The 70,454-nt window shown below is 52.1% G+C and overlaps 1 protein-coding gene and 1 long non-coding RNA gene across 4 annotated transcripts; one reads left to right on the top strand and one right to left on the bottom strand.

Moving 5' to 3' along the window:
- The first annotated feature begins 29,408 nt into the window (after positions 1–29,408).
- On the top strand, positions 29,409–64,376 carry GPR143 (G protein-coupled receptor 143). Of its 2 annotated transcripts, none has more exons than XM_043459521.1 (9): positions 29,409–29,497; positions 38,624–38,733; positions 39,994–40,088; positions 42,142–42,234; positions 45,669–45,778; positions 48,141–48,249; positions 49,950–50,067; positions 51,432–51,675; positions 63,905–64,376. In XM_043459521.1, exons 1-9 carry the CDS (start codon positions 29,446–29,448, stop codon positions 63,997–63,999), a joined length of 1,026 nt encoding a protein of 341 aa, XP_043315456.1. In that variant the 5' UTR covers positions 29,409–29,445; the 3' UTR covers positions 64,000–64,376. The 2 variants fall into 2 exon arrangements, with proteins under 2 accessions (XP_043315456.1, XP_043315455.1); XM_043459520.1 differs by lacking the exon at positions 29,409–29,497 and adding an exon at positions 31,355–31,646.
- On the bottom strand, positions 35,973–45,688 carry LOC122435383. 2 transcript variants are annotated; one of them, XR_006267660.1, is made up of 5 exons: positions 45,044–45,688; positions 43,671–43,816; positions 40,060–40,171; positions 38,609–38,717; positions 35,973–36,977 (listed from the first exon to the last, which is right to left on the bottom strand). It is a non-coding gene; the product is annotated as an uncharacterized LOC122435383 (long non-coding RNA). The 2 variants fall into 2 exon arrangements; XR_006267661.1 differs by having other exon boundaries at positions 35,973–36,632.
- Positions 64,377–70,454: the final 6,078 nt, after the last annotated feature.

The following is a 70,454-nucleotide window of genomic DNA, read 5'->3' as shown; positions in this document are numbered from 1 at the left end:
CTAATCTGGGAAGATGCCACACACTGCTGAGCAACAAAGCCTGTGAGCCAGGACTACTGAGCCTGTGCTCAGCAACAAAAGAAACCACTGCAACGAGAAGCCCATGCATCGCAACTAGACCCATGCATCGAAGACCCAGCACAGCCAAAAATAAATGAAGTTTTTTAAAAAGGAAAAATGTACACTAAAAAAACTCAATGGTTTGGAAGACCATTACATGCCATCTCCCCAGACGAAGCAAAGTCTGGAGAAGAGAAAAATAAGACCAAAAAAATCAGAGCCAGCCCAAAGGATGAAGAGACAGAAAGGCTTGCTGTCTTCCCAACAATATTGCACACCAGCAGAGATGAGAACACCAGCTGCAAAGAAAGTGCAGAGGAAAAACCAACTCAGTCCTCTACATCCAACTCAGGCCTCTGCATCTAATAATCCAGTCACTGTCACGGTACGTTACCGACGTTTTCAAACAAAGAAGGTCTCAAAAGACGCTCCCCCACCCCTGTGTGTCTGAATATAGAAAACGATTTTTCACAACTCAGGAAGATGCAGAGGATAAATTAATGATAAAGCGCACAGGAAATTAGGCAAAGAAACAAAGCCTATCATTAACCTCGGTGATAATGAAAACTTTCTGCGGGGCAAAAAAAAATTTTCAGAGTTTCTACCACCAGGTTCAGCCGCATTGGCATGGACATTCAAAAAACCATACCCACTGAAAACTGCTAACCCAGTGGTTCTCAAACTGGGAGATTTTTGTCCCCCCAGCAGGGGACACCTGGCAAGGTTTTTTTTGATCATCTCGACTACAGGAGATGGAGACGTCTGTGCAGGCATCTCGCGGGTGATGTCGGAGGTGTTGTTCACTGGCCCACACTGCACAGGGCCGTGCCCATCACAAAGAATTATCTGGCCCCAAAGATCAACAGCGCTAAGGCTGAAAAAAATCCCTCTTCTGACCAAAATTATGATAGTAGTTACACTGGAAAGTCAGGGACCCCAAGATACGTGTCTGGGTAGTTGGTGGGAAGGAGGTGCGTGGAAAAGAGACCACATCGCAAGTGGGAAGTCGACAGTCACCCAGAAACGGAACAAACAGAAGCAGCAGCCAAGATAGAATGTAAGCAAATGCCCAAAGAAATCAGCTGAAAAGTTTCAACAGCTTTTCTAGGGGGAGAGGAAACGGCAAGTGGGGAGCTGCTGGGTTTAATAACAAGCCCCGAAGAACTATTTGATTATTTAAACTGTGCAAGAGCCACTTTGATAAAAAATAAAAACAAAACTGAAAAAGATACACTAACAACTGCCTCCCTTTCTTCCCTTGAAGAAGTAAAAATGTTGCCTTTACAGCCCTCACTGTAATCTACTCTGCCTGGCTTCTCCCTGACCTTCACAGTTCGCCTTTGATCTGAAAGTCTTGGTCACCTTAGAAGCTACCCCAACTCTTTCCAATTCATCCAACCAAGGCGGTAGATACTGCCTCCTACTTTACAGCCAGATTTAAAAAAAAAGAAAAAAAAAGCCCAGATTTTTTAAAAAATGTGACTGCGCAATTCAGAACATCCTGGCTTTTCAGAACAGTCTGATTTGTTCAAACCTGAAATAAAGTTGTGTTCAGTAAGTCATGTCCAACTCTTTGTGACCCCTTGGACTGCAGCACGTCAGGCTTCCTTGTCCTTCACCAGCTCTCAGAGCTTGCTCAAACTCATGTCCATTGTGTCGATGATGTTATCTAACTATCTCATCCTCTGTTGCCCCCTTCTCCTCCTGCCTTCAACCTTTCCCAGCATCAGGGTCTTTTCCAGTGAGTCAGCTCTTCACATCAGGTGGCCAAAGGACTGGAGCTTCAGCTTCAACATCAGTCCTTCCAGTGAATATTCAGGGTTGATTTTCTTTAGGATGGACTGGTTGGATCTCCTTGCTGTCCCAGGGACTCTCAAGAGTCTTCTCCAACACCACAGTTCAAAAGCATCAATTCTTTAGCAATCAAGCCTTCCTTATGGTCCAACTCTTATATCCATACATGACTACTGGAAAAACCATAGCTTTGACTATATGGACCTTTGTTGGCAAAGTGACATGTCTGCTTTTTTTTTTTTTTAAATGAGATTTATTTATTTGAAAGTGCCAGGTCTTAGTCATGGCATGTAGGACCCAGTTCCCTGACCAGAGATCAAACCCAGGCCCCCTGAAATGGGAGTCTTAGCCACTGAACCACCCTTCTGCTTTTTAATACACTGTCTAGGTTTGTCATGGCTTTCCTTCCAAGGAGTAAGCGTCTTTTAACTTCATGGCTGCAGTCACTGCCCACAGTCATTTGGGAGCCCAAGAAAATAAAATCTGCCACTGTTTCCACTTTTCCCCCCATCTATTTGCCATGAACTGATGGAACCGGATGCCCTGATCTTAGTTTTTTTGAATGTTGAGTGTTAAGCCAGCTTTCTCCCTCTCCTCTTTCACCCTCATCAAGTGAGTCCAATTATTTTTTCAATGATAACCTACTGTGCTTGTACTTAGACAAGTTCCCCCAAAGAGGGGCCTTAACATCCCTACTGGTCAACGCAAGAGGCACCGTGTATTCCAGAGCCATGCAGATATCCGATCCAGCCAGGTAACAGGAAAACAATTGTTCCACAAGTTACACCCTCCCTCTCTGGGACACTGGCAAGTTTTTTTTTTTTTTTTTTAAAAAGACCAAAAGAGAACCATGCAACCCTGAGTGCTTTCAAAGTCCATGTGGGTGGAAGGTTCAGCCTGGGAGAGCTCGGCTTGCAGAAATTTCTCCTCAAAGGATGGCCTGATTGCGGTGTGTGGAAAGTAAAAGAGGTAATGAGACTGAATAAAAAGTCTGTTCAGCCTTTAAATCCTGAAATAATCTCGTTGGCTGTTTACACTGCGCCCAGTGTACAAGGAGCAAAGACTCCCCAGGGCCCCAAAGAAATCCACAGACCCGCGTTTATTTGCTGACACAAAACAACTTTGGCAAGAGGACCGCTCCAAAACGCTTTCACCAAATAGAAAAACCTGCTGTCTCCAAGATGGAAGCCTGGTTTCTTCCGCCACGAAATAGAAAGGTGAGTGCAGAAATCCCAGCTCGTTAGGACAAGGTGAAAACCACTAACTTTTTTTATGAGTCTTTCATTCTTTTTCTCTTTTCTACATTTAGCTCTCGGGCAAAGTCGTTTTCTTTTTTCAAAAGATGAATGTTAGGACATGTTCCAAACTACTCGTAACTGGACCAGGAAGGGCAAAAATCCTTCCTGGTGGGGAAGTGTGATGCAAACCTCCAGTTTACAGCTTTTCACACTTAGAAGCCTCTGGGTTTATGGGTGAGTCATGATGAGTTGGGAATTCCAAGGTGGCACTAGTGTGTTAAAGGACCCAACCACCAATGCAGGAGACTTAAGAGATGCAGGTTCAATCCTTGGCTTGGGAAGATCCCCTGGCAATGCAAATGGGCAACCCACCCCAGTATTCTTGCCTGGAGAATCCCACGAACAGAGGAGCCTGGTGGGCTACACTCCATTGGGTCATAAAGAGTTGGACTGACTGACTAACACATAACAAGCTGAGCTAATTTCTAGGAAAGGAAGAACACCCCCCACCACCCACCTCCACCTTCTGTACGTCAAAGCTCCAGCACCAGAGCTGGGGATGGGACTGAAGGTTTTCTGCCCAACTTCCCATCCCCGCATGGAAAACACGTCCCGAGGACCAGAGGTGAGAACTCGCAGGACCCAGGGAGGCAGAGGACAGCACAGGGGCAGAAAGATACACCTGAAGGCCAGTTGTCAGGCAGGTCTACCAATTGCAAAGCTATTTCAGCACGGGGGGAAAAAAAACTCACCCCCCTCCCTTTTTTTTTTAAACCGCACTGTGAATTTTTAAACACCAACGTGTCTTTGGAACTCTACTCTTCCCCTGAACAAACTGCAAACTGCAGCTGGCCTCAAAGTGGCCAGGACCTCACCGCGGCCAGCAGTTGCCTTGGCCACTACAGTAGCCAAGCTAGCTAAGGCAGGGGCGTCCAACCCTCATCCACCCACCTTTTCTGTCTATGGACCCCGGGGAAAGCGGCTGTGGGATTCTGCTTCAATACAGACATCAAGCAAAACGCAGAAAGGCTGAGATAAATCAGCTCCCAATCCATAGCTCGGGGCTTCCCAGGTGGGCTCAGCGGTAAAGAATTTCTCACCTGCCAATGCAGAAGCTGCACGTTCGATCCCCAGGCTTGGGAAGATCCCCTGGAGGAGGAAATGGAAACGCATTCCAGGATTCTTGCCTGAAGAATCCCACGGACAAAGGAGCCTGGCAGGCTACAGTGTGTGGGGTCGCAAACAGACAGGACTTGTGACTAAACAAAAATTCACAGCCCAATGACATGAATGAATCAGCCACGGGTGTACACGTGTCCCCCATCCCGAACCCCCCCTTCCGCCTCCCTCCCCATCCCATCCCTCTGGGTTGTCCCAGAGCACTGGCTTTGCTTGCCTTATTTCACGCATCAAACTGGGACTGGTCATCTATTTCACATATGCTAATATACATGTTTCAAAAAACACCACAATATGGTAATTAGCCTCCAATTAAAGTAAATTAATTTTTTAAAGTGAAAAAAAAATTCATAGCTCACGTCTACAGATTCCGTTTTCAAAACCTCTAATGGTCATTGACAAAGAGCTTGGCTCTTGGGGGGGCAAATATAGGGACATCAGTGACAACAGCTTGTCCTGATCAGGGGTTACCGGGTCACCGATCAGCATGACTCAGCACAACCCATAAAAAAAAGCAGCCCCTTTCAGACCACAAGGCGCCCCGCCAACGGCTCTGAACCTTCCCTATCAGGAGGAGCTCTGAACTGGGACATCACTCACCTGGGGGTGTGGGCCAATCGCACCCACCCTGCACCCCCAGTGTGTGTCCTGACTGCCCCCCCACTCTACCCAGCCTACCTTCGCCATGCAAACAGGGAAGGACATTTACGGACGGTAGCCTTAAGGGGTTTAAGGGCCTGGAGACCCAGGAGAGGGGTCGCACTAGCCAGCTCCCTGCCCCCGCACATACCCAGGAGGTCCTGGTTCCCAAGAGGCAACCTGAAACTCATCAAGGTCCCAAAGGAGCCGCCCCTGGGACTGAGGAAAGCCCGCGTGACTGTCTTTCTTCTGGGGGGCACTCACAGAAAGGCTCCAGCGTTCTCGGTAGGAGGGGAAAGGGGAAGGAGGGGAATCTAAGACGTGATGAAAAGGAGAAGCAAGGCTTCATTCCTTCCCGGGGTTAACAAACATTCCTGAGGCCGCAGGGGGCCCGCTGACACCCAGCTGGCGCGCTTCAGGCTTTCCAGTGAATCCCCCCAGGTGGCCCTTCTGGAATCTGAGGCCCTCCGCTGACATTTCAGAAGTCAGGCCCTCCGCAACCTGCGCACCCCCCACCCCAATCCCACCCAAGTCTTCCACTTGCTAAGCTGATGGAGAGGAACTCCCACTAACTGCCACGCTCAACCTACTGACAACGTTCCTGAGAGGGCCCTCATCAAAGCAGAGCCTCGGAGACGCGGACACGTCAAGGTCTCTGGAGTTCCTTAGGGCACAGATATTATTTCTGCTGCACGGGAAAAAAAAACACCAAAAACGGCCTTTTGTGTTTTTTATCCGGCCCTGGTAAACCTCAAGCTTACAAGTCAGTGTCGAGGCGCTGAACGGTTACAAATCTTGCTGGCCGCCTTTCTGGGGGACTGATTCCACGTGGCTCAGCTGGCGGAGAATCGCCTGCAATGCGGGAGACCTGGGTTTGATCCCTGGGTTGGCAAGATTCCCCTGGAGAAGGGAACGGCTAACCCACCCCAGTATTCTGTCCTGGAGAATTCCATGGACTGTTTAGTCCAGGGGGGTCACAAAGAGTCAGACATGACCGAGCTACTTGCACTTCACTCACCATGCGCGCACTTGAGATTCCAACCATGCCACTCCGGGGGAGTCAGGGTCCCTTTTAACATCGACTCCAACCCAGAGAAAAGGCAGTTCCTCGGCCAGCAGCCCCCGCCGAGCGCCCATAAAACCCAGCTCTCAAGAGTTCCTGCTCCCATTTCCTTTTTTCCAGCTACAAAAAATGCAGATGAAGCAAGTTATTTGTTTGAGTTTTACTATGTAAATAAAGCCTATTATCAGGGCCAGCCCTGAGGAAGAAAACAGCCTTCCCCACCCAGGTTGGCCAGGCCAGGGGCCTCCCGAGCACCTTCCAAAAGAAGAATCAAGCACAGCTTTCCAAGCTAAAATCCTTTCAAAGCAAAAGTGGCGTACAGTTCATCGAGCGAGGGTGATTTTGTGCCAGGGCCACGTGGCAATACAAGACACTTCCAGTTGTCACACGTGTGAGAGGGGGTTACACTGCCAGTGCGTACAGGTCAGAGTTGCTGCTAGACACCCTACAATACACAGGAAAGGACCCCCCCACCCCACTCAGCAAAAAAAGGACGCAGCCCAGAACATCAGAAGTGCCAAGGCTGAAAAGCCCTCGTGGCGGTGGTGGTGTTAATCTCATCTCTCATTTGTGTCCGACTCTTTGCGGCCCTGTGGACTCCTCTGTCCGTGGAATTCTCCAGGCAAGAATCCTGGAGTGGGTTGCCATGTCCTTCTCCAGGGAGATCTTCCCCACCCAGGGATCGAGCCCACGTCTCCTCCAACCGGAGAAGCAGCAGAGATACGCGAGGTCAAGATCCAACCCTCAGGGCCCTTCTTGAGAGGTGACCTCAGGGCTCACCTTTTAACCTCCTAGGACTTAGCTGTTCCATCTATAAAATGGGCTAATAAAACTCCATCAGGAAATCAGGGACTGAGCTGGCCTTCTTCTTGGTATCACCTCCAGCTTGAAGTTGTACATTCCCAGGAGGCTTTCAATCAAGACACTCTTCATTATCCAAAGATTGCACCCTCTTACACGGGATGAGGCTTCTTCCAAGTCAGATTCTGTTAGAAATGAGCTGTAAAATAACCCAGCGCTCTAATATGTAATGTAATTTCAGTGTTTCTTAAATGCAAAAAAAAAAAAAAAAAACCTATTCGAAGATTCATTATTTAATGAGCCCTAGAGATGTTTCAGCAGCTACTGGGAAAGAAAAGATTCAAAGCTTGGATTAATCCAAATTCTGGTGGTTGAACATGTTTCCCCAGTCTCCATCACAACAATCTACTTTCATTTTTTAAGAGATTAGAATGGGCACACTTTTCTCCATCCTTTCTTAATAAAGTGACAGTTAATTACTTTAGTTGTTAACAACCAGCTGTTGGATCATAAGCAAGCATCACAGATGATTTAATCCAGGGAAAAAACGCAAGCGGGTGAAACACCTCCAATGCCACGCAATACAACATGTGGTTAAGAAATACACATGCGCGTGTGGCAGCATGCACGTGTTCATGGGTATACACAAATGTGCGTGGAGATTTAGCACGGGCATCCCAAACTGTCCAGAATCCTCTCCATCCGAAGCAAAGAAACCACGTTATCTCCAGTCACAGTAGAACGCCTAGGAAACCCAAGCAGCACTTTAAGGGAGGACACGGGAGCATCTCAGATTACAATCACAAGCAGCTTTATTTCTGCAAAACCCCGAGGCAAATCTGGGAAGGCAGAGCCTGTACACAGCCGCCAGTCTAGCCACACACAGACACACACACAGACACACACAGTGTGTGTACAATGCTACCAGTCTAGCCACACACACACAGCCCCAAGACACACACCCCCCCCCACCCAAGACACACACACACAAACCCACACACAAACCATAGCAACCACCCGGAGAGCCCACTGGAGCTAAATCAAGAGTCAACAGCCCCCTGCGGTCTGCACAGGCCCTGGTGTGTGTCCACAGGCTCTTACCGCCCAGCTCCTTCGGTTTGTAGAAGGGGGGCCCTCTTGCACAGGAAGATGAAATACCACTAATAACTAGGGGGACGAGGAGGGGGTTACGACTCGGGGTACAGAGAAAGGAGGAGGTACTCCAAAGTCCTTTTCCCCAGCTTCTGGTAAAACAACTGAATTTTTAGGCCTCTTTTCCTACCCAGTGGAAGCCCCCAAAGCAAGACGTTACCTTAAACAATGTTGTACCACTTATTCGATCTGCTGTAAGGACAGGTCCGAGGAAGACAGCTTGAATTGGATCTGCGTGTGTTCTTTTTTAAAAGAAACACCTGAAGTTCTAAAGGTTTGGGGGATTCACCTGGTAACTTTTTAACCTTTACCATCCAAAATACCTGGTAAAACTCATTATTTAAAAGGCTCAAGCTACAATGCTATAAGGCATTTGCAGGGAGCACCAGACCTGCGCAAGGTTTGCCCACTAGGCTGCCTCCCACTTTTCAAAGAATTCAATGCATTAATAGGTTGCACCTGGGTGAAATTTACAACAAAGACAGCCTCATCCCCAGTTCAACATAAATTCAGTGCACCCTTTTCCCTCAGAGTCTCTAGTTTATAACCAGAAAAAATGAGAGAAAATAAAAGATTAGTTCGGTCTCTCATTTGTTATCTAGGTAACAAAGCCACACCACCTCCTAAATTCAATCTGGTGGGGCAGGTTAGAAGTCACTTCAGTGCTTCCAGCCGCGGTGAAGCAGGAAAGCAGAGAAAAAAAAAAAAAAAAAACAACAGTAAGTCACCTTCAAACCCTTCTGGAAGCCAAGAATTTTTTTGCATTTTAAAGAGAACTTTGTCCCCAGGAATGTCACGGCCCAGACCTTCCAAAAGAAACTGACCAACAGACAGTTTTAACCAGTGGAAAACAAAACGACTGATTTGTGTGTGTTTCTACAGGTTTATACAAGCTCAGCTGCTAAGTCTCAAGATGGGTTTTCTATTTCAAGGCAAGAAAATTCAAAGTTCTAAAGTAAACCCTACACACACACACACACACACACACACACACACACTCAGTTCAGTCGCTCAGTCGTGTCCGACTCTTTGCGACCCCATGGACACACACAGTAGCAACTTATTATGGTGGTTCAAATCCCACTTTTATAAAGGACTCTGAAAACTTCCAGGGTTTTTTGTTTTTTTTTTTTAAGTATCCAGGGCGCCGCGGATCTATGGCTGGAAGCCAAACGTCAGTAAATATTGATGGGCTTTTGGGAATGGAGAAGCTGGCCTGCCGGCAGCTGCTCACCCACACGTCCTAGAGATAAGGGGTGCGGGTCCAAGGCGGGGTGCAGAAACAGGCATCCAGACAGGCTAACATAGAAGGGGCCGGCTCTGTCCACCCGGCGCACGTGGGACCTCTGGGCTGGCCCACAGGTGCAGCCCGGCACTAGCGAGGACGGGAGTGACAGGGGACCCGGCTGGGCCCCTTCCAAGAGGGGGAGGGGAGAGATCCGAAACGGGAGCCATTGAAACTCTCGGAGGCGCCGGGAGCCGAAAAGGGCTGGGAAACAAGGAACGGAGGCCCAGGTGGCGCCCGGACCACACACCTGAGGCGGGTCCCAGCGCCCCACGTTCTCACAGGAGACCCAGGTAAACGAGCGTCCCGGACCCGGGGCGCCACCCGGAACCGACACCCCCCCCGCAGCGCTCCTGACCTCGACGAGTCTCCCGGCCCCCGAGGCCACCTCCCGGCTGTCACCGTGCAAGTCCCGCGCCCCCCCCTCACCTTGGTGATGACCAGCGGCTCGCCGTGCTCCCGGCCGCCCTTCAGGGTGAAGCCCCAAGGGGCGCCGCCGCTCAGCTGCACCTCCACCAGGCGCCCGCCATCGGCCGCCCGAGCCTCGGCCTCCGCCAGGCGCTCCGGCCGCGCGCGGGGCTCGGCGCCCTCCATGGCGCAGGGCGCAGAGGCGGCGCGGCCGCTCAGGCCCCCGGGCCCGCCTGACCCGCGCCCATACGCTCCGGAGAAGCCCAGCCGGCCGAGGGCGAGGGAGAGTCTCGACGCCCCCGTTGCCGGCCGCGGGTAAACTTGCGCTGCAACTTACAAGGAAAGTGCCGGCCCGGGGCGGGAGGGAGTCCGGAGGACGCGCTGCGCAGCGCACGGGGGAAGGCGGGCCCCGGAGGGGGCGGGGAGCCGCAGGGAGGGGGCGGGCCGGCAGGGCGGGGACGGAGCCGCGGGGAGAGGCGTGGAGGGGCGGAGCCGCGGGGAGGGGGCAGGGACACTCGGGGAAGAGGCGGAGCAGCGGGTAGCTGGAGGGGAAACGCGGGGAGGGGCCGGGGAAGGGGCTGGGAGCCGCGCCGACGGGTCGGGGAGCAGCGCGGCGGAGGCGGGGAGCCGCGCCGAGGGGGGTGGACCGGCGGGGAGGGGACGGGGAGTCGAGGGGAGGGGGAGGGGGAGCCGCGCGGAGGGGGCTGTACCGGCGGGGAGTGGCGGGGGCCCCGCGGTGAGGGGCGGGGAGCGAGGGGAGGGGGGCGGGGAGCCGCGCGGAGGAGCCGGGGAGCCGCCGCCCGAAGGGGGCGGACCGGCGGGGAGGGGGGCGGGCCCGCGGGGTGGGGCCGGGGAGCCGAGGGGAGGGGGCGGGGAGCCGCGCCGAAGGGAGCGGACCGGCGGGGAGGGGGGCGGGCCCGCGGGGAGGGGCCGGGGAACCGAGGGGAGCCGCGCGGAGCGGGGTGTACCGGCGGGGAGTGGCGGGGGCCCGCGGTGAGGGGGCGGGGAGCCGAGGGGAAGGGGCGGGGAGTCGAGGGGAGGGGGCGGGGAGCGGAGGGGAGGGGGCGGGCCCGAGGGGAGCGGGCGGGGAGCCGCGGGGTAGGGGGCGGGGAGCCGCGGGGTAGGGGGCGGGGCGCGTGAGATGGGGTTTGGCTCGCGCAGCGCGCGAAAGAACGGGGGGCTCGCGCCGCGTGCGCAGGAAATGGCAGTGTCTGGCTGCGCGCGCCGGGGGAAGAGCTAGCTCCGGGGGCGTAGGAACCGGGGTCTGGCGCCGCGCGTGACGGAGGGAGAGCTGGCCCCGCGGGCGCAGGAACTGGGGTCTCGCTCCAAGCGCGCGGGAAAGTGGGAGGGGCACGCGCCCCGGGGGTAGGGGGCTGACCCGGCGCGCTCAGAAACGGGGTGGGGGGAATTCATGCCGCGGCGCGCGCAGAGACAGTGAGGGCTCGCGCCGCGCCGCGCGCACAGGAAAGTGCGGGTTGACTCGCGGCGCGCGCAGGAAAGGAGGGATTTTCGAGCCGTGCGCGCCGGGGGAAGGGCTGGCCCCGCGCGCTCAGGAATGGGGGGACTTGCGCCCGGTGTGACGGGAGGCTCCGCGCGCGCAAGAAGTGGGGGCTCGCGTCGCGCCGCGTGCGCAGGAAGGGGCGGGGCTAGCGCCGCGCGCGCCCGGGAGGGCTGAACCCGCGCGCGCAGGAACCCGGAGGCTTGGGGGGGGGGGGGGGGGCTCCCACCGCGCGTGCCGGGCAAAGGACCAGCCCGCGAGCGCAAGAACCAGGGTCCTTGCGTGGCGCCGCGCACGCAGGAAAGGGGGATGCTCGCGCCGCGCGTGCAGCAAGGGGGCGGCCTCGCGCCGCGCGCGCACGGGGAAGGGCTGGCCCCACGCTCGCGCAGGAACCGGGGTCTCGCGCCGCGCTGCGCGCGGAGAAAAGGAGGGGCTCGCGCCGCGCGCGCCCGGGCGAGGGCCGGCCCTGCGCGCGCAAGACCCGGGGCGCTCACGCTGCGCCGCGAGCTCAGGAACTAGGGGCTTGCGCCGCGAGCTCAGGAACTAGGGGCTTGCGCCGCTCGTGACGGGAGGTTCCGCGCGCGCTAGAAGTGGGGGCTCGCGTCGCGCCTGGTGCGCAGGAAGGGGCGGGGCTAGCGCGTTGCGCTCCCGGGGAAGGGCTGACCCCGAGTGCGCAGGAACCTTAGGGAAGGCGCCGCGCCGCACGCCCGGGAAGCGGGGGCTCTCGCCGCGCGTGCCGGGGGTGGCTTCGCGTGCGCAATAAGGGGAACTAGCGCCGCCGGTGGCGGGGGGTCCCGCGCGCGGAAGGGGGGGTTCTTGCGCCGCGCCGCGTGGGCAGGAACGGGGGGCTCGCACCGCGTGCACCGGGGTAAGGGCTGGCAGCGCGGGGAGGAACAAGAGTGCCCGCGCAGCGCGCGCATGAAAAGGGTGTGTGTGTGTGTGTCTGTGTGTGTCTGTGTCTGTGTCTGTGTGTGTGTGTCCACTCTGGCAAAGTAGCACCGGGGTAAGGGCTGGCAGCGCGCGGAGGAATGAGAGTGCTCGCGCAGCGCGCGCATGAAAAGGGTGGGTGGGTGGGTGGGTGTGTCCACTCTGGCAAAGTAGTTTCCTCTTTTTTCAAAAATTTGTTGATTTCTCTGTCGGAGAGGGGCTGTAGAAAAGCGGGGTTTTAATGCTAATCACGGCACAGTCACTGTTTATGAACTGGCACCGGATTAAAATGAGGGATGTCAGAGACGCAGACTGGTCAAACCTGGCAAGAGCGCGTGCTTTCTAGGGCAGATGGGTTAAGATGAGACAACAGTGTTGGGGGCTCCGGGTTCTGGAGAATTAACCCCGTCCCCCCCACCCCGGGAAGGCCTGCTGACCGGCAAGAAAGCGAACTTCCCCGACCCTGAGCTCTCCGCCCCCCACCCCTCCTCCTCGCTACCAAGCATCACCCTCGTGAGGCCTCGTGGCGTTCCGCGCTGCCCTCACCGAGCCTGGCGCCTTTGCTGCCAGCGCGGGGCGGGGATCGGGCGGGGGCCGCGGGGAGGCCCAGGGCACATGACGCCCCCTCCCCGCGGCCCCCGCGCCCAGCACATGACCCAGGCCGGCCGGCAGACCCTAGCCGCGTGCGTCCCCAGCACGACCCATGGCCTTCCCGCGCCTCGGCAGCTTCTGCTGCCCCACGCGGGACGCCGCCACGCAGCTCGCGCTGGGCTTCCAGCCGCGGGCCTTCCACGCGCTGTGCCTGGGCAGCGGCGCGCTCCTCCTGGCGCTCGACTTTCTGCAGCTGCGGCCCGGGCGCCGGCCCGCCGGCCCCGGGGTCGCCTCGTTCTCCCCGCCGACCTCGGCCCGCGGCCCCGCCTCCGTGCGCATCGTGCGCGCCGCCACCGCTTGCGACCTGCTCGGCTGCCTGGGTGATCGCGCGACTCGCGCGGGGCGGGGGTGACCTTCGGTGTGCGAGTGAGGGCGCCCGGCCCGCGGGTGTGGACCCTCTTCTTGGGAAGTGAGGGCTCACGGCCGGGGACCCCTCCGTGCGTGGTTCAGGGCCCGCGACTACTGCGCGGGTGGAGACCTCTCCGCGGGCAGTTGAGCGCGCGCGGCCCGCGAGTAGGGCTCCCTTTGTGGGTGAAGATGTTGGGCCCCCAAGTAGGGACGCGTCTGTGCGTTTTTTCAGGGCGCGCCTAGGTGCGTGGTTGAGAGCCCGCGGCCCGCCAGTGGGGACCCCTTCGTGGGAGTTGGGGGTGCTCGGCCCATCGTAGGTGGGGACCCCAGCCGTGGGTGGTTGAGGGTGCCGGGCCCGCGGGTGGGGCTTCCTCCTTACGCGGTTGAGGTGGCGTGGCTCATGAGTAGCGACCCCCTTAGTGGGAGTTGAGGGCGCGCGGCCCACGTGTGGGGACACTTCCGTGTGCTGGTGAGGCCGCCCGGTCTGCGAGTAGGGACCTATCTGTGCATTTTCTAGGGCGTGCGGGCCACTCCATGCCCAGTTGAGGGCTTGCTGCCCGCGAATGGGGACCCATCTATGTGTTTTCAGGACGCGGGTACCGCCGTGGGGACCCCTCCCTGTGCGACCTGCTGGCCGGGACCCCTCTGTGCCCAGTTGAGGGCCGCTGCCTGCGAGTAGGGACCCCTCCGTACGTGTTTAAGGGTGCACGACCCGCTGGTGCACACCCCTCAGTGCGCGGTGCGGACCACTGCGTGCGCAGTCGCAGACGCACGGCCCGTGGGTGGAGACCCCTCAGTGCACGGTTGAGGGTACACGACCCACGGGTAGGGTGCCCTCCGTGTGTGGGTTAGGGCGTCAGACCCACCAGTAGGGACCCATCTGTGCATTTTTTAGGGTTCGGGTACCGCGGGTCGGGACCCCTTCCGTGCGCAGTTGACGGCCCGCTGCCCGCGAGTGCGGATTTCCTCCGTACGTGTTTAAGGGTGCACGACCCGCTGGTGCACACCCCTCAGCGCGCGGTGGGGACCACTGCGTGCGCAGTCGCGGACGCACGGCCCGTGGGTGGGGACCCCTCAGTGCACGGTTGAGGGTGCACGACCCACGGGTAGGGTGCCCTCCGTGTGTGGGTTAGGACGCCAGACCCACCAGTAGGGACCCATCCGTGCATTTTTTAGGGATCGGGTACCTCCGTGCCCAGTTGAGGGCGCGCTGCCCGTGAGTGGGGACCCCCTCCGTGCGCAGTTGAGGGCCCATGGCCGGCGAGTGGGGACGCCCTTCTTGGGCGTGGAGGGCGCACAACCTCCTGGTGAGGACAACTCCGTGCGCGGTTGAGGGCGCGGAGCCCACAGGCGGGGCGTCCTTGGTGTGCAGTTGAGAAAGCGCGTACAGCCTTGAGGACCTATTCGTGCGCGGTTGATGGTGCGTGGCCCGGGAGTTGGGAGCCCTCTGTGTGTGCTCGAGGGCGCGCGGCCTGCTAGTGGGGACCACTGCGTGAGCGGTGGAAGGCCCACGGCCTGCGGCTGAGAAGCCCTCCCTGTGCTTAAGGGCGCGCTGCCCGAGCGTGGGGACGCCTCTGCGCGCGGTTAAGGGTGCTCGGCACGCAGGTGCAGACCCCTCAGTGTGCGGTTGAGGGCGCACAGCCCAGTAGTGGGGAACACTGCGTGCGCAGTAAAGGGCGCACGGCACGCGGGTGCGGACGCCTGTGTCTCCCGGTGAGGATGCCAGGCCCGCGAGTTGGGACCCGTCTCTCTTTTCCTGGGCGTGCGCACCGTGGGTCGAGACCCCTGCATGCCCAGTTGAGGCCCGCGGCCGGCGAGTGGGGACCTCTTCTTACGCGGTTGAGGACACACGGCCCGCGGGTGGGGACCCCTTTCTTGGGAGTTGAGGAAACACGGCCCTCAACTGGGGAACCCTTCCTGTGCAGGGAAGGACACCAGTCCCTGGGGGCCCCGCCCGCGCAAGAAGGGAGCGGCTCGCGCCACGCCCCCAGGAAGCGGTGTCTTGCGCTGCGCCTTGCGGGCAGGTAGGGGGGCTGGCGCCGCGTGTGCCGGGGGTATGGCTGGCCCGCGCGCCCAGGAAAGGGGGTGCTGGAGCCGCGCGCGCAGGAACCGGGGGGCTCGTGCAGCACCACGCGCGCAGGAAGTGAGAGCTTGCGCGGCGCCGCGTGCGCAGGAGTTGCGGGGGGTGGGTCTCGCGCCGCGCTCGCCGATGGGAGGGCTGGCCCGGCGCGCGCAGGAACGGTGTAGGGGGCCCGCGCCGCGAGCACAGAAAGTGTTGGCTCACGCCGCGCGTGCCCGGAGTCCCCGCGCGCGCAGAAAGTGGGGCTCGTGCCCCAGGTGGCAGGGGACCCCAGCTCGCGCAAGAAGGGGGCGGCTCGCGCCGCGCCGCGTGGGTAAGAAGGGGAGGGGGCTCGCGTCGCGCGTGCCGGGGGGAGGGCTGACCCCGCGCGCGCAGGAACTGGAGGGCTCGCGCCACAGCGCGCGGGCAGGAAGTGGAGGCTCGCGCCAAGCGTGCCGCGGATCCCCGCGCGCGCAAGAAGGGATGCGCTGGAGGGGTGTCTCGCGCGGCGCGCGGACAGGGGAGGGTTGACCCCGGGGCGCGCAGGAAGTGGGGGCTCGTTCCGCGAGTCCCAAGGGGTCCCGCGCACGCAAGAAGTGGGGGCTCCACGTACCCAGGAAGCAGGGGCTCACGCCACGCGTGCCTGGGGTCACCGCGTGCAAAGGAAGGGGGGCTCGCGCCGCGGGTGGCGGGAACCCGCGAGCTTAAGAAGGGGGGGCTCGCGCCGTGCCGGGTGAGGGATGACCCCGCGGGCGCAGGAACGGGGCGGGGGGGGGGGGGCTCGCGCCGCGCCGCTTGCGCCGGAAGTGGGGGTCTTCTGCTGCGCACGCAGGAAGTGGGGCCTCCAGCGCAAAGGAAGGGGAGCTCGCGCTGCCCTGCGTGCACTGAGGGCGGGGTCTCAGCGCGCGCAAAATGTGGGGGCTCTTTCCACGTACCCAGGAAGCAGGGGCTCGCGCCACGCGTGCCAGGGGTCCCCGCGTGCGAAAGAAGGGAGGCTCCCGCCGCGGGTGGTGGGCACCCACGTGCTTAAGAAGGGGGTATTCTCCGTGCCGCGTGGGCAGAAAGTGGGGGGGCTCGCGGCGCGCGTGCTGGGGGGAGGGCCGACCCCGTGCGCTCAGGAACCGGGGGGCTCGCGCTGTGGCGCACGCACAGGAAGTGGGGGCTCGCGCGGCACATGCCAGGGGGCCCCACACGCGCAAGAAGGGTCGGCTCCCGCCACGCATCCAGGAAGGGGGGCTCGTGCCGCGGGTCGCAGGGTCCCCGAACGCGCAAGAAGGGAAGGCTCGCGCCGCGCCGCACGCGCAAGAAGTGGGGGCTCACGTCACGTGCGTAGGAAAGATCTGCCTTGCGCCGGGGGAAGGACTGGCACCACGCGCGCAGGAAGTGAGAGCTCGTGCCAGGGGTGCCCCGCACGCGCTGGAAACGGGGAACTCGCGCTGCGCGCCCAGAAAAGGGAGGGCGCGCCCTGCGCGCGATGGGGGAAGAGCTGATCCTGCACGTGGGGGTTTGGGGGCTCGCGCCTATCCGGGTCAAGGGACGGGAAGCAATCGGGCTACCGCGAAGTGCCCAGAGGGTGTGAGGGGCGGGTAGAGGTGGGCGCACTGGGGTGAGGGGGCTTGGGGTGGAAGTGCACTTGGGACTTCCCGCCGCCCGCGGGGAGTAGGGAGCTGCAGGCTACAACTGCAGCTCGGGGAGGGGGCGGGCTGCAGCTCGGGGCTCGCGGTGACCTGGGGGGTGCAGAGGTGACTGGCGCTCCCCGTGGGGCCAGAGTCCGGCTGGGGCGGCGGCTCGAGGCCCAGCCCTTCCCCGCCCCCGGAAAACAGGCAGGAGAGGCGGCGGACACTAGGTTTCATCCTTAGGTGGGGAAGATCCCCTGGAGGGAGGGCTTGGCAACCCGCTCCAGTATTCTTGCCTGGAGAATCCCTTGGACAGAGGATCCTGGTGGGCTACAGTGCATGGGGTCACAAAGAGTTGGACAAGACTGAGCACATGATCAACCAAAAGATGAAAGACCATATTAATGCACCTACAGTTTTTGGACGTGCCCTGTCTCAACACAGGGCCTCCCTTGTGGGTCAGCTGGTAAAGAACTGTGCAATGGGGGAGACCTGGGTTCGATCCCTGGGTTGGGAAGATGCCCTGGAGAAGGGAAAGGCTACCCACCACAGTATTCTGGCTTGGAGAATCCAGTGGATTCTATAGTCCATGGGATCACAAAGAGTCAGACACGACTGAGTGCCTTTCACTTCCACAACACAGTGCTGCTACCCTCACCCTCCCACTGGTCAACCCCAGCCCGAAAGCTAGTGTTGACTAAAACATCTCAATTTAAACCTTAGATCTTACCTAAGGCTGAAATTCAGGCCACTCGGTCCACTAACGCATGAAGTCCTTGTCTCCATAAATGACAGCAGCAGTCATCTATCACATTTTCCGTTCACTGTGTAATCACTGTCTGATCACCCATCTGCCACTCAGAGGGGTTATACTGTCATTCCTTGAACTCAGGTGTAATTTTACCTACGTCTTCACTAAATATCATGCTGCTGAGCTTTTTTTTTTTTTTTTTAATCTTCACATAAGGCATCCCTTCCAGCTTCAGTCAGTTCAGTTGTGTAGCCGTGTCCAACTCTTTGCAACCCCGTGGGGACTGCAGCACACCAGGCCTCCCTGTCCAACACCAACTCCTGGAGCTTGCTCAAACTCATGTCTGTGGACTCAGTGATGCCATCCAACCATCTCATCCTCTGTCATCCCCTTCTCCTGCCTTCAATCTTTCCCAGCATCAGGGTCTTTTCAAATGAGTAAGTTGTTTGCATCAGGTGGCCAAAGTATTGGAGCTTCAGCTTCAGCATCAATCCTTCCAGTAGACATTCGGGACTGATTTACCTTAGGATGGACTGGTTTGATCTCCTTGCAATCCAAGGGACTCTCAAGAGTCTTCACCAACACCACAGTTCAAAAGCATCAATTGTTTGCACTCAACTTTCTTTCTTTTCTTTTTTTTTTTTTTTTTTTGATCAACTTTCTTCATGGTCCAGCTCTCACATCCATTCATGACTACTGGGAAAACCATAGCTTTGACTAGATAGACCTTTGTCTGCAAAGTGATCTCTCTGCTTTTTATTATGCTGTCTAGGTTGGTCATAGCTTTTCTTCCAAGGAGCTTTAATTTCATGGCTGCAGTCACCATCTGCAGTTATTTTGGAGCCCAAAAAGATAAAGTCTGTCCCTGTTTCCATTGTTTCCCCATCTATTTGCCACGAAGTGATGGGACCGGTTGCCATGATCTTCATTTTTCAAATGTTCAGTTTTAAGTCAGCTTTTTCACTCTACTGTTTCACTTTCAAGAGGTTCTCTAGTTCCTCTTTGCTTTCTGCTTAGGATCAGTTCAATATTCATAACACCACGGTCTATACTGACATTAATAAACATGCTGCAAGAGACAGCACCAAGCCTGCTGTCAGATAGGTGCCCTTCTCTCAGCCCCTCATAAATCTTTCAACATTCCTGGGATTACACCGTTGAGCCCGTCTGTCTGTGGTCCCATCCCACTGAGGCTTCTGTATCACGTTTCACATATCATGACAAGGCTGTCAACCATCCATGGTGTGACATTACCTCTGTCTTGTGAGTGAAAGGCATAGCCACAATGTATCAACCTTGCACCCCTTTGGGAAGCATTCAGTATGACATTGAGCCCATGTGGACTTCTGCTGGTGACAGCTTTCTTTTCTAATTACTAACAACTCAGGCAGAATTTCCCATGTTCCCATGTTTGTCAGCATGTAGCTTTTCACAACAGGTGGCCAAAGTACTGGAGCTTCAGCTTAAGCATCAGTCCTTCCAATGAATATTCAGGACTGATTTCCTTTAGGATGGACTGGTTGGATCTCCTTGCAGTCCAAGGGACTCTCAAGAGTTTTGTCCAACATCACAGTTTGAAAGCATCACCTGATGCGAAGAACTGACTCATTGGAAACGACCCTGATGCCGGGAAAGATTGAAGGCAGGAGGAGAAAGGGATGACAGAGGATGAGATGGTTGGGTGGCATCACTGACTCGATGGACATGAGTTTGACCAAGCTCCAGGAGATAGTGAAGGACAGGGAGGCCTGGCATGCTGCAGTCCGTGGGGTCACAAAGAGTCGGACAGGACTTAGTGACTGAACAACAGGAATGTAGATTTTGTTCTTCTGGAAAAGCAGAGCACGTTTATTCTATGGGTTTTCTCACTTTTTTGGATATTCATTGCTTAGGACACGAGACTGAGCATGTATCCTTCTGGACCCTCTGTGCATCCAAACCTAGATGTTTGACAGTCTGAGGAATGTGTGTACCACCTTGTCAAGTCTAAGGTTTATTTCCTTTGATAGAGCAGAGCTAAGTTAAATGAAAGTGGTCCTGCTTTCACTTATCAGCAAGCAGTGTATCGATCAACAAGACGAATTGGACCAACTTTTAGAGATTTATATCTGTATGTGTTAGTCCCCCAGATGTGTCTGCTTCTTTGCGACCCCATGGACTATAGCCCACCAGGCTCCTCTGCCATGGGATTCTCCAGGCAAGAATACTGGAATGGATTGCCATTCCCTTCTCCAGGGGATCTTCCCAACCCAGGGATCGAACCTGGGTCTCCCGCACTGCAGGCATATTCTTTACTGTCTGAACCACCAGGGAAGAGATTGAATCAGTAGCTAATCCTCTTCATGAAGTAGGGCACAGATTGTTTCATTTTTTTTATTCTAACAGATGTATAACTATAAAATGTAATGGAGGATGGAATTCCAGAATTTTCCTTGTACTTTTCAAATTACAGGGTCAAGTACGTTTCAGTTTGTAAGCTCAAGCATACTGAAACACCTTTTCCACAGGGCCAGCAGGAGCCCGTGTCCCAGAGGGTGACTAAGCCTGTGTGTCACAACTGCTGAATCTGAGGGCCCTAGAGCTCCTGTACCAAAAACATCGCACCCCACACCTCTCCTGGCTGGTCCCCCCTTGCTGCAAATAGAGAAAGCCCAAGAGCAGTAACAGAGACACCAACGCAGCCAAAAAATATAACTCTATAAATTTTAAAAATACTGTATCTGCGAAGGGCCAAGTTTCATGCTGGCAACTAGAAGGGACTATATATACATGATTGGGCTTTCCTGGTGGCTCAGTAAAGAATCCGCCTGCCACGTGGGAGACCTGGGTTCCATCTCTGCATCAGGAGGATCTCCTGATGGAGGGCATGGCAATGCACTCCAGTATTCTGGCCTGGAGAATCCCCATGGACAGAGGAGGCTGGTGGGCTACAGTCCATGGGTCACATAGAGTGGGACATGACTGAGCAATTAACGCAAGCCCTGGAGAGGACATCTCGGGTGTTAACACCCATCTCTCCTGGCTCTTAGGAGCCTTTACCTTGCTCTAAAACTACTGGCGGAACAGCCAGAGGCTGAGTCCTCATCTACAGAAGAGAATTCTCCCCTGAGCTCTCTGGCTGTTGGAAGAAAACATTTCTTTGGGGCTGTCAAACTCACAATGGGTGGCTTCAGAGAGATGCTCCTGTGTTGAGAGTCTTGGCTGTAAACCTTCTTTGGAAAGGCTCACGGAGGTGGTCTGATCCATTGATAACAATTTCTTCTTCAGCGAAAGCTCAAAGTCTGCGCTTTGGTTCAGATCAGTTCAGTTCAGTTCACTCACTCAGTCATGTCTGACTATGTGTGACCCCATGGACCCCAGCATGCCAGGCCTCCCTGTCTATCACCAACTCCTGGAGTTTACCCAAACTCATGTCCATTGAGTCAGTGATGCCATCCAACCATCTTATCCTCTGTCGTCCCCTTCTCTTCCTGCCTTCAATCTTTCCCAGCATCAGGGTCTTTTCAAATGAGTCAGCTCTTCGAATCAGGTGGCCAAAGTATGGGCGTTTCAACTTCATTATCAGGCCTTCCAACAAACACCCAGGACTGATCTCCTTTAGGATGGACTGGTTTGATCTCCTTGCAGTCCAAGGGACTCTCAAGAGTCTTCTCCAACACCACAGTTCAAAAGCATCAGTTCTTTGGCACTCAGCTTTCTTTATAGTCCAACTCTCACATCCATACATGACCACTGAAAAAACCATAGCTTTGACTAGATGGACCTTTGTTTGTAATGTCTCTGCTTTTTTTTTTTTTTTTTGTCTCTGCTTTTTAATATGCTGTCCAGGTTGGTCATAACATTCCTTTCAAGGAGTAAGCATCTTTTAATTTCATGGCTGCAGTCACCATCTGCAGTGATTTTGGAGCCCAGAAAAATAAAGTCAGCCACTGTTTCCCCATCTATTTGCCATGAAGTGATGGGACCGGATGCCCTGATCTTAGTTTTCTGAATGTTGAGCTTTAAGCCAACTTTTTCACTCTTCTCTTTCACTTTCATTAGGGAACCCTAATCCTGCATTAACAAGTATCATCATTCCTAAAAACCCTTCACGTCTGCTATATATTGCTGTGTGCTCACTCAGTCATGTCTGACTCTTTGCAACCCCATGGACTGTAGCCCACCAGACTCTGTCCATGGGATTCTCCAGGCAAGAATACTGCAGTGGGTTGCCATTTTCTCCTCCAGGGGATCTCCCTGGACCAGGGATGGAACCCAGGTCTCCTGCATTGGCAGCTGGATTCTTAACCACTGAGCCACCAGGGAAGATCATCTCTGGATCCTCATCGCTGGACTGACATCCATCCTATGCAAGGACCAGGCTGACCTTGAAAAGCAGGAATTTTATGGGATGCACAGACCAGGGGGGTGGGGATCTTGGGGGCATCTGTATAATTCCACTCCTTGCAGTTATGTAAAATAAAAATTAGATCTTCTCCCACAGATATAACTGTAACAAGACTGAGAAAAGTGATTTGTCTATGACTTAGGCAATGCCAATTTGGTTTTAAAGGTCATCTTTCTTTTTACCTTCACCCCAAAGACTTAATTAAGCTGCGGAGATCTCTAATGAGAGATTTTGCTGATGACTGAGAAATGATGAGTGTGGAATAACCGTGTTCCTCAGTTCAGTTGTGTTTTTTTTTTTTTTAATTATGCTACGAGCCCCTTTGCTTTATTCTCTGTATAGTTAAGTCAGGCATTCAGGGCAACAAAGAGAATACCTGTGCTCACTCCTCAAATTCATATGTGGGGTCCTGCCCCACGTGAAATAGAATGAAGGGGTGGGGTCTCTAGGAGCCGATCAGGTCATGAGCCTCATGAATGGGATTAGGACTTTATAAAGGAGAACCCGGAGAGCTTAGTGGGTTTCCCAGGTGGTGCCAGTTGAAGAGAACCCGCCTGCCAGTGCAGGAGATGTAAGAGATGAGGGTTCGATCCCTGGGGCGGGAAGATCCCCTGGAGGAGGGGATCCCACTCCAGTATTCTGGCCTGGAGAATCCCCATGGACAAAGGAGCCTCGCGGGCTACAGTCCATGGGGGTCACAAAGAGTCAGACACCACTGAGCAACTCAGCACACACAGCAAATACACGATGGTTAAAATAATATACACACGCAGATATATAAAGCGATACCCAACTATTCTGATCAGGAGTCCTTCAAAAAGAGTACTTAGTTAAAATGACTATTGCAAAAGTTTTTATTGATTTCTTTTTTTGGCTATGCGGTGTGGCTCCTAGGATCTTAAGTTCCCTGACCTGGTGTTGAAAGCGCCAAGTCGTAACCAATGGACAGCCAGGGACGTCCCAAGCATTTTTTGTATTTTAAAGTACATTTTTAGAAAGCCACTGGTTATTTTTCAATGTTCTTTTTTTCTTTTAATTAGGTAGCCAATGAGCATGTGTTTCTTGAGGCCTTTTTACTTGTCCAGCACCAGGGAGGACTTGTGAAGGAATGTAAAGGATGCAAGAAATATGAAAACATTCACTCTGGCTATAAAGAAAACATCATTAGCTGCCATGAAACAATGAGGGCACAATTAACGTGCAAAATGGCTTTTCCCTGCAAAAGATTCAGCAGCAGCAGAGAAATCCAAGTAGAGAAGAGAAGAAAAAAGAAAGAAATAGACCTCTTGTGTTTCCTTCTCATCCACTTTTTTTTTTTTTTTCCTCTGAAGTGTCTGAAAACACATCCTGGAAGGAGTGACTGAGCTATTATGCTGCCGGCTGAGAGGACGTGGGGTGATGGAGCAGGTAGGGGCCCCAGGGGCAAAGAAAGGATTCTTCTCTCTGGGGAAGTTGCAAGTGTCAGGACTTGATGGCAGCCTAGCGCATGAGCCCAGAGTTCATTTTGAATCTGTCCCGAGTCTCCATACACCCCCTCTCCTAGGGCTGGTGTATATCCCGGGGGGTTGGAGGTCATCAGAAACAACTTCCTGGGTTTTCGGCTGAAGTTAGCTGAGTTGAAGGGTTCCTGAATGGAATTTTGGGCAGACGCACACTTGAAGGGAGGCAATTAGGAGTTTCTTTAGGGCAGGTGGAATCTGAGATGCTTTCCGGATACTGTCTTATCTTTCCTAGGGCTGTTGTAGCAAAGTACTATCAAGCAGTGAAGAGCTACTCTTTCCCTTCGGGAGGTCTGAAGTCTGGAATCAGGGTGTCAGCAGAAGGGACTTCCCTGGCAGTCCAGTGGCTAACACTCTGCACCCCCAGTGCAGGGGGCCCAGGTTCGATCCCTGGTCAGGGAACCAAGATCCCACATGCCGCAACTAAGAACTGGCACAGTCAAATGAAGCATAACCCGCTCCGGTATTCTTGCCTGGGAAATCCCATGGACAGAGGAGCCTGGTGGGCTGCAGTCCACGGGGTTGTGCAAAGAGTCGGACACGACTTAGTGAGCACGCACATGTACATTTTTTAAAAAAAGTTGTCAGTGGGGCCATAACATGCCTGGAGGCGCTAGCGGTGACTCTGTTCCTCCCCACTTCCACCTTCGGATGGCTATAGGTGCTTCTTGTGATTGCCCTAAAGCCCCACCTAAAGAATCAACTATCGCCTCTGCATCTCAAAATCCTTAGTTTAATCATATCTGCAAAGACCTTTTTCTTTTTTTCCCAAATAAGGTAACGTTGACAGGTTTCCTGGGATCCGGACCTGTCATCTTTGGGAAACATTTAGTCAGCTTACTGGAGAAATGGAAACCACTCAACAGTGTCCTGGAGAATGAAGGGGACTTTGCCGGTTAGTTTGGAAGAAGCCTGGCTAAAGCCCCACAGCTGACTTACACGGCTTCCCCTCACGAGGAGCAGGAGTCAGGCTAAGGATCTGCTGACCTCAGGTGGTGCTTGCAGAAGTCCCCAGCCTTCAGCCGAGGGAGGACTACCCCCCAGGGAAGCCCTCACATAAAGATTTGGCATGTCTCAGAAGCTCATTCGTGTGTGACCCTTTGCGACCCCATGGGCTGTGGCCCACAAGACTCCACTGTCCGGGGAATTCTCCAGGCAAGAACACTGGAGTAGTTTGCCATTTCCTTCTCCAAGATCTGGGATACCTACCAGCAGAAGACCTAGATAGACATTTCTCCAAAGAAGACATACAGATGGCCAACAGGCCACACGAAAAGATGCTCAACATCACCAATAAAAGGAAATGCAAATTGAAACCACCAAGGGGTATTGCGTCACACAAGTCAGAATGGCTATTATTAAAAAGTCTGCAGATAATAAATGCCGGAGAAGGGGTGGGGAAAAACGGAACCTCCTACACTGTTGATGGGAATGTAAATTGATGCAGTTACTATGGAGAACAGTGTGGAGGTTCCTTTAAAAACTGAAAACAGAGTTACCATATGAACCAGCAATCCCATTCCTGGGCGTAAATCCAGAGAATATGATTCAAAAAAATATATGCAGCCCAAAGTTTCATAGCAGCATTATTTAGAATAGCCAGGACATGGAAGCAACCTAGATGTCCATCAACAGATGAATGGATACAGAAGATGCGTGAAGTAACTCCCAGCCTAGGCCATGATCACCACCCCATGAGTGACCCTCAGCTGAGGTCAGGGTCTGGAGGTCACAGAGCTGGTTAGGGGGCAGGCTTGAGGGTCCTGAGAGAACAGGAGCCCTGATGCCCACCTGGCATCCTTACATTCATCCCTAGTATTATATTTGGGAACGTCTTTTTCAAGTCTTGCATGCCTTGTGGGTCCCAACCTGCTCATAGCTTGGGGATAGTTCTGCCAATGAAATTGCCGGCTGAAAACGCGACACCGGTGTCATGGAGGTGGTTCTAGTGGAAACCAACGCAAGCGATTTCGAAGCTGCAAAAAAAGATTCCACGTGTGAGATTTCAGCAAGATAACCTCAAATGTACTGCTTTGCCCAAAGGCAGAATGAAATTTCTGCTCCTTCACTGTGATATCATTTGGGTGATTATGCAATAAATGCTTTTCTAGCTTCATATGGCACATTTTAAGGGGAAAAACAAAAACAATGTGTGCATGTTCAGTCAATAAGTTGTGTCCCACTCTTTGCGACCCCATGGACTGTAGCCCGCCAGGCTCCTCTGTCCATGAGATTCTCCAGGCAAGAATACTGGAGTGGGTTGCCATTTTCTTCTCTAAGGAATCTTACCGACCCAGGGATTGAAACTGCTTCTCCTGCAGGCAGATTCTTTACCTCTGGGCCACCTGGGAAGCAAAAAAATCCAATAGAGATACTTGTAAGAGATTCTTAGATGGGACTTCCCTGGTGGTCCAGTGGTTAAGACTCCATGCTGCCAATGCAGGGGGCACAGCTTTGATCACTGCTCAGGGGAACTCAAGGGCATGGCAACCCACTCCAGTATTCTTGCCTGGAGAATCCCATGGACAGAGAAGTCTGGCGGGCTACAGTCCATGGGGGTCACAAAGAATTGCAACTTAGCACACACACAAAGTTTATCCAGTTTCCTCCTTCTCATTCCCAGTACAGTCACGACCACACACACACACACACACATGGCAAAAGGGACTGGTCATCTGTACATCCTTAAGGCTGAGATAATTCAAGGGCTTCACAGGAAGAAGGACGCTGAAACAGAAGCCTCTGATTCTTTGGTGTTCCACAGCTACTGCCTCAGATGCTGGGAATTCCTTCACTGGCCGCTGGCCAAAACTTTTGTTTCAACTGAGTCTATGTGACCCCCCTTCAAAGAACATAGCAGTATTTGACTAGCGGTAGAAATAACAGGAAACGACGGAGGACCGCTGTCTGAAAGGTGGTGGAATTTTTACTGCAACGGAGAGATTTCTTCCGGGCACACACAGCATGTTTCTAAAAGTTGGATAGGTTGTCATTCCTTAGCTCTGCACAATTAGACTTGTAGAAAGCCTGCAGGAACTATTGTGTGATTGGCTTTTAAAACAATTTAGTTTCTTACATTTCAGAATAATTTTAGATTGGGACTTACCTGGTGGTCCACTGCAGCGGGCATGGATTCCCCGGCAGAGGAAGTAAGATCTCCAGGAAAGTAAGATCCCGCATGCCCTGTGGCATGTGGCTGTCTCTTTTTGTAAATAAAGCTTTATTGGTACCATGCCTCATCCATTCACTTACCTTCTGCCAGTGGCTACTCTGGGGCCCCCAGGGCAGTGGTGGGTAACTGCAATAGAGATCATGCAGCTTGCAAAGGCAAAAATATGTACTATCTGGCCTCTTCAGAATAGGCCTTCCCTGGTGGCTCAGCTAGTAAAGAATCTGCCTGCAATGCAGGAGACATGGGTTCGATCCCTGGGTTGGGAAGATGCCCTGGAGAAAGAAAGGCTACCCACCCCAGTATTCTGGCCTGGAGAATTCCATGGATTGTATAGTCCACAGGGTCGCAAAGAGCCGGACATGATTGAGCAACTTTCACTTTTCTCTTCAGAATAAAGTTTTCTGACCCCTTGATAGACTAAAGTGTTGTCACAAGTTTGAGAGTCCGGGGCTATGGACATGTTTCACTGTGGATGAGACCCACACCAAGGACATCACGATGAGACCCAAAGACCCGAAGGGAAGAGCCACCACGTTCAAACCATGGGCTCCCTCAGGGAGCGGGCAGACCCACGCTTTCTCTGTGAGTGCCTTTCGGTCCCTCCGAGATGGAGCTGTTGCTCTGGTCTGGGTATCAGACACGTTTCCGCCGTGTATGTGACCAGCTGCACAATAAATTTGTGTCATCTGCAAACACGAGTTCTCGCCACGAGTCAAGCCCTTGAGGTTCGTGTGGATTTCCTATCACCTGCTCACAGCTGCTTCCCTAAGCAATGTAGCAGTCATTTCGATATCAGCGAGAGTCTGTGGTTAGTGAGCAGACTGCCTCTTTATTAGTTGAGATCTGACTTCAGAGCACATGCCTGCCCAGAAACAGTCATTTCACTTTACTATGTTAGTATACTGTGCCTCAGAAAGGAACATAACATTTAAATGAAGGTTGAAATATGTAATGTGTGTATATGTGTCAATGGACATGAGTCTAGGTGAACTCTGGGAGTTGGTGATGGACAGGGAGGCCTGGCGTGCTGCAGTCCATGGGGTTGCAAAGAGTCAGACATGACTGAGCAACTGAACTGGACTGATAAATGTGTCCATTCTATACATCTCCCTGTGGGACCCTATACCAAGGTCACAGGTGTGGAGTGCTTGGACCAAGGTCACAGGATAAAAACCTCTGGAACTGATCAAGTCCTATAGCAACTGGTGCCCTGAGCCTCCAGATCTAAACTGGCCAGTTTCCTGACCCCATATTAGCTAAAATACCCACTCTGTTATCCACCCGATAGCATCCTAGGGGCTTCCCAGACGGCACTTGAAATAAAGAAACAGCTTGCCAATGCATGAGACATAAGAGACCCAGGTTTGATCCCTGGGTCAGGAAGATCCCCTGAAGGAGGGCATGGCAACCCACTCCAGTGTTTTTGCCTGGAGAATCCCCATGGACAGAGGAGCCTGGCAGGCTACAGCCCATAGGATCTCAAAAAGAGCCGGACATGACTGAAGCGACTTAACACACATAGTATCCTAACCAATCACCTAATGCCACCCTTCGAGTAGGAATTTTCTGTCTTGAGGCTATAAAAATGGGCAGCTAGCCCATCAAAGGGGTCAGCCCTCCCTTGAGCCGGCCCCCTGTTCTAAAAGCCTCTCCCACTCTGATAAACTCTCCTCTCCTCTCATTCTGCCTCATCTCTGGAAACTTTTCCAACCGGTGCACAGACCACAACACTCCCCCCAACACACACTTCCTTGAAAGTGCAGTGACCTTCAGATGCCATCACATCTGAGACCACCTGCGACCTGCCTCCAGCCTCTCAAAAGTGGACTTCTTGTTGCTTCAAGACGCAAGTCGCAGAGAGTGCTTAGGTCGGTCTGACCCCTTTGCGGACACTCACGTTGACGGGGTGGTGAACCTCCTATTCCCTGCCGGAGCTGACACAGTGATCTGCCTGGATTGAAGTCTCAGCTCTACGACCTCTGTGAGCTTGGACACGTCACACGTCTTCTGCTGCCTTGGACAGAAACTGGAGATAGAAAGATGAGCCACGAGGGTGGGGGGTGCCAGTTAAGCCAGACTTGAAGTTGTCCAGTGCAGCCAACTCACGGAAGGCACTCGGATAAGGTTACTCAAGTTAGCTTGGGTTCCTTCTTTGTCTCTGGACACAAACTCCACCCTCTCCTTTCCAGCCTGGGCTCATCTCTTTGCAGGCTGAGACATGGACTTCAAGACAGTCTCATGGCGGCAGCACCGCATGTTCTGCTGACTGCTCTCTTAGGCACTATTTCTCAAGCCATCCATTTCTGCTGTTTCTTCAGAGCAAAGGCTGGGATTCCTTCAGGAAGCCAAGTCAGGTGAGGTTAATTCCCCACAAAAACCACAGGCCAGACTCTTTGATTTCTAAGTCTCAGTCACTCAGTTGGAGTCTGATTCTTTGTGACCACATGGCCTGTAGCCTGCCAGGCTCCTCTGTCCACGCAATTCTCCAGGCAAGAATCCTGGAATGGCTAGCTGCTGTTCCCTTTTCAGGGGATCTTCCCAACCTCTGATGGATCCCTGGTCTCCCTCATGGCAGGCAGATTGTTTACTGAGCCACTAAGCCCCAGGTTCAAAACCTATCCATTGTGTGCAATATTTGAAGAGCTACTGAATTCCCCCCGGGGTGGGGGGTAGGGGGACAGAAAAGGAGTTGAATGCCAAGATGTAACTCACCACAATGCTTTTTTTTTTATTCTCTTAAAGCTCTGTAGGCAACCTTGAGCATTTTTTCCATTCTGGAGGACACTGGGCAGAAACAGACTGAAATGCAGTGACGCTGTTGCACGGATCCGCCCCCGGAACCTTTGGCATCAGGGCAAATGAACAGACGTGGCATTTTCATCTTCTAAGGCACGTTCCACACACGATCTTCCAAAAGAATGTTCTGCTTTCCAGGAGCCAAGGAAGTAGAAGATCAGCTGTTCCAAACAGGTACTGAGATCTCCGCTCTCTGAAGGAATCAGGGTGTGGGGAGTAGTCCTACGATGGTTTGTCCTGTGTTTACAAGCAAGTGCATACTCTCCAAGGGTGGTTACGATCTCCACAGCGTCAGTGTGTGTTCTGACTTCTATCACAGCAGCTGCCCCCTGCTTCCAGGCAAGCCAGCGCGGATCTTTCTGAAGCGGCAGCGTCTGCAGCTCCTGGTTAGAAGCTCTGCTTCCATCTCACAGTGACCTCCCCTCTGCCTTCCGCCCCAACAGAAGCCCAGTCCTGTGGTTTCCCAGGAGGAAGGCTGAGGAGCTGAGGCCAAACTCTGTCTGTCTTAAAACTGCAAAGCTGGTGGTGGAAATGGAGATGAACCTCTGGCATGGGAGAAGGTGGAGGAAAAGCATAGGGACGCCTTACCTCTGGTTGGAAAAATTCTGAGATGGCATGTTCACTGCTGGGAGGAGGTCAAAGACTGTCTGCTCCTGGCTGCAAATGGGCCTGTTAAATTTCCTGATGATAAGTATGATGGAGTTGGTGTTTTTCTTTTTTTCAAGTTTTGGTTAGTAAAGAATCTGCCTGCAATGCAGGAGACATGGGTTTGATCCCTGGGTTGGGAAGATTCCCTGGAGAAGGGAAAGGCTACCCACTCCAGTATTTTGGCCTGGAGAACTCTATGGGTTATATAGTCCATGGGGTCGCAAAGAGTCGGACAGGACTGAGCAACTTTCACTTTCACTTTTGGTAAAGCCGTAACTTAGATGGGGCTCTTATTTTTCAAGCTTGAAGAATTGTTGTTGGTGGTTTGTTTTTTTTTAAAGCTCACTCAGTATATTACCAATAGTACTAATATCATTTTGAAACTTACGCGTATAGAATTCAGCATGATTTTCAATGTGTAATGCAATTCCTCTAAAAACGAAAGCAGTCGGGCTTTCCTGGTGGCTCACACGGTAAATAATCCACCTGCAATGAAGGAGACCTGGGTTCAATCCCTGGGTCCGGAAGATCCCATGGAGGAGGGCATGGCAACCCACTCCAGTATTTTTGTCTGGAGAATCCCATGGACAGAGGAACCTGGAGGGCTACAGTCCACGGGGGTCACAAAGACTCGAACACGAATGAGCGACTAACACACTTTAAGAAAATCTGGATAAACTTGAACATTTTTTTTTCCTAAACAGAGTTACTCTTGAAAGCTAATATACAATGTGAAAAATCTAACCCTACATTATTGAGATGACTAAAAATGGAGCGGACCTGAAGGTACAAAACGTGTGTGTGTGTGTGTGTGTGTGTGTGTGTGTGTGTGTCCAGTTTGGCAAAAGAGTTTCCCCTTTCTTCAAAGGTTTGTTGATTTCCAGCGAAAGTCCTAGCTCTATGGGGTGATTTCCGTGGTGGAGAGCGCTCATAGAAAAGCAGTATTTTCAGGCTAATCACCGCAGGGTCACTGTTTATGAACTGGCAACGGATCAAAATGAAGGATGTCAGAGACTCAGACTGGTCAGACCTGGCAAGAGTGCATGCTTTCTGGGGGAGATGGGTTAAGATGAGACAGCAGTGTTGGGGGCTCTGGGTTCTGGAGAATTAACCGCCTCCCACCCTGGGAAGGCCTGCTGACCGGCAAGAAAGCGAACTTCCCCGACCCTGAGCTCTCCGCCCCCCACCCCTCCTCCTCGCTACCAAGCATCACCCTCGTGAGGCCTCGTGGCGTTCTGCGCTGCCCTCACCGAGCCTGGCGCCTTTTCTGCCAGCGAGGGGCGGGGATCGGGCGGGGGCCGCGGGGAGGCGCAGGGCACATGACGCCCCCTCCCCGCGGCCCCCGCGCCCAGCACATGACCCAGGCCGGCCGGCAAACCCGAGTCGCGCGCGTCCCCAGCACGACCCATGGCCTCCCCGCGCCTCGGCACCTTCTGCTGCCCCACGCGGGACGCCGCCACACAGCTCGCGCTGGGCTTCCAGCCGCGGGCCTTCCACGCGCTGTGCCTGGGCAGCGGCGCGCTCCGCCTGGCGCTCGGCCTCCTGCAGCTGCGGCCCGGGCGCCGGCCCGCCGGCCCCGGGGTCGTCTTGGCCCCGCCGCGGACCTCGGCCCGCGGCCCCGCCTCCGTGCGCATCGTGCGCGCCGCCACCGCTTGCGACCTGCTCGGCTGCCTGGGTGAGCGCGCGACTCGCGCGGGCCGGGGGAGGGGGGGACCCGGCGGTGTGCGAGTGAGGGCGCCCGGCCCGCGGGTGGGGACCCCTTCTTGGGAGGTGAGGGAGGTGAGGGCGCACAGCTGCGGACCCTTCCGTGCGTGGTTCAGGGTCCGCGCGTACTGCGCGGGTGGAGACCCCTCCGCGCGCAGTTGAGCGCGCGCGGCCCGCGAGTAGGGCTCCTTCTGTAGCTGAGGATGTTGGGCCCCCAAGTAGGGACGCGTCTGTGCGTTCTTTCAGGGCGCGCCTAGGTGCGCAGTTGAGAGTCCGCGGCCCACGGGTGGTCCTCCGTGGGAGGTTGACGGGGTGCGGCCCGCCAGTGGGGACCCCTTCGTGGGAGTTGGGGGAGCACAGCCCGTCGTAGGTGGGCACCACTGCGTGCGCGGTTGAGGGCGCACGGCTCAAAGGTGGCGACCCCTCCGTGCACAGTTGAGCACACGGAGCCCGCGAGTAGGGCTCCCTCAGTTTGTGGGTGAGGACGCCCGGCCCCCAAGTACAGACCCGTCTGTGCGTTTTTTCAGGGCGGGCCTACGTGCGCGGTTGAGGACCCCGCGGCCCCGCGGGTGGGCCGCCGTGTGAGGTTGATGGGGTGCGGCCTGCCAGTGGTGACTCCTTCGTGGGAGTTGAGGGTGCACAGCCCGTCGTAGGTGGGGACCACTGCGTGCGCGGTTGAGGACACTCAACGGTGGGGACCCTTTCGTGTGAGGGTGAGGACGCCAGGCCCGCAAGTAGGGACCCGTCTGTGCGTTTTCTAGGGCGCACGCACCATGGGTACGGACCCCTCCGTGCCCAGTTGAGGGCCCGCAGCCCGCGAGTGGGGATCTTTCCCTGTGTGCTTGAAGGCGCGCTGCCCACTAGTGCGGACCCCTCCATGAGCTGGTGAAGGCACACGGCTCGGGGTGGGAACCCCTTCATGCCCATTTGAAGGCCCATGGCCCGCAAGTGGGGACCTCTCTGTTGAGAGCGCGTGGCCCGCGAGTGGGGACGCCCTTCGTGGGAGTTGAGGGCGCACAGTCCTGTTGGTGAGGACCACTCCGTGCGCGGTTGAGGGCAGACGGCCTGCCGGTGGGGTCCCCTCCGTGTGTGGGTGAGGACACCAGGCCCATGAGTAGGGACCCATCTGCAGCGTTCTCCAGGAGTCAAGTACCATGGGTCGGGACCCCTCCGTGCCCAGTTGAGGGCCAATGGCCGGAGAGTGGAGTCCCCTCTGTGTGCGGTTGAGGGCGCACGGCCCGCAGGTGGGGACCACTGCGTGTGCAGTTGAAGGCACCAGTCCGCTGGTGGGAAGCCCTCCGTGCCCAATTGAGGGCCCATGGCCTGCGAGTGGGAACCACTGCGTGAGCGCTTGAGGGCACACATCTTTGTGGTGGCGACCACTGCGTGCACGGATGAAGACACACGGCCCATGGGTCTGCGAGTGGGAACCTCTCTGTGCCCAGTTGAGAGCTCGTGGCCCACGAGTGGGGACGCCCTTCATGGGAGTTGAGGGCGCACAGCCTTGTGGTGAGGACAACTCTGTGTGCGGTTGAAGGTGTGTGGCCCGCGAGCTGAAATCCCTCTGTGTGTGTTCGAGGGCGCACGGCCCGCGGGTGGGAACCACTGCGTGAGCGTTTGGGGGCGCAAAGCCTTGTGGTGGGGACCACTGCATGCGCGGTTGAAGGCACATGGCCCATGGGTGGGAAGCCTTCCGTGTGCAGGCGAGGACGTCAGGCCGCGAGTTGGGACCTGTCTGTGGGTTTTCCAGGGTGCGCATAGTGTGTGTCGGGACTCCTCCACGCCCAGTTGAGGCCCGCGGCCCTTGAGTGGGGATACCTCCGTGTGTGCTTGAGAGCGCGCTGCCCGCGAGTGCGGACGCCTCTGTCCGAGGTTAAGGGCGCACAGCCCGTGGTGGGGACCACTGCGTGCGCAGTTGAAGACACCTGGCCCGCGAGCAGGGAGCTGTCTGCGTTTCTCAGGGCACGCTCACCTTGGGTCAGGGCCCCTCTGTGTGCCATTGAAGGCGCGTGGCCAGCGAATGGAGACCTCGTCTTACGCGGTTGAGGGCACACGGCCCGCGGGTGGGAACCCCTCCATGCCCAGTTGAGCGCACGGGGCCCGCGAGTGGGGACCCCCTTCTTGGGAGTTGAGGGAACACGGCCCTCATCAGGGGAATCCTTCATGTGCAGGGAAGGACACCCGTCCCGGGAGTGGTGAGCATGGTTCAGGGTGTGCGTACCGCGGATGGGGAACACTCCATGCGCGGTTGAGCGCGCCTGGTCTCCGGGACTGGAGACCCGTCCATATGCGGGTGAGGACGCCAGGCCTGCAAGTGGGGGACCCGTCTGTGAGTGGTTGAGGGCGCCCGGCAGGTGGGTGGGATCCCCTCCGTGCAAGGATGAGGGCACCCTGCACATGGGTACGGACCCATCTGTGCACGGTTGAAGGTGTGCGGCCTGCGAGTGGGGAGCCCCGTGTAAGAGTGGGAGTGCCCAGCCGGCGGGTGGTATATGTTTCAGGGCAAGCGGCCGTGAGTGGGGACCCCTCCGTGTGCAAATGGGGACCCCCTCCCCCGGGAGTGGGTACCAGATGTGAGTGGTTGAGAGCGCCTGGCCCACGGGTGGGAGGACTGATCCAGAGATGGCTTCCCAGGGACACAATGGGAGGAGGAGTAGAATCTGCAATACAAGATGGGTAAAAGTTGCTTCCAGGGACTTCTTTTTTTTCTTTTTCTTTAACACTTTGATGTATTTGTTACTGCTCTTATTAGGGAAACTTCAGGCAGTGCTGTGAAGGAGAACCCAGAAAATACAATGGTTCCATGATCGCTACACCAGTGAGAAACTAATAGTTAATATTATCAGGCCTGAGTGCACACACATGCAGTTGTTTCCAAACCAATTTAGCAGGATCAGGAAGAAAACTCCATATATACGATAAAATTTTTATTTCCTTTTTTGTCTATGTATCCATCTGAGTTTTGTTTATCACAGGTGTGCAAACTTGTAGTCTCTAGGCTAAATCCAGCCTGCTTTTCTATGTACGGGCCATGAGTGAAGAACGTTTTTACATTTTAAAGTGTGTTTTAAAAATCTACAGGGGCTTCCCTGGTGGCTCAGATGGTAAAATGTCTGCCTGCAAGGTGGGAGGCCCGGGTTCGATCCCTGGTCAGGGAACAAGATCTCACATTGCCGCAACTAAGACCTGGCCCAGCCAAGAAAATAAATGCTTTTAAAAAAATCTACAGAACAACAGTATTTCTGACACGTAAGCATCCCGTGAATGTCAGCGTCCACAAGTGGAGTCTGATGGGGACACAGCCATGCCCTGCACTTGTACCCTGTCGAGGCCACATCTTCCGCCCACCCCGATCCCCCACAGGGCAGAAGTGAGTGTTGTATAGACAAAGTGTGGGCCATAGAGCCTAAAATGTTTTCTCTCTGATCCGTTACAGAAACTTTGCTGACCCCTGCTTTCAACCCTAGCATGGCATGTTTTACGAACTCTAAGCTTGATACTGCTGACCTTTTAAACTTTTTATTTTGGACTTTATTACATATATGCAAAAGTAGAGAGACTGTATAATGAACTCCCTGTTCTCATCACCTAGCTTCCTCTATACCTCATCCCTCTACCCCACTCTCCACTGAATTAATTTGAAGCAGATCCCAGAATTTATATTGTTTCATCCACGCAAATCTCAGTATGTAACTGTAGAAGATTTCAACATATATATATAATTATATGCATAATTATAATATATAACTTATGTCTCTTGTAACATACTGTATACTACATGTGTGTCTATGTTATTCACTCGCTCATGTCTGACTCTTTGCAGCCCCATGGACTGTAGCCCACCAGGCTCCTCTGTCCATGGGATTCTCCAGGCAAGAATACTGGAGTGGGTTGCCATTCCCTTCTCCAGGGGACCTTCCCAATCCAGGGATCAAACCCTGGTCTCCCGCATTGCAGGCAGATTCTTTACTGAGCCACCAGGGAAGCCATATACTGTGTAGTATGTTACAATATTATTATATATTACAATATATAATATATTTACTATGTTATATTAGTGAAGTGAAATCACTCAGTTGTGTCTGACTCTTTGTGACCCCATGGACTGTAGCCCACCAGGCTCCTCTGTCCATGAGATTTTGCAGGCGATGATACTGCAGTGGGTTGCCATTTCCTTCTCCAGGGGATCTTCCTGACTCAGGGATCGAACCTGGGTCTCCCGCATTGCAGGCAGACACTTTACCTTCTGAGCCATCAGGGAAGCCCAATATGTTATATTAAGTATAATATAGTATCATATTATAATATATAATTATATATATAAATATATCACACTGATATCATTACTGCCTAAAAAATAAGGAAAACCGATTCCTTCATATCACCGCTACATGTTCAGGCATGTCACACATGCCAGTTTTCGGTTAGTTAGCTCAAATCAGGATCCAAAGAGCGTCTGTGTTCTGTGAGCGCTGACAGGTGCTGGCCATGTTGGAGTCATCTGCTCTTGAAGGAGAGGCCTTGATGGTATTTGAGTGCCTTCCACCTCTGTGTCCTGAGGGTGTAAGAGCAGCTTCTAGCCACCTGGACCAGATATCTGGTGGATGTGTCCCAGGGCCTGGCTCTCCTGCTCCTCTTGCTGTTTTGTGCTTGGAGATGCTCAAGAATCTGGACTCCAGACACGTGCTATTGAACCTCTTAGTCACTTTTTCAGATTGGAGTAAGACAGGAAGGAATACTTCCCTTTCTGTTAGCGACCAAGCGAATGTGGTACCGGATAATTAAATTAAAAAAAAAAATCGGTGTTCTCCCTGATTCTGCTGAAGCATTTGGGGGAAGCATCTTAATAGTTTCAGAAACTTGAATATCTGGAAATAGAGTTGCAACCAAACATCTTCTGGGGGTCAGGAAATAAGATTGGTACATCCTTTGGCCTTTCGAAGGAAGGTACATGGCACTGTGGGCAAATGAGCAGGAGCAGGAGTCAGGGCAAGGCAGGAGGTGTCTGGACCTCCTTGCTGAAAAATAACAAGCACAGATGCCAAGGCGTCCCTGGTGGTCCAGTGGAAAAGGACCCACCTGCCAATGCAGGGGACGCGGGTTCGATCCCTTGTCCGGGAGGATCCTGCATACTGCAGAGTCTCTGTGAGCCACAATTACTGAGCCTCTGCTGTAGAAACGGAGGTCCACAACTTCTGAAGCCCACGACCCACCTAGAGTCTGCACTCCACAACAAGAGACACCACGGCGATGAGAAGTCCATAGTGAAGAGTAGCCCCGACTCTCTGAAACTAGGGAAAGCCTGCAAAGACCAGTGCAGCCAAAATAAAGACAGAAAGAAATACAGATGCGTGTCTCATGGGGTGTTTTTTTTACCCAGTATTTTTTAAAATCTTTTTTCTTTTCCCCTAGACAAATTGCACAGCTTGTGGGATCCCGATTCCCTGACCAGGGATTGAACCTGGGCCATGGCAGTGAAACCACAGAATCCTAACCACTAGACCACCAGGGAACTCCTGCCCCAGCTTTACTGAGACTTCATGGACACACAGCACCAGGAAACATTTATGTATCCAGCACAAAGACTCACATTTACCAAAAATGTTTCCTAAACACCCGTTACCTCATATACATGCAAAAAAATAATAATAAGGTGTTTATTGAGCTCAAAGCAGAACTCTCTAGTGAAAACAACAAAGCACTATTTGGAAGAAAACATTATTTCTGTTATTTGCGCTGAAGAATGAGAAGCGACATCTTTAGGATTTTAGCGTCCATAATTCCCTTTGGTGGTGTAGGACACAGTGTATATTTGGTTGCCTATTTTGAAGTATATGTGTTGTATGCCAACTATACACATTATGCTAGTAGTATACAAGTCTGTACTGTTCATCTCCCCTTGAGCATTTTGTGTTATGCAGTGTACACTCAAACAGATGTTATTGCAAACCTAACAATCCTAATATACACCTCGAGTGTGGATACTGATTAGAGGCGAATTAGGTATCTGAATCTAAGAGCAAGGAAAACTCACAAATAATAAATGTCAGAAGTCGATTATCAAGAGCTACCTTGTGAAAATCTTCTTCTTTTTTTTTTTTTTTAAAGAACGGAGTAACTCTCTTTCACAACTTCAGAATAAGCTTTTTTGGGACTTCCCTGGTGGTCTGGTGGTTGAGACTCTGCCTTGCAATGCAGGGCACGCGGGTTCGATCCCTGGTCTGGGAAGATCCCACGTGCGGTGGAGCGACTAAGCCCATGCACCACAACTAGTGAGGCCACGAGCCATGACTGCTGAGCCCAGGCGATGAAACTACTGGAGCCCAGGTACCCTGGAGCTGGTTCTCTGCAACAAGGAAGCCACAGAGACGAGAAGCCCAAGGGTAGCAGCCCTTGCTCGCTGCACCTAGAGAAAGTCCTGTTAGCAGCAACAAAGACCAATCAATAAAATAAATCAATACATCTTTTTTTAAAAAATTAAAAAAGAAAGAATGTGCTTTTTTTTTTCAGTCATTCTTTTTTTTTTTTTTTTTTAACATGAGGACTAGTTAAGCTGGACACTAAAAATATAGGCAAGAAATACACACTGTTATTCACACCGTCGCCTCTTAGAGGCAAATAAACGAACAAGCAAAATAAGGGACATGGCTGTAGCTGATGTCAGTGAAAGTGGAAATCAAAGTGCCTGCAATTGCTCCGCAACCATAATCCTTATCTTCTGAGTCTGTTTTTTTTCCTCTCTGTCTCTCCTGCACACACAAACATGTGTATCTTTCCTCTTTGCCTCCCTCATGTCTTTGTCTCTCCCTTCCTATCTTCTATCCATCCATCCTCTCATCTGTCCATGCGTCCATTTGTACATCCACCATTTTTACAGTCACCAGGTCCCCTTTAGGTATGAGTCAGGAGCAGATACAAAGAAAGCATTATCACCTGGTTGCCCCTTAGGTATCGTGGTCCGGTCTGCGGTGTGGTTAGGGTTTCCGAGTTTCGTGGACGACATCTCCGCCGTGAACAGGACAGACGTGTGGCCAGCTGTCTTCTGCATGGGGAGTGCAGTAAGTGTGGCTCCCCTGGTCCCCCTCCCCACCCCTTCACTCCCCTCTGTTACACTGAGTCCTTGAAGTGTGGTCCTGACCCTTCCACCAACCCAGTGTGGTTTTTAGAAAAGCTCAGAGACCCCACCCTTACCCCACTGACCAGGAACCCTGTGTTGGGGGAACTGTTTGTGATTTAACAAACCCTCCAGGGGTCTCTGGAGGTTCCCAGGTGGCTCACAGGTGAAGAACCTGCCTGTTAATGCAGGAGATGCGAGTTTGATCCCTGGGTCAGGAAGATCGCCTGGAGGAGGAAATGGCAACCTACTCCAGTATTCTTGCCTGCAAAATCCCATGGACAGAAGAGCCTGGTGGGCTACAGTCCATGGGGTCACAAAGAGTCAGACATGACTCAGAGACTACACAACCACCAGTGGCCTCTGAGCCTCACTCCAGTTTGAGAACCACTGCACTAATATTTTCCTTCCCCCATCCTTAAACACACGTTTAATCCTTACCTAAGATTTAGCCACAGTTAAAACAAACTGGTTAGTAAAAAAAAAAAAAAAAAAAAATGGAAGGAAAAGAAAAAAGAAAGTTATTGATTTATTGCAGGTATGTACTTATCAAAACTGTATCTAAGTACATCTATTCGTGGGCTTCCCAGGTGATGCTAGTGGTAAAAGAACTCGCCTGCCAATGCAGGAGACATAAGACACGTGGGTTCAGTTCCTGGGTCGGGAAGATCCCCTGGAGGAGGGAATGGCCACCCACTCCAGTACTTTTTGCCTGGAGGATCTCCATGGACAGAGGAGCCTGGCGGGCTACAGTCCACGGGGTCGCAAAGAGTCAGCCACCGTTGAAGGGACTTAGCATTACAGCAAGTCCCTGCCTTCCTTCCCCTGGGAAGGTCCATCCTGCGCATCCTCTTTCATCCTCAGCAGAAGGGCTTCTGGTTCAAAGTGCCAGGCCAGGCCTTTCATCTCTGAGCCCTTCATCTCTCTGCCTATACGCGTGAGCACCAGGCGGGGCTCACTGGACCAGTCCAAATGAGCAGACGGGGGAACCAAGGCACCCACCTGTCCCCAGGCCACATCCCAGTCTGGGCTTCCAAGGGTTGCCACGTGTCTGCGGAGGGATTTCCTGGGACCCTCCGATGACGTCAGGGGCGGGGCGGGGCCACCTGCAGCCTGCACCCAGGGGCTGGGATGACGTCAGGGGTGGGGCGGGGCCACCTGCAGCCCGCACCCAGGGGCTGGGATGCCCCGCTTGTGATTACAGCTCTGGATCCAGCTACTGTACAGCGCTTGCTTCTGGTGGTTGTTCTGCTATGCGGTGGACGCCTACCTGGTGATCCGGAGGTCGGCGGGACAGAGGTATTCAGAGAGAGCAGCCGGGTTCTTCTGCCCTAGCTCGTTGCCCGAAGGGAACCTTGGAGAGGCCACGAGCACTCTTATTTCTGTAGGGTAGACATGGAAAGTGAAAGAGGAGAGCGAAGAAGTTGGCTTAAAGCTCAACATTCAGAAAACTGAGATCATGGAATCCAGTCCCATCACTTCCTGGCAAATGGATGGAGAAACAGTGGAAACAGTGGCAGACTATTTTTTTTGGGGGGGTGGGGGCTCCAAAATCACTGATGGTGACTGCAGCCATGAAATTAAAAGACGCTTACTTCTAGGGAGAAAAGTTATGACCAACCTAGACAGCATATTAAAAGGCAGAGACTTACTTTGCCAACAAAGGTCTGTCTAGTCAAGGCTATGGTTTTTCCAGGAGTCATGTATGGATGTGAGAGTTGGACTGTAAAGAAAGCTGAGCCCCAAAGAATTGATGTTTTTGAACTGTGGTGTTGGAGAAGACTCTTGAGAGTCACTTGGACTGCAAGGACATCCAACCAGTCCATCCTAAAGGAAATCAGTCCTGAATATTCATTGGAAGGACTGATGTTGAAGCTGAAACTGCAATCCTTTGGCCACCTGATGTGAGCAACTGACTCATTGGAAAAGAGCTTGATGGTGGGAAAGACTGAAGGCAGGAGGAGAAGGGGATGACAGAGGATGAGATGGTTGGATGACATCACTGACTCAAGGGACATGAGTTTGAGTAAACTCTGTGAGTTGGTGATGGACAGGGAGGCCTGGCGTGCTGCAGTCCACGGGATTGCAGAGTTGGACACGACTGAGCGACTGAACTGAACTGAACTGAGACGCAGTCCATCAGAAACTCCCAGTGGGCACTCCACCAAGAAACATCTAATGCCAGCTTGTTTTTATATAAAAAGTGGAAGGCACAATCAAAACAGTAAGGTATTCTTGCTGTGCACCTCAAACGTCTGTCCCTCCTGTCAATCTTGAAAGCCTTCACTTCAGTTCACTTCAGTTGCTCAGTCGTGTCCGACTCTTTGCGACCCCATGGACTGCAGCATGCCAGGCCTCCTTGTCCATCACCAACTCCCAGAGTTGTACTCAGACTCATGTTCATTGAGTCGGTGATGCCATCCAACCGTCTCATCCTCCATCATCCCCTTCTCCTCCCACCTTCAATCTTTCTCAGCATCAGGGTCTTTTCCAATGAGTCAGTTCTTCGCATCAGGTGGCCAAAGAATTGGAGTTTCAGTTTCAGCATCAGTCCTTCCAATGAATATTCAGGACTGATTTCCGTTAGGATGGACTTGTTGGATCTCCTTGGAGTCCAAGGGACTCAAGAGTCTTCTCCAACACCACAGTTTGAAAGAGTCAATTCTTTCTTGCTCAGCTTTATTTATGGTCCAACTCTCACATCCACACATGACTACTGGAAAGACCATAGCTTTGACTAGAGGGACTGTGAATGCCTTAGATTAAGGGAAACAGATGAGACTCAGAAGGCCAGGTTGTTTATGCTTCCACTTGGATGAAATGTCCAGAATAGGTGAATCCATAGAGACAGACGGTGGGTGAGAGGTTGCCTGGGGCTGGAGGTGCAGGCGTGATGGGGAGAGACCCCCGAATGGGTCTGGGTGTCCCTTTAGGGGGATGAACATGTTTCAAAACTGGCTTGAGGTGGGGCTTGCATGGCACTGTGGATGTCCTAAATGCCGCTGAGTTGTTCACTTTAGAATGGTGAGTTTGATGTCACGTGACTTTCACTACTCGGCGCTAAAGGGTGAAGCAGCCATAGACAATACATACACAAGTGGGCATGGCTGTGTGCCAATAAAACTTTATTGACAAAAGCAGGCAGAGGGCCGGATCTGTACTGAGGGCCATGTTTAAACAAACAAACAAACAAAACCACCCTCTGAGGCACAATCAGGGGGCTGTTTGCCGAGAGTCTGCTCTGCAGACTCTGCTGAGACTCTGCTCTGCTGAGAGTCTCCTCTGCTGGCGGAGTGTGGGGCTGGGCAGGTGCTGGACCTGAGGTTCTGGACCTGTATTCTCCCTTTCCCAGTACCATCCTGCTGTACCACCTGATGGCCTGGGGCCTGGCCGCCCTGCTGAGCGTGGAGGGAGCCCTAATGCTGTACTATCCTTCCATGACCAGGTAAGCCAGGGCTCCTCCAACGCCCGACCCCCTTGGGGCATCCTCCTGCAGGACATGCCTAGGTGCTGACCCCGCGTGGGTGGGCGGGCCATTGTCCAGGATCCGTGCAGCCGCGAGCACATGCCTGGCTCCTTGAGTCGGTCAGGGTCCCCCGCTCCTGCCCGTCACATGTGTCTTGGTTTGGTGCTGTGCCCAGTGTGGATACACAGCTTGAGGTGGGGCTTGCATGGCACCGTGGATGTCCTAAATGCCTCTGAGTCGTCCACTTTACAATGGTGAGTTCGACGTTACATGACTTTCACTACTCAGCGCTAATGGGTAAAGCAGCCATAGACAATACATACAGCAAGTGGGCATGGCTGTGTGCCAATAAAACTTTATTGACAAAAAGCAGGCGAAGGGCCGGATCTGTACTGAGGGTCGTGTTTAAGCAAACAAACAAAAAAACAACCTCAGAGGCACAATCAGAGCTGGGGGTGCATCTCTTCTCTCTACATGCCTGTGATGGGCATGGCTTTCCCCTACCTGCTCCTTTTTCTTTTTATCCTTCAAACCAGCTTCCTCTGGGCACACAGGTGAGTTGAACATCCCAAGGATGCATTGCAGATGTCTGGGAGACTCAAAGGGTTGCTTTTAGAATAGCTCATTTTCAGCCTCTGCTGTCTGCACGTTTTTTTCATGTCTCCATCCTGTGCTCTTCTGAACACACGCTGGGAGATGTGGCCTCTGAAACTGTCTCAGACATTTCTTTGAGTCTGAATCCCTGCCCTTTACCATTTATAAAACCTCAAGGCCCCTCTAAGGAGATATACTCTATGTTTTAATGGAAAACTGGAAATCAGAGGTTGGATATAGTGTCTTGGTGATTTTAAGGTGGTGTAGACCCAGGGAGGGGCTTCCTGGGTAGCTCAACTGGTAAAGACTCTGCCTGCAATGCAGGAGACTCCAGTTCAATTCCTGGGTTGGGACGTTCCCCCAGAGAAGGAATAGGCTACCCACTCCAGTATTCTTGAACGTCCCTGGTGGTTCAGACAGTAAAGAATCCACCTGCAATGCGGGAGACCTGGGTTCGATGCTGGGTTGGGAAGATCCCCTGGAGGAGGGCATGGCAAACCACTCCAGTATTCTTGCCTGGAGAATCCCATGGACAGAGGAGCCTGGCGGGCTACAGTTCATGGGGTTGCAGAGAGTCAGACACGACTGAGTGACTAAGCACAGCACAGCACATACCCAAGGATCAGTACAGCATGGCCCTTAGTACAGATCCGGCCCTTCACCTGCTTTTGTAAATAAAGTTTTATTGGCACACAGCCGTACCCGTTTGTGTATGTATTGTCTATGGCTGTTTCCATTAGAGTTGAGTAGATTTGACAGAGGCTGTGAGGGTTCTGAAGCCTAAAATATTTCCTATCTGTTTAGAGAAAAAGTTTGCTGACCTGTGGTGTAGACTGTTTCTCCCCATCTTTCTTAATTTCTTGTAGTTGCTCAGTCAAATGTCTCCACAGTCCTATTGCCTTGTCAGCTGTGACTACTTCCAGGCCTGTGTGTAGACCCCTCAAAATAACCTGTTCTCCCCAGGAACCTTAAAAGGACAAAGACAGAGTAAGCAGCTGTTACAGAGGGATGCACTTAATCGGAAAGAGAATTTTTATCCCTCACCTCCACCTGTGGGATCCTGGGGCTGTTTCCTTTGAGCCCAGGTGCTCCTGAGATTAACACAAGGCCTCCCCCAAGCATCTTAATTCTCCATCATCTCATCTTCCAACATCTCCACCCTCAATCATCCCCACATTCTATCATCTCCAACATGCATCACCTCCAACCTCCATCATCTCCCATATCCATCATTTCCAACTTCCATTATCTCATCTTCTCTAACCTTCATCATCTCATCCTCCATAATCTTCACTCTTTACCATATCCACTCTCCATCATCCCCTAATCTCCTCCTCCATCACCTCCATCCTGCGTCATGTCCACCCCCCATCATCCCATCATTTCCTCCTCTACCGTATCATCCTCTATCATCTCATTCCCTCAGCTCCACCTGGTATCAGCTCCATCCTCCCTCATCTCTTTCCTCCATCATTTCCATTCCTCCACCAACTCCACCTTCCACCATCCCATCATGGCCACCCTCCATTATCTCATACTCCATCATCACCACCCACCATCATCTCCAGCCTCCATGATGTCCACTCTCCATCATATCTACTCTCCATCCTGTCCTCCCTCCATCATCTTCTCCTTCCATCACCTTCTCCCTCCATCATCCCATCATCTCCACCCTCCATCATCTCTACCCTCCATCATTTATATCCTCAGAGCCTGAGACCCACAGCCCCCAGGACTGTGCAGGCTCCCACCCTCATTCATTTGTCCCTCATGCTCATCATTCAGATTTCATCTTTTGCTCCTCGTGTTTCCATTTCTCATTTCTCCCCTCAAGCCCTTGTAGACCATGGTTTAGCTTTCACAGCTGAAAAAGAAAGCTTCTTTTAAAAAAGAACTCACCATCTTCACGTGGTATTGCCATCCTTAGGGCAAGAAAAGATGGGCACTGCATTTTTCATGCCTGTTTTCATGCATTTTCTGGCCACTTTCATCTCTGGTTTGAGCACTCCATACTGATGAAAGCACCGGCATCTTTATCATCCCTGCCCTGGCCACCAGGGCTGCGCCCTCCTCTGGTTTTCCACCTCATCTGGGGTCCGACCTGAGCAACTTCTCCTTTGGATTCCCTCTCCCCCTTTGCCACTTTCTCTAATTATGCATTTGTTCAGTGACACTCCCGGCTTTGGTAACATACCTGTGTGTAGCACACCACCATGTCCTGTTGCTGACGAATGAGTCTCCCAACCCATCAGTAGACATTCCTGTCTTTCCTTCTGGAAAGAACCACCAAAATGATTATGGGTCACCTTGAGAACTTGTGTCCTGAGAAACAGGCAGCTCGGGTGTTTTCAGTTGTCCGAGGGCAGAGCTTGGATCTTATGGGTGATGTCAGCCAGGCCTCGCATGTAGTAAATTGCTGAGCACCTTACCAGTTTATTGAGTGCCTTTGTCTTGCTTGAACAGTGTGTGTTTTCTTTGAAGGGGCCCCACAGGGGGGTTGTGGTGGGGGTGGGGGGGGTCCACCATCCCGGAGTCTTTTCCTGTCTTTACTGTTTTCTGGCAGGGAGCTTGAAACAGCAGCCCTCTTTCTGAGACAGACAGAACTGTGATTGATCCTCCTTCTCCTTCTGTGATTACTTGCTTGTCCACAGACATGATGAGATGTGAGTCAGCTTTCCTTCCGGCAGCCAGAAGTGATCTGTGCATTTCCCTTTGTGCTCTGGGTCCTCTTATCTCCGCTTTCAGATAAGGCAGCGGGTTATTTCAGGCAAAGCCTCATTGTTGCAGAATGTCTGCGTTTTTCTCCCCGTCGCCCCCAGGTGTGAGAGGGGCCTGGAGCACGCCATCCCCCACTACATCACCACGTACTTGCCGCTGCTACTGGTCCTCGTGGGCAACCCCATCCTATTCCGAAAGACGGTGACTGCAGGTAAAGGGCAGGGAAGCTTCCCCGGGGAGGAGGCCACGGGATGAGCCCCAGGTCTTGGGCCCCAGTCATTATCTAGGACCCCTGACCTCATCTGTCATCCTGCAGAGATGAGCAGAATGAAGCTAGGGAGAGTGAGTGCGTTTACATCAGTGACAGGGAGTGAGCCTACTCAGTCACGGGCTAGATGAAGTCTTGGCCAGCATCCGTTAGCGCACAGCCCGGGGACCCGTGGACTTTTTCCCTTCTACCTGGACTCATCCTGAGTCTGTCCTTGGCGTGCCCCCAAAGACCCAGTGTCCTTGAAAACTGGCGGAGGGGGAGATGGAAACAGGAGAGGAAAGGAAAGGTCAGCCGTGGGCCAGGGGCGGAGATGTCCATGGTGGGTTGGAGGGGGCTGGCTCCCCCTGTTGTCTGGGCCCGTGTCTTCTCCCAGCTGGGCAGGAAACAGGAAGGGGAGTGCAGGATGTGAGTCAGAGGCACCAGAATGTGTGCCCTGTGGGTCCCTCACGGGCAGAATTGGAATAAAGAAACACACCTCCGCAGAAAGGTCACTGGAGGATCGACTGTGGATTGCAGAACTTTAAGCGACATGCTCTGCTACTTAGGGAGACAACATCACCAAGGCTGTTTGGGTCTCCCTCTTTGTATCTGCATTGAAAACCAGTGTGTGTACACCTGTAACTAACACAACGTTGGAAATCAACTCAACTGCAATAAAAATTTAAAAACACACAGCCCCCATAGCCTATTAGAAAGAAAGAAAGAAAGTGAAGTCACTCAGTCTTGTCCGACTCTTTGTGATTCCATGGGTTGTAGCCTACCAGGCTTCTCCATCCATGGAATTTTCCAGGCAAGAGTACTGGAGTGGGTTGCCATTTCCTTCTCCAGGGGATCTTCCCGACCCAGGGATTGAACCCAGGCCTCCCACATTTTAGGCAGACGCTTTTACCGTCTGAGCCACATACAGCTTTTTTAAAAACATTGCATTAAAACCTAGTGATTAAAAAATAATGATTCATTTACATCAAATAAGTGAAAACTGCGTGTAGAAAAAACACTGGAAAGAAATACAGTAAGATGCTAACAGTAGTTGTCTCTGGGTTGACCATGGGTTATTAATTTTTTTTCTGAACTTCTTTTTATATTTTCCAACTTGTCTAAAGGAGGGATGCTAAATCTTTCAACATTTTAAAATAGCAAGTATGGGACTCCCCTGGTGGTCCAGGGTTGTTAGGACTAGGAGCTTTCACTGCAGGGGGGCCTGGGTTTAATCCCTGGTTGGGGAACTAAGATCCCACATGCAGAGAGTCTTGGCCAAAGAAAGAAAGAAATCAAGGATAAATTATTATTATTTTTAATTTTTTTGGCTGCACCTTTCAGCATGGGGCATCTTAGTTCCCTGACCAGAGATCGAACCTTCGCCTCCTGTGTTGGACGCATGGAGTCTTATAACCACTGAACCACCAGAGAAGTCCCCTAGTAAATTATTTTTATAATAAAAATTTAATTTTTATATTTAAAATATAAATTTTATATTTATATTTTTATAATAAAATAATTTTATATTTATATTTTATATTTATAAAAATAATTTTTATTATAAAACAAAAAGTATAAACTGTTAAAAATACAGTTCCTGAACTAATAAAATCCAGATAAAATTGGGGGTCTAGTTAACAGCACTGTACCAGTCTTGTTTTCTTCATGCTGACCAACGTGAGTGTGATTGTGGAAGACGTTAACATTGGGGGCAGCTGGTTGTAGCTATATGGGGACTCTACTATCTCTGTGTATCTTATATAAATCTAAAAGATTTCAAAAGTGAAAGTGAAAGTCATTCGAAAGACTCTTTGTGACCCCCGTGGGCTAGAAAGTCCATGGAATTCTCCAGGCCAGAATACTGGAGTAGGTAGCCAGCCTTTCCCTTCTCCAGGGGATCTTCCCAACCCCAGGGATCAAACCCAGGTCTGCACATTGCAGGGAGATTGTTTACCAGCTGAGCCACAAGGGAAGCCCTAGAATCCTGGAGTGGGTAGCCTCTCCTTTCTCCAGGGGATCTTCCTGACCCAGGAATCTAAAGGGGGTCTCCTGCGTTGCAGGCGAATTCTTTTCCATATGAGCTATCAGGGAAGCCACAAAGACTTCAAAGTAAACCTTTAAAAGCTATGTATTCCCCCCCCCACCCCCCCGCCCGCCCCGAGCGTCTGAGAAGCGCCCCCCAACTCCCACCCCATGCAGTGGTGAGAAAAGCATGGTTAGTATCTTGCTTCCTGCTCTCCAAGTTGACTTGCGGGCTCCCATCCACTTTGCTGCCCTTTGTAAATCATGAACATCACACACCGTCCCCCCCTGCTCTCCACAGTGGCCTCCTTACTTAAGGGAAGACAAGGCGTTTACACGGAGAACGAGAGACGCCTGGGAGCTGTGATCAAGACCCGATTCTTCAAAATAATGCTGGTTTTCATCGTTTGGTAACGTGCTTCTTTTTCTTTAAACTGTCCCTGGGAAGCGAAATGCAAGCTGCTTGTCAGGTGCCTTGCCAAGTGTGACCTGAGTTCCAGAGGCAGAGTCTTGGGAGAGGAAACCTTTTGAGGCTTGTCCAGATGGCCCTGGAGGCAATGCTGTCCAGACAGGAAGGCCGGTCTACAGTCATGACCTTCTAGAAAGATATTCACATCCGCTCCAATTATAGAGAATCCCTAAGAACAGAAAATCCTCACTTTAACGTGGACACATCCCAACCACTTGCCTCCCGAGTATTGTCCCATCACCGGGGTTAATGCTCAAATCAAATGCTTCATCATGCCTTCTAAACCCATCTTTTATTTTTGCATCCATCTTTGTATTATTTTTATTATTATTATTATTATTATTATTATTATTTGCTGCAATGTGAGGCATGTGGGATCTTACTTCCCCGGCCAGGGATTGAACCCTCATCCCTTGCACTAAAGTACCGAGTCCTGACCACTGGACAGCCAGGGAAGTCCCTGCATTTGTCTTGACAGCAGGGTTCCTGTATCTGATGAGACACAGGGGCAATGGCCCTTGTCTGTGTGATGACTCACAGCTCAGGGCAACAAGGACAGAGACCAGGGCTCCCCGGGCGGCCCAGTGGTTAGGACTCTAAGCTCCCACTGCAGGGGGCAAGAGTTCCATCCCTGGTTCAGGAAACTAAGATCCCGAAAGCTGTGGGGCACGGCCAGAAAAACAACTAAAAATAATAATAAAAAAAAAAGAAGCGTAGAGAGCAATCTTCATCCCCTCAGCGGCCTGCCCCCCACAGGCAGCCTGCCCCAGCATCTCAGGTGGGTGTGTTCTGTGCAAATAGATCTGTGACAAGTACCAAATCAGAAAGCCCTTTGCTGCAGTGACAGAGTGATTTGCAAGACAGGACACACGGTGGTGGTTAATAAGTTATCTGATGGGAGGAGGCTGGTTTGGACATTCTCCTGGGAGAGCCGTGAGTTACCTCCATCTGAAAATAGCCCGAGCCCGCCATTTCCAACTTCACCGACCTGCCGACACTAACGTCAGAAATTTCCGACATAAAACATCAAGGTTTGTGTTGGTCTCCAGCAAGATGGCAGCTTGCTCGTCAAAGGAGGAATGACTTCTGGGCTATTTGACGTGTGCTAGAACCTTCCACCCAATGTGATGTTGATTGTGACCTTCGGAAGGGTCTCTTGGTCTCTGCTTTTGGCCGAGTGGGGTGCCATCTCTGAGCTCTAATTCTTGGGGTGCTGGTTCCTCCTGCAGCTAATTGGTCACCCCTCCTGGGCTTCTAGGTCTTGGGAGACATGTTACCTGGAGCTTCTCAGGTGGTTCAGTGGATAAAAAAAATCTACCTGTAATGCCAGAGATGTGGGTTCGATCCCTGAGTTGGGAAGTTCCCCTGGAGAAGGAAATGGCAACCCTCTCCAGTATTCTTGCCTGGGAAATCCCATGGACAGAGGAGCCTGGCGGGCTACAGTCCATGGGGGCTGCAAAGAGATGGACACGTCGGAGATACTCAGCACTCATGCATGCAGACGTGTGCCCTGACCTCTGGCATTGAAAACAAATGATATTGTGACGCAATTATCCTCCCACTAAAAAATAAGCAAAAAATTTTAAAAAGCAAATGATATCGCATGTTCTCTTTACCTGTGGCCCATTTTCTTTCTCACAGCTGGTTCTCAAATGTCATCAATGAAAGCCTTTTGTTCTATCTTGAAATGCAACCAGATATCAACGGTAGCTCTTTGAAACAGGTCAGAAATGCAGCCAAGACCACATGGTTCATGATGGTAGGTCAATCGTGATTTAAAATGTACTTCCTAAAGAAAAAAACCAAAAAAACAAAAAAACCCCAGACAGGATAAAAACTACTGAGAAGTATGATCTATGTATGATCTAAGTATGATCTATGATTAAATATGCAGTGAGTTGAAGAGGTTGCAGGGGCCCCCATATCTGGCTGTGGTCCATGAGCTAGCTTGTGCATTCAATGTTGGCATCATTGTTAAATGGATATGACTCTGGTAAGTCAGTTTGGCAAGTGTCTCAAACCTTTCAGGCAGACTAAGAATATCTGAGAATTTCTCTGGAAGAAATGTTTCAGACTGAAAAAGCCACAGAGTTGGAGGTATTCCTTGGAACACTATCCATAAATATAAAGCATTCTAGACAACCCACATCTTTTTTTTTTTTTTTTAAAGGGATTGGTTAAGTAAATCACTGTCTTTGATCTTGATGGAATGGTATGCAGATGTTGAAAATGACAATGTAAAGCATGACAATTATGAAATCTCGTAATAAGTGAAAAATGCAGGATGTAGAGATTATACTCATTTCAACTCCCTAATCACACATGTAGGCAACAATATTGCCTAGAAACACAACACCATAATACGGTGGAAAGATCACGGATACATTGTCCTCGATGTTTCCAATATATTGTGTCTCCACTACAAAAACTCCATACAGGAGCTGTTAGTGGAGAGGTGCCTGGGTTTCCCTGGTGGCTTAGCAGTAGAGAATCCTCCTGCCAATGAAGGAGACCCCAGTTCGATTCCTGGGTCAGGAAGTTCCTCTGGAGAAGGGCATGGCAACCCACTCCAGTGTTCTTGCCTGGAGAATCCCATGGGCAGAGGAGCCTGGCGGGCTACAGTCCATGGACTTGCAAAGAGTTCAACACGACTTAGCAAATAAACAAGTGAGAGGCGTGCCGTGCCCTCAATTAAATACTTGCATATTCAGTGTTGGCGTCATTATTAAACGGATATGACTCTGGTAAGTCAGTTTGGCAAGTGTCTCAAACCTTTGAGGCAGACTAAGAATATCTGGGAATTTCTCTGGAAGAAATGTTGCAGACTGAAAAAGCCACAGAGTTGGAGGTATCCCTTGGAACACTGTCCATAAATACAAAGCGTTCTAGACAACCCACATCGTTGGGGTGATGCCTGGGACCTTCCTCTCCACCCGCCTGGTTTCCTGTGTCTCATGCACCTCTGAAGGCCCAGCACCTCCAAGCCAGTCTCTCTCTTGCCCCAAACCAGCCAACGGGGCACATCCCAGTTGAGGCCAGCCCTGTGCACCAGAGTGACCCCCGTGAGCCCTGATGCCCGTCGGCGCCCTGACTAATACGCTGTCTCTTTCTCCTCCCTCCCAGGGGATCCTGAATCCAGCCCAAGGTTTCCTCTTGTCCCTGGCCTTCTACGGCTGGACGGGCTGCCGCCTGACGCTTCCAGGTCCCAGCAGGGAGATCCCATGGGACTCCATGACCACCTCGGCCACCGAGGGGGCTCCCCCATCCCCCGGGGGCCCCCACAAGCCCGGGGAAAGCCCCACTCCCAAGAAGGAGCTTCCAGGCGGTGCACACACTTCCGACGAGGCCTTGAGCCTGCTGTCTGAAGGTAAGAGCCTCTGGGTAGGGGCAGGCCTAGGTTGGGGGCCCCGGGCTCCCCAGGAACTCCTTTGTCAACAACCAGGAGGCTCTCTGCCCTGTTTTCTGGAACCAGCTTCAGGGCATGAGTGGAAAGGGACCACCTTAATCTTGCAGCTCATCACTCACCTCTCCTTATAATGTGAGCATGGTGCCTTTTCTCTGCCTGCGTGCCATTTGGCTTCAGTCCTGTCGAAGTCTCTGCCACCCCAGGGACTGTTGCCCCGCCAGGCTCCTCTGTCCATGGGGATTCTCCAGGCGAGAATACTGTAGCGGGTTGCCATGCCCTCCTCCAGGGGATCTTCCCCACCCAGGGACTGAGCACCATAGCCTTGTGTTAATGATCACTAGCTCTGCCTTGGGATGCATGACATTCTGAGTCTGAGATAAATGGTCACTTCTCGCCCGGCGCTGACATTTCCTGTAAGACAATGGACAGTAGGTGACCTGACCTCTGGAGATTTTTACGTGCAGTTTTGGTTTGTCCACTTCATCCGGGGGCGTTTAAGACAAAATGCAGGTCACCCATCGCTGGCTCTTCCGCTCTGTCCTCTTCATTTCAAGACTCTCGCACTGTGGTCCTCAAATTGGTCCTCTTTTTAAAATCTTGTTCATCTAATTTGGACTGCCCTAGTGGCTCAGATGGTAAAGTGTCTGCCTACAATGCCGGAGACCCGGGTTCGATCCCTGAGTCGGGAAGATTCCCCTGGAGAAGGAAATGGCAAACCCACTCCAGTACTCTTGCCTGGAGGATCCCATGGATGGAGGAGTCTGGTGGGCTATAGTCTGTGCGGTCGCAAAGAGTGTCACACAACTGAGCGACTTCACTTTCACTTTTCAGCTAATTTGTGGTTAATGTCCATTAGCCCAACTGATATGGAGGATGAAAGTATCATTTTAAGGCCCAAATAATGTTTCTCTAAAGCTTGAAAGTGAAACTTTCACTTGAGTGGGAAGATGAAGCAAATGGGGAGGAATAGAACTAAATGGCCATGAAGGGGACTTCCCTGTTGGGCCAGGAGTTAAGACTCAGCCCTGCCCCTGCAGGGGGCAAGGGTTCAATCCTTGATCTGGAACTAAGCTTCCCACATGCCATGTGGTGTGGCCCAAAAAAAAAAAAGGGTCATGAAAATTTCCAATCTTCATTTAAAATATCAAGGTAGAGCAATCTGGGCTAAAGATGTGGGTTCAGTTTAGTTCATCTCAGTCGCTCAGTGGTGTCCAACTCTTTGTGACCCCATGGGCTGCAGCACGCCAGGCCTCCCTGTCCATCACCAACTCCCAGAGCTTGCTCAAACTCGTGTCCATCGAGTTGGTAATGCCATCCAACCATCTCATCCTCTGCCGTCCCCTTCTCCTCCTGCCTTCAATCTTTCCCAGCATCAGGGTCTTTTCGAATGAGTCAGGTCTTCACATCAGGTGGCCAAAGGATTGGAGTTTCAGCTTCAGCATCAGTCCTTCGAATGAATATTCAGGACTGATTTCCTTTAGGAAGGACTGGTTGGATCTCCTTGCAGTCCAAGGGACTCTCAAGGGTCTTCTCCAACACCACAATTAAAGATGTGGGTACAAGTCAGCAAACAGAATGATTCCTACATACGAGACCCCCGCGTCTATACCATAGGCTGTATGCTGAGGAACCGCAAGGCCTCAGGAACTGGAGGCATTTTCGAATAAAGTGGTAATCTTGGAAATGAGATAAGGCTGTCTTAATCTCGGGCATGTTTCCTTTCTCCTTTCCAGCCACTTTGCTTTCATAAGACAGAAAATACTGTTACGTGTCAGAGAAAAGCCCAGAGATACAAACTCGAAGCCTCTCCCCGTCTGCACTGTTAGGAGGAAGCTTGACTTGCTTATCATATCCTTAAGCCTCTATCTGCTACTTCAGGATTCATTTCCAGGCCAACAGGCTTCTACCGAGCCTCCGTCATTAAGCGTCTAATGCGGTGTCTGGCACTTACTCGCCACTTAACAGAAAAGTCAACTGAATTTGAACAAATATTCACTGAGTGCTTGCAACCCGGTCAAAACCACTTTAGCTGCGGCAGGGGCTGGGGTGTGAGCATCTCTGAGGAGTATCACGTGGGGAACTTAGAAATAAAGACTTACAAATAAATAAAAGGCTAAACTTACATGTCGTTTGGCGGTGCGAAGCTGGAGAGAGGCAGTTGGGGAAGAGATCTGTCAACGGGTGTTTACAGATTCTGCATTTTTATCTTGCGGCCAGCAAAAGGCCAGTTAAGGTTTTGAGCGGAGACAGAACGCTTACATTTGCTCGTAGGACTAACCTAGTGACTGGAAAATTCCATGGATGGATGAGCCTGGTGGGCTACAGTCCACGGGGTCACAGAGAGTCAGACACGACTGAGTGACTTCACTTTCACGACCGTGGCAACAGTTCACAGTGAGGGTTTTGTGTATAATTCCTAATGACAATTTGAGTTCAAAATACGAAGAGCATCTTTGTGAAGAATCATGATTTCCCACAAGCTGTCCCATCTTTCCAATAATCCCTTGCTTTTCCATACGTTCTCCTTCTCCATGCAATCCCCAGTGCTTACGACAAAGCTCTATTTCCCCCTAATTCCCTACTTTTCTCTCCAATCGTGTGTCTTTTCTGCAACGCCACACTTCTCCCACAGTTTTCTTTCTTTCTTATAATCCTTGCCTTGCCCACAACTCTCCATTTGCCCACAACTTTCAGTTTCATTCCAGAATTCCTCTTTCGAATAATTTTACTTTCCCACAGGTCTTTGCTATCTGTGGTCAGTCTCATATCGCCATTTTATCTCCTACGGTTCTGTTCCCGACCACATTTCAGTTCTGCCATTTTATTCTTTTACGATTTTCTGTTCTCATTTTTGTTTTTTTCTTTTCCACAACTGCCCATTCATCCCAGAATTATTCTCCCAGGGTTCCCCCAACCCTCTTTTCCACGATGACCAGCCTCTCCCACAACACGCTTTCCCCATAATGAAACAGAGTAAGACTGTATGGTTCTTGCCCACCCTCCGCCCTTCCATCGTCTTCTCTGCCTGCCTGCTGCCGGTGGAGAAGTTTAGTCAAAGAATAAGTTTAATCAGAGAGGTGAGACATGCTGAAACAAAGGAAAACAATCAGAGGAGACCAAATAATAATAATGTAGTCATTAAGTGTAGTGAGACTTCTGCCGTGGCTCAAACGGTAAAGAATCTGTCTGCGAGGCAGGAGACCCAGGTTCGATCCCTGGGTTGGGAAGATCCCCTCGAGAAGGGAATGGCAACCCACTCCAGTATTCTTGCCTGGACAATTCCATGGACAGAGAGGAGCCTGGTGGGCTACAGTCCACGAGGTTGCAAAGAGTTGGACATGACTGACCGACTAACACACATACACAAGGACCTTTAGTTCTTTCTGAAGGGCTATAGATAATATTCTGAGCCACATCCTGTGAGCTGTCTTATAGATACCAAAACAGACCAGGTGGAAAGGTTAATTACATGATGACCTGACTGTACCCAGGACTTGAGCTGCCAACAATTCCCAGAACTCACGGCTAAGACATGGGGACACTTGCACCTGGGAACTAAAGATTATCTGTACCTAAAACAACCATGATGATGCTAGCCAGATAACCGATGACCAATGTGAAGATGACTATCAGAGATGACTATACCGTTTCAGCATGTAACCACCCCCCTAACTTTGTCTATAAAAGCTGTCACCCCCTGCCTATCGGGGAGTTGGCCTTTGGACAGACATCTGCCACCCTCCCCCTGCAGTTGCCGGAATCTGAAATAAAGCAAATTTTTCCTTTCCACCAACCTGGCCCGTTTACTGGCTTTTGAACGGCGAGCAGCCAGACCGTTTCATGCATACCTTTTGGTAACATTAATTCTCTGTTCTGACAATTCCGTATCTCTCCCGCAAGTTCCTGTCCTTTCCCACAGCACCCTCTCTCACGATTCTGTCTCTCCCACCTCTCTGTATCCTCCGACACAATTCCGTGGCTCCCGAAGTTCCTTTTTCTCTCCCAAATGCTAGTCTTTCTCATGGTTCTCTTTTCCCCCATCATCCCTCATCTCCCTCTTGCAGTTTTCTCCCCTTCTGCAATTCTGTTGCTCTCACAAGACCTTGTCTTTCCCTCCACTCCCTGTTTCCTCTTTCTTTGTTCTCCCCTCACACACGGTTCTATTTTGCACAATTCTTCCCTTGATCTTCAGAGTTCCCTGTTCTCTCCCACACTTCCCCGTTACCTTCCACGTGTTTCTATTCTGTCTCATCCGTCTTGTCGTCTCTTATTCTTTCCTGCCACCCACGTGCGGTCCACATAACTCCAGGTGGCTCCATGGGTTGCCAATGCCAGGGGAGTGAGGGAGTTAACACACCCCAGGGCCTCCAATCTGTCAGGCCGGCTAAACCTTGAAGGCGATTCCACAACTTGCCGGGGATTCAGGGCAAGGTGTCATACGTTCTCTATAGCTTATGCTCCGTGCCTCCCAGTTGGGATTGCCCATCTAGGGCTTTGAGGTGTCAAGGGATCCAAGAGACAACGGCCCAGGGCCCAAGAGACGACATGCCTCCCCAAATGGTAGGTCTACATGGAGACGGGAAGCTCCCAAGAGCCCGCCTGGACTGGCGAGGCTCACTGCCGGGAGTTGCTAGGGAGGGGCCCTGGCCCTTGGGCACTGTGAGGTCACCAGCAGCTGCACTTCCTGCAAGGACACTCGGGTATTCACAGACCACTGATGCAGAATGAGTACACACCCACCACGGCCTTGTTGGATTTGCTAAGACCAGAGTAGAAACCCATGGAAAGGCAGACATGCTGGAAAGCATCGGTGCAGACAGCAGACCATCTCAGCCCAGGTGGGGCTAGGCTTGGGAAGAGGGGAGAAGGGGTCATCTGCAATGGTCCTGGCATCTGAGACTCGTAGAGTGGTTGTGGCAAGAAGGGGTCTCCTTTGTGGAGCCTGAGAGGACAGCGAAGGATGCAAGAACTTTGAAGAAAAAAAAAAAAAAACACAGGGTGAAGAGCATGCCCTAAAGTGTCAGGTCACGAGGGTGGGTGCTCAGCTGAGACCTCGATCATGAGCCACCGTGTGACCCTCCAGGCCATGGTCTTTCTGCAAGAACTACAGAAACTGTTAATGCTCAGGATGTGAGCGTTAACAGTGTGGGGTGACCCTGTGAGAAATCAAAGCCTTTATGAAGCGCCTCCAGCAGGAATGCGGTTTCGGAACCGGAAGTCGTCTTCCCAGCTGCTGCCTGGTTTCCAGTTGAGCTGTTTCAAATCCTAAAAGATGATGCTGTGAAAGGGCTGCCCTCAATATGCCAGCAAATTTGGAAAACTCAGCAGTGGCCACTGGACTGGAAAAGAGCAGTTTTCATTCCAATCCCAAAGAAAGGCAATGCCAAAGAATGCTCAAGCTACCACACAATTGCATTCATCTCACACACTAGCAAAGTAATGCTCAAAATTCTCCAAGCCAGGCTTCAGCAATACATGAACTGTGAACTTCCAGATGTTCAAGCTGGGTTGAGAAAAGACAGAGGAACCAGAGATCAAATTGCCAACATCTGCTGGATCATTGAAGAAGCAAGAGAGTTCCAGAAAAACATCTACTTTTGCTTTATTGACTATGCCAAAGCCTTTGAATATGTGAATCATAACAAACTGTGGAAAATTTTTAAAGAGATGGGAATACCAGATCACCTGACCTGCCTCCTGAGAAAGCTGTATGCAGGTCAGGAAGCAACAGTTAGAACTGGACATGCAACAACAGACTGGTTCCAAATAGGAAAAGGAGTACATCAAAGTTGTATATTGTCACCCTGCTTATTTAACTTATATGCAGAGTACATCATGAGAAACGCTGGGCTGGAGGAAGCACCAACCAGAATCAAGGTTGCCTGGAGAAATATCAATAACCTCAGATATGCAGATGTCACCACCCTTATGACAGAAAGTGAAGAAGAACAAAAGAGCCGGTTGATGAAAATGAAAGAGGAGACTAAAAAATTTAGCTTAAAACTCAACATTCAGAAAACCAAGATCATGGCATCCAGTCCCATCACCTCATGGCAAATAGATGGGGAAACAGTGAGAAACTATTTGGGGGGGCTCCAAAATCACTGCAGATTAGGACTGCAGCCATGAAGTTAAAATATGCTTGCTGCTTGGAAGAAAAGCTAAGACCAACCTAGACAGCATATTAAAAAGCAGAAACATTACTTAACTGACAAAGGTCCATCTAGTCAAAGTTAAGGTTTTTCCAGTGGTCATGTACGGATGGGAGAGCTGGACTATAAAGAAAGCTGAGCGACAAAGAATGGATGCTTTTGAACTGTGGTGTTGGAGAAGACTCTTGAGAGTCCCTTCATTGGAAGGACTGATGCTGAAGCTGAAACTCCAATACTTTGGCCATGTGGTGCGAATAACTGACTTCTTGGAAAAGACCCTGATGCTGGGAAAGATTGAAGGGGATGGTTTAGTCGCTAACTTGTGCCTGACTCTTTGTGACCCCATGGACGGTAGCCCACCAGGCTCCTCTGTCCATGGGATTCTCCAGGCAAGAATACTGGAGTGGGTTGCCATTCCCTTCTCCAGGGGATCTTCCCGACCCAGGAATCGAACCAGGGTCTCCTGCATTGCAGGCAGATTCTTTACCAACTGAGCTATCAGGGAAGCCCAACCAAGCGCGAGGTCCAAGCTAAATTGTTTCCTTCTTGCAGTTGTAGTAAAAAGCTTCATCAAAGCAAAGTGCCGAGAGACTGGAGGTACGTGAATCCTTCTTCCAGCCTCAAGGTTAAAAGCATCTTCATCCCAATTTAGCCATGACGTGATAAGCTCTATCTCACAGCCCTTGCACAGTGAGCGGTCTCTCCCTTTGAGTTAGTTAGTTTCTAAGTAACTTTGAGTGTGAGTCGCTCAGTTGTGTCCAACTCTCTGCGACCCCACAGACTGTAGCCCACCAGGCTCCTCTGTCCATGGGATTCTCCAGGCAAAAATACTGGAATGAGTTGCCATTTCCTTCTCCAGGGGAATCTTCCCAACCCAGGGATCGGACCCAAGTCTCCTGCATTATAGGCAGACTCTTTAGCATCTGAGGGCATAAACACGTTTGCAAGACACCCTGACAGCATCTCGTGGTCTCTTGGGGACATGAGTGACTTTTACCGGCTGCGTGGCTGGCACAGCCTCAGCGATCAAGGGAGCTTTTGGGAAGTGAGACTGGGGTGTGGGCTGTCTGTCCATTACCTTGCCAGCATGATGCTGGAGTTGGGGTTGCTGGTGGCTGGACCGGTGGGACTCCACTTGATGGTGTATATCTCTTTGCTGTGTGCCTGAAGGTCGTGGACACATGTGTCCTGCTTCATACTCCAGATCTAGGGGACACAACAGGATCGCGGTGAGCAAAGGCTGATTCTCCCACCGGGTGTGGGGGTGGGGAGGTTCGTCACCGTTCCTGCCTGGAGCATTGCAGAGGTTTCTCTTGTCCCTGGTAAGCTCAAGGCCAGCGGGTTGGGCGGCTGACAACGGGCAGGTGCTTCACAGGCAGAGGCGTCCGCTGACCACCAGGGGGCGGCCGTAAGAAAGGCTGGGGGCGGGCGGCGGTCCAAAGGACCCTGATCTGATCTCAGAAGCTAGGCAGGGTCCGGTTGGGTCTAGTTAGTACTTGGATGGGAGAAAGGCCTCAGGAACGGAAGAGGGCTCCGTGGGAACACGGCTAATAAACAGGGCTTCACTGCCGGGGCAAGCGGCACGCCGTTTGCAGAGAGAAAAGATGACAGAGACAGCAAGGGAGCTCATGACAGAACGGTCAGCTGCAGGAGCAGCACTGGGTTTGAAGACAGTGCAGGGCTCTGGGGGTCACCTAGGGTCATACCAGCCTTACCTTCAATATCACGTCATCAGAACAGGAGGCTAGCAACATGCCAGAAGGATCCCATTTGATGGCGTTGACCTCATTCTGCAAGAGAGCCAAAGGGTGAAAAAGAAAGAAAGAAAGGAAGGCAGGCCTGGGTGTAGTAAACACAAGCGTCCAGCAGGGGGCGGGAGCGCTCTGTCTTCTCTGCAAAAAGCCTGAGACTAGTAAACACAAGCTTCCAGCAGGGGGCAGGAGCGCTCTGTCTGCTATGCAAAAAGCCTGGGAGCAGTAAACACAAGCGTCCAGCAGGGGACAGGAACGCTCTGTCGTCTCTGCAAAAAGTCCGGGAGTAGTAAGCACAAGCATCCAGCAGGGGGCACGATCGCTCTGTCTTCTATGCAAAAAGCCCGGGAGTAGTAAGCACAAGCGACCAGCAGGGGATGGGAGCGCTCTGTGTTCTCTGCAAAAAGCCTGGGAGTATAATAAAATTAAATGGGGGAAAAAAAAAAGGAAGAAAAAAAAAAAAGGCCCGGGCGTAGTAAACACAATCATCCAGCAGGGGGCAGGATCGCTCTGCCTTCTATGCAAAAAAGCCCGGGAGTAATAAGCACAAGTGACCAGCAGGGGGCAGGAGCGCTCTGTCTTCTATGCAAAAAGCCTGGGAGTAGTAAACAAGCAGAAGCGTCCCGGAGGGGGCAGGAGCGCTCTCTTCTCACTGAAAAACGCCTGGGAGTAGTAAGCACAAGCGGCCAGCAGGGGGCAGGAATGCTCTGTCTTCTATGCAAAAAATCTGAGACTAGTAAGCCCAAGTGGCCAGCAGGGGGCAGGAGCGCTCTGTTCTTGGTGAAAAAATGCCTGGGAGTAGTAAGCAGAAGCTTCCAGCAGGGGGCAGGAGCGCTCTGTCCACACTGCAAAAAGCCTGGGACCTGTCACACAATTTGAATGCAGAGTTCCAAGAATGCAGAGTTATCAAGAAAGCAACAGTTAGAACTGGACATGGAACAACAGACTGGCTCTAAACAGGGAAAGGAGTACATCAAGGCTGTATATTGTCACCCTGCTTATTTAACTTATATGCAGAGTACATCATGAGGAACGCTGGGCTGGAAGAAGCACCAGCTGGAATCAAGATTGCCAGGAGAAATATCAATAACCTCAGATATGCAGATGACAGCACCCATATGGCAGAAAGCAAAGAAGTACTAAAGAGCCTCTTGATGAAAGTGAAATAAGAGAGTGAAAAAGTTGGCTTAAGACTCAACATTCAGAAAACTAAGATCATGGCATCTGGTCCCAGCACTTCATGGCAAATAGATGGGGTAACAGTGGAAACAGTGGCAGACTATTTTGGGGGGCTCCAAAATCACTGCAGACAGTGACTGCAGCCATGAAATTAAAAGACACTTACTCCTTGGAAGGAAAGTTATGACCAACCTAGACAGCATATTAAAAAGCAGAGACATTAAAAGGTCCGTCTAGTAAAAGTTATGGTTTTTCCAGTAGTCATGTATGGATGGGAGAGTTGGACTGTAAAGAAAATTGAGCAGATGCTTTTGAACTGTGGTGTTGGAGAAGACTCTTGAGAGTCCCTTGGACTGCAAAGATATCCAACCAGTCCATGCTAAAGTCCTAAATCAGTCTTGAATATTCATTGGAAGGACTGATGCTGAAGCTGAAGCTCCAATCCTTTGGCTACCTGGTGCGAAGAGCTGACTCACTTGAAAAGACCCAGATGCTGAGAAGGTGGGAGGAGAAGGGGTCGACAGAGGATGAGATGGTTGGATGGCATCACTGACTCAACAGACATGAGTTTGAGCAAGCTCTAGGAGTTGGTGATGGACAGGGAAGCCTGGTGTGCTGCAGTCCATGGGGTGACAAAGAGTTGGACACGACTGAGCGACTGAACTGAACTGACTGCCTGGTCTCCAGGAGGAGCGGGTTCTCTGTTCCAGTAAAACGGCTGCTCCCACCATCTCGATGGGCAACCTGGACTCTCCTGAGATGTGGCTGCAGGGTCCATGGCCGTTGACGTGAGCCCTTCCCCCACCCCCCATCTTCTAAATTCCTCTGCTCTCTGAGGGCTCATCACTCTTGGTGTGACCTACTCTGACCTAGATCCCCCCAGACTCATCTTCATCCTGCCCTGAGAGGACTCTCCGAGTGCCTCTCCCCACGCAGGCCGCGGTAGGGTTTCGTGTGGTGGTCATGGAGACGCTACAGGCACACACTTGCTTTTTCTTGGTCGTAATCATAGCCTCTTCCTGTATCTCAGGCTTCTCCAGGTATTTACGTCCCTGAGGCTCTCTCTTCTCTTCCTTGAGTAGTCTCCAAAACTCTGCACGCGTTAAACAGGGCTCGTTTCTGCCTGTCTTGATACTTAGTGTGTTAATGCTCAGAGGGACCCGTGTGGCCTCCCCCTGATGTCAAGGCCGTGACCCCACAGGATTTATGCATCCCACATTTGTTTATGGAGCCCCTTCTATGTGTCAGGGGCCATACATACTACAGTGACTAAGAGAAATGAATGCACTGTCCACGACACTCTCCATTCTAGCGGCAGAGAGAATGAAAATCACAAAGAATTGAAGGATGTCCCTGGTGGTCTATGGGGAAGAATCCACTGGCCAGTGCCAGGGACACAGGATCGATCCCTGGGCCGGGAAGACTCCCATATGCTGGGGGCGGGGGGCAACTAAGCCCATGCACCACAAGTCCTGACCAGGAAGTGCTAGGAAGGACCCCAGCGGTTCCTTGGTGGTCCTTGGTGCTGTGAAGGACTCTTGGTGGTCCGGTGGTTAAGAATTTGCTTTGCGATGCAAGGAACGCTGGTCTGACCTCTGGTCCAAGAAGATGCCACATGCCACGGGGCAGCAAAGCCCATGTGCCACCAACTACTCAGCCTATGAGTCACAAATACTGAAATCCATGCACCCTAGAGTCTGCTCTGCAACAAGAGAAGCAACCACACTAAGTCTGCTTACTGCAACTAGAGAAAGCCCACGTGTAGCAACAAAGGCCCAGCCAGCTAGAAACAATTTAAAATAATGCACTTAAAGCACAAGTGACTCAAGGAGAACAAAAAAAGGTTGGACATCATGGAAATTTAAAAAGTTAAAAATATAAATAAAGGAAAAGGGAAGTGCTGTGAACAATGGCATATTCATAGAGGGCAGGAGACTGGTTTTAGCTAGGCCTCCAGGCCCCTCCTTGAGAATGAAGTAACATTTGAGTTGAGACCTGAGTGCAGTGTGGGAGTGAGCCACAAGAAAATCCAGAGAGTTTCATAGGCAGAAAAGGGGACGTGCAAAGGCCCTGTGGCAGGACTGAGCTTGGGTGTAAAGAAGCCTGTGCTTGAAGGTTCTGAGTGAGGAGAGGGCTGTGACAGGGACAAGCTGCAGCCGTCCGCAGGGCATGTAGGTTGAGGGAGTTTGGGATTTGGAGGTTTTCAGCAAACGCAGGTTTTCTCCTGCCTCATGCACAGTTGAAAAGGCCACCCTTCCGTATGTCTTCCATGGCTCATTCCAGACACACACACACACACACACACATACACACACACACACACACACACACACACACACCCCTAGAACCTGGCACAACAGCAGGCAAGCCTGGGTATTTCACACACACACACACACACACACACACACACACACGCGCACGCGCGCGCACACACACACACACACACACACACACACACCCTAGAACCTGGCACAACAGCAGGCAAGCCTGGGTATTTCTGCCCTGAGAGAATAATTCGCACATCTGTTCCCACAGGGTCCGGAGGAAGGTGTGTCACTGGGATGGATTAAACGGGCCTCTAGGAGTACAGTTTTGGCAAGTGACGCCTGGCTTTTCATTCCACTGATTGCTCCCAACACCCTCCCTCCTCTTCCTCCAACCACGTGGCATCATCTGTGAAAAGGCCACTCTCAGTTTTAGCAAGAGAAGGCCTCCAGGCACCTCCTGGAATTGCTCCAGTGGTTGCCCGAGTGACCCCTCTAGGACCACAGAGCACTGAGATATCTGGACCCCTGATTTAGCGCAAGTCCCAGGGCCCTGAAGCTGCGCGGTGTCAACAGGCCCGGTTTCCATTTGCTCAGCGGCGTCCACGGGGTTTGGCTGAGAGTGTCTCCAGGCAGGGTAGTGGGGTGGATACCGTCATGACATCAGTCAAGTTGCCCGAGATGATTCTGTAGGGTTCGCTGTGTCCTTTATGGATGCTTTAATCCCACGTAGGTGGACGTATTGTGTGTTTATCTTTTTTCTCTTTTGAATACGGCCGTGCAACTTGTGGAAGGCACTCCCAGACACTTACACCGACCCGTGACATTCTTTCTTCCTCCCCAGGTTCCGACGGCAGCACCATCGAAATCCACGTCGCAAGCGTGTCCCGCGGCGGCAAGGCGGCGGACTCTGTTCCGCAAGTCCGAGGAGACCCGTAGAGAGGACGAGACGGGGCTGGGGCGGGGGCGGGGGGGATTGTCAGGCCCTCTGTGTGTGTTTTCAGACGCGGGGGTTCTCATCACTCACACAGTGCTCTCGGCCCCTCAGTCGGCACACTGCGGGGTGTAGTGTACGCCCCCCCGCTCACTGAATCTTCCAGCCATCACAGTTAAGAGCGTGTTCCCTGGAAGCCTCTGTGTGATGCAGAGGCCCAACGTGGGCCTGTGCTTGAGAACCAAAGGCAGATTCCCTTCGAGGCCTGCAGATGTCCTGAGTGTCTGTGGACGTTCGTTTTTCTGATCTGGCTGTAATGTCAACGCCAGACCCAGGTCCTTGGAAGAGTTAATAATGATAATAAAGAAGTAGTTGTGTCCGAGCTCCCAGCCTGACTTGGGGTCTGCCTGAATAATAACCTCTAAGCGAAGGCTCTTGTATAAGATAAGTGATGATGCAGGGACCGGTGACGCACCTGGGAGCAAGTTCCTCATCCACCACTAGGGGGAAGAGGAGGGCAGGCTTGGACCACCAGGTTAGCCTTTGGTGGGTCCTCAGCTGTGTTGAGCGGTGGTGATTCAGTCTAAGGGAGGCTTCCATTCCGTTCAGTCGCTCAGCGTGCCCGACTCTCTGCGACCCCATAGACTGCAGCACGCCAGGCCTCCCTGTCCATCACCAGCTCCCGGAGCTTGCTCGAAGGCATGTCATTCGAACTGGTGATGCCATCCAACCATCTCATCCTGTGTTGTCCCCTTCTCCTCCCGCCTTCAATCTTTCCCAGCATCAGGGTCTTTTCCAAGAAGTCAGTTCTTCACATCAGGTGTCCAAAGTATTGGAGCTTCAGCATCAGTCCTTCGAATGAATATTCAGGACTGATTACGTTTAGGATGGACTGGTTGGATCTCCCTGCAGTCCAAGTCTTCTCCAACACCACAGTTCAAAAGCATCAGTTCTTTGTCACTCAGCCTTCTTTATGGTCCAACTTTCACATCCACACATGACTATGGGAAAAACCGTAGCTTTGATTATATGGGCTTAGGACCTGACTCTGCTCAAATCACTGCCAACGTTTCCATCTTTCCATAACTTTACATATATAATAATATAAAACTGTCCTTTGGTATCCATGAGGGGTTTGTTCTGGACATCCCAAGGATACCAAAATCCACAGGTGCCCTACACATCTGCATGGTCTACATTTGTGGGGCAGTGTGGAGGACTGTCTGTTTACAGACTTGATGTATTATAAATATACATGTGTATATACGTTTTGGGGGATGAAAATATTGTACATACTACACACAGGAGACACAGGCCACCTAGGTAAGTCTATGGCACAAGCACACACCATTTCCTCAGTTTTGCCATGTGACCCTCATTCACATCAAGATCAGAACTCTGTCTTGCTTGGGGAAAGCTGTCCAGGCTGCTGCTGGATTTGTGCTTTCAGAGTCCTAGGGCCACAGAGGGGATTCAGGGCATCCCATGACCATGACCGTGGTACCCAGGGCTGCAGGCTCCTAAAGCTGCCCTTGTTATGACATCACAGCCACCTTGACCCAAGATGTCCAGCAGCAGTAAAAAGGACATTTGAGCTTTTCTGGGTTCTTAACCTCTGTATTGATATCCTGTCTGCCCAAATCATCAGAAGCCCTGACGTCTCTCCTCTGAGGGTTCCTCCTGCCGAGCGAGACACAGCCCCAACCCAACTCTAGAGCAAAGATGCTAGCTGCTGGCTTTCCCAGGCTCCCTTGCAGCTAGAGCGTGTCTCAGACAGGCCTGGCGCGGCTGAGGAGACTCATGCCCCAATTCAATGTTGGAAGCTGATGCACAAGGCAATGGGCTGTGCAGAAGCAATTCCAGGAAGGGGTTGGCAGCTGGAACGTCTGCTTTGGAAGGCAGCCTGGGTGAATTCCTAGGGGCGAGCCCAGTGTCTGGCATTGAGGTGTGGGCAGCTCCCCAGTACTGTGTGTGTTACCTGCATGGGCCCGATTCTGTGCCCGGCTCTGGCTGCTTCTGTCTGTCCTGCCCCCACGCCTGGGATACCCCAGAGCTGATTAGTATACTCCTCAGTCATTCTGGCTTCCGTTAGCCAGAGTCCAGTGGCTCAGCTGGTAAAGAATCTGCCTGCAATGCAGAAGACCTGGGTTAAATCCCTGGGTCGGGAAGATCCCCTGGAGAAGGAAATGGCAACCCACTCCAGTATTCTTGCCTGGATAATTCCATGGACAGAGGAGCCTGGCAGGCTACACACAGCAGCAAAGAGTAGCAAAGAGTCAGACATGATTGAAGCGACTAACAGTTTCAGTTCAGTTCAATCACTCAGTCGTGTCTGACTCTTTGGGACCCCACAGACTGCAGCACGCCAGGCCTCCCTGTCCATCACCAAATCCCGGATTCCACCCAAACCCATGTCCATTGAGTTGGTGATGCCATCCAACCATCTCATCTTCTGTCAGCCCCTTCTCCTCCTGCCCTCCATCTTTCCCAGCATCAGGGTCTTTTCCAGTGAGTCAGCTCTTCGCATCAGGTGGCCAAAGGATTAGAGTTTCAGCTTCAACATCAGTCCTTCCAATGAACACCCAGGACTGATCTCCTTGAGGATGGACTAGTTGGGTCTCCTTGCAGTCCAAGGGAGTCTCAAGAATCTTCTCTAACACCACAGTTCAAAAGCATCAATTCTTCAGTGCTCAGGTTTCCTTATAGTCCAACTCTCACATCCATACATGATCACTGGAAAAACCATAGCCTTGCAAAGTGTTTAAATGAGCCTACTCATTGCCCTACTGCAGATTCCTCACCTCCTCATTCACAATCATGTTTTTGGTGGAGTTTCTCTCAGTAACTCGGATGAAGCACAAGTGTTTCTCTTTATAGGAGCTCCCATGCTCCAGAGATATTATTAACTTCAAGGTTCAGGGGAAGGTAACACTTTTAACAGTCCCTGCCTGCCCCAACCCCTGTGGAGTCTCCCTCCCCTCGACTTCCCATGCAGCTCTCCGGGTGGACCTGTATCTTCACTTTACTTACCTTGTGCGTGGATGAAGACACTTTGCAGAAAAAGGGAGCTAGGCTGGGGGAAAAAACCCCCAAATTCTACCCAATTCTGAGTCTTTTGTAAAGGTCCATTATCTGCTGCCCACACCTTCTCATGCATGTAAACTAGTGATTTGCAGGTTCCCATCACCAAGTGACCAAGACCAGTGCCCACAGGGGCACAGAAACCTCCCCGTGAGTATGAAGAACACCCCAAGGACCTTTAAGGAACATCACCCAGATGTGGGCCCCTGAAAAAAAAAACAAGCTCTCTGCTCTGTGAGTGGAAACTCAGATTCCCAAAACAAATTGGGGAGGGGAGGGGTCTCAATGGACAAATATTTTTAGAAACAGTGCAGCCAAGGGTTCCACAGAGACGATAGTTAGGTAAAAGCTCGGGCCATCTGGTCTCAACCCAGTTTCCATCACAGCACAAAGGGACCTCCTTGAAGCTGTGACCGAGCTACCAGCGTGTGGCTGCAGCTACGGAAGCCCGAGTTCCACCACCCTCATTGACCGGTGCTTAAGTCCTGCCACGCAACGTGTTCCCTGGTGGGTTCATGACACGGGTCACCCCAGACTCTTCAGCAGAAGGGCTGGAGAGTGCTCAGAGCCTCACCCCAGATCCGCTGTGTGAGAGCATGCTCGGTCAGCTCGGTAAGTCTTACAAAAAAAAAAAAAAACAGAGAGAGAAATATAGAATCAGGCAGGTCTGCACCCCGGCGACACTGGGGCAGAAGCAACAGCCCAGGTCCTGTGCGATTCCCACGCAGGGTCAGCTTGTGGCCCGAGGCTCTTTGGGGTGACTCACATGCATGGCCAGATGCAGCCCGTCTGGCCGCCTGTGTCAGTTCCCCGCTGCCTGTCACTGGGGGTGGGGCGGACATCACTTCAAAGTGACCATGTGGCTTTTGTTTACGGATTACAGCCGCATAAAGGGAACCGGTCACCGTCTGCACGTGTCTGCCTGCAGTCACCGGCCGTCCCTATGACTTTAGGTTCTTCTAAGTCTATTCATCGTGGAAGTAACTCAAAACTGCCAGTGACCCAAGCCTGCCAACAGAACAACCATCTGCTTTAAGACTTTTCTAAAACAGCCATCCTGAAACAAAGTAATGAGAAAGAAACTAGTTAAAAAAAAAAATCATGCTTGCCTTTCACATGCTAATGCATCTACACCCCTCTGATCTCTTCACCTGGTTTACAAACAGCCGGTTGTAAAAGCAGCCCCCGCCCCTGCCCATCTCTCCTGGAAAAAAACCACAAGAGCTTGGGGACTTGACTCAGTGGAGCAGTCAGTGTGGGCCCCCCAGAGATGCCGCCCCAGACGAACGAGAAAGCACACGCGGAAAGTTCTCTATCAAAATAGAGCAATTTATTCGAGACAACCGAATATGGTTTGTTGATTCTCTCTTGGAACAAATGAGCCATCACACACACACACACACACGCACACACACACATACACACACGGTGATTCTCCTTCCAGGAGAGCGTGAGGGTGAGGGTTGCTGTGGGGGATCGGTGGAGAGAACGGAACGGGGAGGCGGGTGGGGGCCGTGTGGATGGAACAGAAGCTGGAAGATGCGGACAGGACATCTGGCTGCACGTCTGACACAGACAATAAAAACCGCAGAAGCCAGAAATTCACAAACCTCGGGGAGCGGAGGGAGGGAGACACTCTGCATTGGATGGGAAACACGATCGGAAAAAAAACAACAACAAAAAAGTGGGCTGAAAGGTTAAAAAAAAAAAAAAAAAACACGGAACAAAGTAGACCCTTACTCCCGACAAAGTGCACTTCCCTTGGCTCCGAGATCTCTTTTCAGAAAGACAAAGTGAACATTGCGGTTCTGTAGCCGCCGAGTGGCATCGGACTCGCATCCGCGGGCTTGCGTGCGTGCATGCGCACCGGACGAGCTCGCCTGCATGGCGGAAGATTCCGGGGATGGATCTGTGCGTTATTCTCTGCTTTCAGCACCAAGGTCCCATCCGGGCACTGAGGATCGCCAAGCGCTCTCCACGATGTCTAGGAGCTGCTTGCGCTGATGAGGCCATGTGCCCACCGAGCACTGCCAGGAGGCACAGCGGGCGTGACTCAGGGTAGGCATGGCTTCCAGGGACACTGGCTGCCTTCTCCTCGTGGTCCCCACCCCGGGGCCTCTTCCCCGATGGTACACCGGCAGTTCTGCCTTCCTCAGCAGCATCATGTCATCGCCGCGCCTGGTATCCAGTCCGCATCCTTGAACTCCCCCTGGCTCCAACCCGGCAACTTCCAGACTGGTTCAGGTTCACCAGGAGGCCCACGTCAACACTTGGGAGACCCTGCGTACCAACCTCCCCGTGATGATCCTCTCCTGAGCCTTTTATACCGAATCCCACCATCACCACCCTCCAGCAGCATTTGGCTCATCAAACAAATTGCGTCCGGACCCCAGACAGCTGATGCTGTGTGGAGAGTGACACGTTTTTACTCGGGGAGGGGTACAGACATGGTGTTCATCTAGCCCTCTGCAAACTGCATCTCAAAGTTAGTCATTTAGGGGGTGGTGGGGGAGCAGTGATTATCCGTGGACCCCTGAGGGCGTCTGCTGTCTTCAAAGGTGGGAGTGGAGACGCCAACAGAACACTGACCTTCTTCTGAAAGGTTAAGTGTTTAGATACAGCAGAGCCTGAATAACACGCACGACCTGTGAACAGAGTGCCTTTTGGTCTTGTACCTTTGGGGGTGGGGGGTGGCGGTTTGAAAAACTCTCAGATCCACGGAGACTCGTTAATGCACTGAGATGAATGCACTCTGGCTTTGGGGCTGCTCCCGGGACAATCCAACTTCTGCATAAAGGCCTGGCCGTGCCCTGTGGTTGGCTTTTGGGTCCATGGACAGATACCACCACCCTCCGTATACCATCCGGGCTGGTTGCTGGGACCCAAAAGGGCTGCAACCTACCCACCCACTGCCAGCCCCACTGCCGGCTGGGGGAAGACAGATAAGCCCAGAGGCCCTGTTGCTAATTTACAAGCTGGGTCAGCATCGGGTCAAGACAACTGTTAAGTACAAAGATCACCTGATCCAAGGGAAAGGAAAACTCCCCTAGGGACACACAAAGCCATGTTTTAATTTTTTTTTTTTAAAAACAGTAAAAAGATTTGTTTAAAAAAAAAGGACAATTCCTTTCTCCTGACCTGCTGCCAGAGGAAGCAAACTGTGAAGACACCCTACATCTGTTAATTCACCCCCCAGGACTGAAAAGCTCTCCCCGATTGCTTCTGTCGCTGGGAAACCCCATGAGGTCCCAGAGGCCCCTCTGGTTGGTCAGCCCTTGAGGGACTTGGCCCAACTGCTCCTGGTTTGGGGTGGGGGGCCCACCTGTGGCCCTGAGTCTTGAACTAGGCGGCATTGGTAGTGTGGACCGGGGTGGTTCTG

Source organism: Cervus canadensis, chromosome X (assembly GCF_019320065.1).
Source record: "Cervus canadensis isolate Bull #8, Minnesota chromosome X, ASM1932006v1, whole genome shotgun sequence".
Classification (NCBI taxonomy): Eukaryota; Metazoa; Chordata; class Mammalia; order Artiodactyla; family Cervidae; genus Cervus; species Cervus canadensis.
The sequence above is the reverse complement of the archived record's forward strand: the minus strand, read 5'-3'. Positions and strand labels throughout refer to the sequence as shown.

What these genes read in the sequence shown, in the direction of transcription:
- GPR143 (XM_043459520.1), top strand. Translation starts at nt 31,379, where the DNA reads ATGGCCTCCCCGCGCCTCGGCACCTTCTGCTGCCCCACGCGGGACGCC. An exon ending in CGACCTGCTCGGCTGCCTGG is followed by an intron (nt 31,647 to 38,623) that starts GTGAGCGCGCGA and finishes GTTGCCCCTTAG; the next exon opens with GTATCGTGGTCCGGTCTGCG. An exon ending in TACTATCCTTCCATGACCAG is followed by an intron (nt 42,235 to 45,668) that starts GTAAGCCAGGGC and finishes CGTCGCCCCCAG; the next exon opens with GTGTGAGAGGGGCCTGGAGC.